Below are 72,089 nucleotides of genomic sequence, written 5' to 3' on the forward strand. Positions count from 1 at the left end.
CTCAAAGGTGACCATCTTCCTTCTGCAATCAATGGTTGCCCCATACTTTACCAACCAATCCATACCCAATATCATATCGAAGTCAGTCATAACCAACTCTATCAAATCCACTGACAACTCTCTGCCCTCCACTATCATTGGCAAGGATCTGACCCATCTCCTGGATACCACTAATTCTCCAGTGGGTAACAAAGTTCCAAACCCCACAGCATAAAAATCACAGGGTCTACACAGTCTATCAATAATACTACTAGCAACAAAAGAATGTGTAGCACCAGAATCAATCAAAACATTATAAGGGGTTCCAGCACTAAGAAGCTGACCTGTAACAACTAAGGGAGAAGCCTCAACTTCTGCTTGTGTCAACGCGAACACTCGAGTTGGGTCGAGCTGTCCGCTTTCCTGAGTTCCTCTTTTCTTGCCTTAGGGAAATTGTAATGACCCAACTATTCTAGACTTTGGACAATTAATAACTACTATACACAGACACTAATCTTAAGAAAACATACATATGAAATAACCATAACTTTATTAAAAATTGAAAAGCAAAGGTTAAATACATAAAAATGCGGTTAGGGTATGGGATCCCATTGTTTGAAAATAAAATAGAACATAACTTAAATCTTAAAATGTGTTACAAAACAAAGTGCAGAAAATACATATAAAGCATAATTTTAAATGACTAGAAACAATTTCATCCTCGAATCGTTCACGCAGTCCACCGATTCCATTCTCCCATAATACGCATTCCCAAGCTGCCAAGAACCTTCTCGCCGACATAACTATTTTTCTGCACATATAAAACATAAAGGAATGAGCCTAATGCCCAGCAACGAAAATCTACTACAAGCATGAAACATAATCATACACATAAACTATGAACATATATCATATACTATAACACATATATCATAATTCTAACCCATGTACATGGTGACTATTGGGGTTTGCTAACTAAGCAACTATAAGCCTCAAACTACAATGAGGTTTGCTAGTTATGCAACTATAAGCCCCAAAAACATAAAAGTGTTGGGGTTTGCTATATAACAACTATAAGCCCCAAAACATAAAAGTGATAGGGTTTGCTATATAACAACTATAAGCCCCAAAAACATGCATATATATCATAACACATAAAATCATACGATAGCATAATCATAACACTTCTATATAAACATAGCACATATCACATAAGAACTATCCTATTTTCCTTACCAAAATACCGGGATCATGAGAACAAGGTCGGGATTTTGGAACACTCCTAAAAACCATTAATAGAGAGGTGAGTATTCTAAGAGATGAAAAGAATGAACTAAACCATCGAGTAGATACTTACCAATAAGAACCTCAAGTTCAAAGAACTTAGATGCCTAACCAAGAATAAAGAATAGTTAGGATTTGAGTAGAGAAAAACTATAAGAACTAATGAAACAATACAGAAAGGAACTAAGAATAGGAATACCTTTGAAATTGCTATGACCGAACTACACCTCGAAACCGAAATACACTATAAATCTTACTTCCCAAGTGTTTGATAAGCTTATAATGATAAAGGTTATAACCCCAACCCAAGTGTTTAGCACTCCAAAGTAAACCTAGCAGCTTGACCTAGCAGCTTGTAGACTCTGAACTCAGCTTGATGAATGAATAAATGGCTGGGTACTAGGTCCTATTTATAGAGTTCAAGAATGAAAAGATCTTCATTTAGCTTGAATAAAATAATGGCTTTTTAATTGAAAAACATTTGAATAATCATTCAGCAGAGGATGAAGACTCGGTCAAAAAGATTCTGGATTTATCAAGAGGTTAAGGATTAAAATGAGCTCGGTTTCAAAATCATTTGAAAATGGAGCCCTAGAGCCGATATATTTCCTGGGCTCATAATCCCGAGGCTCGTCGAAGTGGTCGGGAGAAGTTACATGTTTTTTGTATCCCCGTGTGGTGATATATCGCCCCCTAGAGCTGCGATATATCAGCATACACTGAAATATTATACACGTAATTACACTTTTTCAGCCTAATTTGAATTGAGTAAAGAGCCTTGACTAAGTCCTTTAACGATTTCAAAGCTGCTGGCAGACTCTAGGATTTTCAAATATTACTCTTAATAAACTTATTCCTCAAAAACACTTAATTTCTCATTAAACATACATATGACAAGTGTTAATACCTTATTGGGTCTATCTAAACCATATGATATAATAAATATTATCTCCATAATCAGTCATATTAATCAAACCTTAGGTTATAATTAATATTCTTAAACTATAGGTTAAACTTATAAAATCTACAAGTGTTACTATGAGTGTCCAACTAAGTCCCGGCTTGAACCAAAATCCACAGTCATAAACATACTATAACTACTACTAGCTATTACTATTACTACTATCTAACTAGCTAAGTAAAGTTCTTGGACTCTACAACAATCCTTTCTAAGATGACCCACTGCTCCACATGAGAAGCAGGCCCTTGCCCTACACTCTCCCAAATGACGCCTCTTGCATCTAAGGCATTCAGGATAAGACTTCGAGGCTTCATTACCACCTGGATGACCCATTGAAATACCATGGGGCCGCCTATCAGAACCTGGAACTAGGAAGGTATCAGGAACCTTCCTCTTCTGATCACTGGGGCCTCCACCCCTACTTGAACCCACAAATGGAGGACTTGTCCTCCTGAACTCCTTTCTGGCTGCATTGTCTCACCAGATCTTGTTCTCTGCACTCTCAGCTGTGAGTGCCTTCTCAACCACCTGTGCATAGGTAGTTACCCCGGCCACAGTGGTAATACGTACATCACAGGCTAATCTGGGCTGTAGCCCCTGAAGAAATCTCACCCTCCTTGTCCCATCAGTGGGCACCAGCTCCATGGCAAATTTTGCCAAACGATCAAATTTCAAGGCATACTCAGTGACTGACAAACCTCCCTGAAGTAGCCTAATAAACTCCTCAACTTTTGCCGCCCTAATGGCATCATTATAATATTTCTCGTTAAACAGAGTCTGAAACTCTTCCCAACTCAGGGCATTAACATTTCTGGTTTGGGTAATAACCTCCCACCAATTCAGGCATCCTCCCGAAACATATAAAGGGCACAAGCCACCCTCTCATTACCAGTCACCCTTATGAAATCCAGGATGGTGGTAATCATACTCATCCACTGCTCTGCCTTGGCAGGATCTACACTGCCTTCAAAAACTGGAGATTGTTGCTTCCTGAACCTTTCATAAAGAGGCTCCCATTTATTACCAACCCCAGGCAGCTGCTCAGCTGCTGGCACTGACACAGGAAGTGCCACTGATACACTGGCCACTACAGGTGCTTGCTGTTGTCTCAGGAGACAAAGTTCCTCTCCCTGTCTCAACACTGTAGCCTGCAGATCGCTAATTATCTGCTGCCAGTTTGCAGGAGCTGGCTGTGGAATCTGTCCTTGGTCATTCTCTTGACCCTGATTGTTATTATTCTGGCCTTGATCACTTTGGCCAGCTGACATATCTATCTGCCCTGGATTCATTCTTATTAGCTTATACCTTGCGGAAACAATGATCAATACGGCCAGTCAGGTAGTAATAACTAAACCTCTTGCCGCCTTACGGTCTAAGAACAAGCAGAAAATTATCATATTCCACAGTCATACAAATATGCAAATGGATACATGATTATAGCATTTAGCACTTAGCATGTATCACATAATGATTGACAATCAACAATACTAATAAGTATGTTCCAGCAATTTCAGTACTATTTAGCACACAGTTGCTGAGGATGCAATATTCAAGGCACAAGTTTCACATGGTGTCTCATGCATACAGGTAAAGCATATATACTATGTTTAAGCAGTTATACATATAACTACATAAATAGTTACCAAACCATGAGTCGAGCTTGACTTCAGTGATGAGTGTACATGCACAGCCAGTCTACAGGAACTCTAACCTTGGCACGCTCTGATACCAAGTTGTAACGCCCTGATTACCCCAGAACAGTTACGATGATCGGTGAACCGTGAACCGTGAATTTAACTCGCTACCCAAGTTCTTTGGTTAAAAACGTGCTCCTAGGTATTATTAACAGGCTAAGGTGGAAAACCAATCAAAAGGAAAGGATATATTTTATTTAAAACATAAAACTGTTCATGGGCCCATAAAAACGTTTACAAGTTATTTACAACTCAAAATGGTCATTATAGTTTCAAATTTACAAACCCGCCGACCTAAGCAACAAAAATAAGGTAAACCCCTTAGTTCCTCTGAGAACTCCTTGGTCGTGGTGGTCAAGCGGCCGCATATGTACACAGCACCACCTAAGCTCTCCACTCAAGGCTGGGTGAGATTTTCTTTCCTTTACCTGCACCACATAGCACCCATGAGCCAAGGCCCAGCAAGAAAACACAATATTGCATGAATATAATATCAACAATGATCATAATAATCATTCAGGACTTTCGGTCCAAAACAGATGAGTGACAGTTGAAAAGTCACTAAGGTGGGTTCCGTTCCCTTTAGCCATGTGACGATAGGGTCTCCTGGGCTTTATAAATAAGTGATCCTTTCACTAGCTTATCAAGATAGGTGCTCGATGAACTAGTCACCAATATAACCTACCGCATGACCATAGAGTCATAACCATGGGATTCCGCTCCCTAGCCATGTGACAAGTAGTCACCTAAGCCTTTGGCCTTGGCTCTGAGTAACTAGTCCTAGACTAGCCAAGCGCTTATAAGTTTCATCGACCTTAGGGTCGGTCCATAATTAATGCTCCTAGAGTCATTCAATGTTGATATCGATTAGATCTAATCTTTAATCAGCCCTGCGTTCAAGAAGCTTATGCCGTTTCTGACTCTTAGGTCAGTAATACGCGACCAGTGCCGAAACTGAATAGTCAGTGCCATACACAAGTAAGCAGGAGTTGCTAGCATTTAATATGAAATCAATGTCCACATTCTATAACCAACATGCCTCAACACAATCATGCATGTCATATATACAGGGTGCAATTTTCTTACCTCTGATTCGAGCGAGAATGAATAAAAGAACGACCCTTGAGAACGATCAACCTTTAAGTCCTTTAGCGGTCACCTAGTCATAACCAAATATGGGACACCATCAATAAAATGGATAACAAAGGTTCTCGAACCAAGATCTAGCCTCCGAGACATCGAATCCCACTAATCCGGGTAGTAGGAACGATCCCGAGGCCTAAAACCAAGTTCCCGAGATCAAAACACTCAAATAGCCTCAAAACCCTACCTGAGCCACGGCCCCCAGCCACACCAGGAGCAAGGGCCGCGATGCCCACTACCCAATGCCGCGGTGCTCAGCACGCCCAAATGCCTCCACCAGCTTCTTCGAGCTTTGGCCGCGACGCCCAAGAACAGGGCCGTGACCCCCACCCAGAAACCATCCACAACCTCGATTTTCTCATTTAAAACCTTCCAAAAACATACCTAAACACTTCCAAATCCAAAAATCGAAGTTCTCAAACATCCAAATGATCCAAAATCATCAAATCCCGAGGCTCAAATGAATCAAAAACTCAACGATTCACAAAATCCAATTCAAAGCTTAGAAACTCTAAAAACTCAAAACGTAAAGCTTAGATTACCTGTGATTGGGTTGTTTCTCGTTAAATCCTTCGGTCAAGAAGCTTCTAATATTTCCTAAGATCGCTGTAACGACCCCAAATTTGCTAATGAGACTTAAGGGCCTTGATTAGTGTGCCGGGAGGGCATAATTGGGTTAAATATGGTTTGCATGAATAAATTGATTTAAATGCATAATTATATGATTAATAATGTTTGTATGATAATTGATGATAATATGATATATATATATATATGTTATATATGTGAGAACCACATTGTTATGTGGGTAGGTTTGCAGAGCGCGACTCGGGGCGATCCTAGGGCTAGATAGCGGGGAAAAGTCACAACGGGACTTAACATATGACTTTGGACAAGTCAGGGGTATTTTAGATATCGGTTAGTGATTTGGACTATCGGGTTATGAAAATAAATATGTGGAGATATATTTGAGGTTAGGAAGTCTAGGCGGGAATATTGGGGAATTTTACCGTTTTGCCCTCGGGGACGGTTCCGGTACCCCGAGCCTTGGGATTAACTTAACGAATAAGATAAACTTAAGGAAACCCGTAGAAAGAAATAAACTAACTTTATTTCTCAGCTTATTCTCTTGTCTCTCAAGGAAAACACAGGGGAAAAAAACTAGGTGAAAACCACAAAGGGGAAACAGAGAATTTCTGGGATTTTAAGCTGGGAATTTGGTGGGAATTCAGTGGGGATTTGAAGCTAAGCTCAGAGATTATCCAGGGGATATTTAATCAAGGCTAAGGTAAGGATCAAACTATGTTTTTGAAGTTTCAATTCTGAGTTTTCAGCTGGGTATTGAGGTGATTCCAATTTTGATGTTTAAGGTGGAATTTGAGCTGGAAAGCTTTGGAAATTAGCTGGGATTTTGATTAGGGAAAGGATTCCATTGAAGAGGTAAGCTTTAATTTATAAATTAGAGGTTTAAATCTAAGCTTTGACTGGTTGGTTTTGAGTGTTTATGCTCTTAAGTTTCAGGAATTAAAAGTATGATTTCTATGAGTTTAAGTTGACTTTTTCTGTTGAATTGTGTAGCTTAACTTGTTCTGAAAGTGTTGGGATTGTTGGGTGTTGAAGTAGGGAGCTTAAGGGTGGTTTTGGCTAAGGTTTTAAGCCTAGAAATGGTGGGGATTATGGGTTCGAAGGGAAGGACCGTGGCTCTGTTCTAGAGCGCTGCGGCCCTAAGTTGAAGATGAGCCAAGGGGGCTAGGCCAGGGGTGAGCATCGCGGCGCCCAATGCTAGGGCCGTGGTGCGTGTCTTTGTCTAGGGCTGCCCTTGGTTTTGTTTTGAGGCCAAGGCCGCAGCCCTTAGTTGTGCACTTGAATGTTTAGGGTTTTTAAGGACGGGAATTGAGCCTAGAGTGCTCGAGATCAATTTCACCACCGTGCTTGGTGGGATTCGATTTCCCAGAAGTTAGTTTTGTACTCGAAAACCTATATTTGGATATTAATGAAATCCAATACTTTGGTTGTGACTAGGTGATAAAAGCTTAGGCTCGGGAACGGATCATGCTTGAGGAGCGTTGCTCGTAATCTGAAACTGCAAAGATCAAAGGTAAGAAAACTGCACCTGGTTGAATATATGAAATGGGACTAAGGGTTCCCTGTTATGTATGCTTGAAAGGATGGTATTATGCCATGCAAGCTAATTAGTGAACCAACGGCCTAAGGGTGCCAAGGGTTACACTAGCGCACAGGGCACGGCTTGGCCACTGGTAGCCGAGGACAGCTTAATATGCACTGAGCTCGGTTTAAGCGGGCCGAAGTCAGTGGGATAAACAGAGGGTGCGGCCTAAGTTTTCGGGCCTGATTATTATGTGATATGAATGTTATAAGTGTCTGAATGCATCCATGATTCTGAATTTATGTTGAATGATTAATGTTGATTATATGATGAGGGTCCATTCTTAGTGAGTTTGTTATCTGTTATTACTGCTTGTGTTGCATATCATGTTTTCTTGCTGGGCCTTGGCTAACGGGTGCTACGTGGTGCAGGTAAAGGCAAGGGTAAACTTGATCAGCCTTGATATGGAGAGCTCTGCGAGCGGAATGTACATGGCCAGTTGCTCAGCCGCCACGGTTGAGGTTTAGGCAGGGACGCGAGACCCAAAGATTGTCCATTTTGCCTTAGTATGGCTAACAGTTGTTTGTATTATTTTGGAAGTCTGTAATCCAACTTTTAAACTCTATTTCTTTTGGGATCCCGTGTATATAACTGTTTAATTTTATAAAATGAAACTTTTGAGACCAAAACCTTTTTAACCCTAGCTCATACTTGTTTAGTGACACGTTTTTAAATTAATGACTTGGTTAGCAAGTCTTGCACCTTTATAAGTACACAGTGTAGCGGTCTTGGCTAACCAGGGCATTACAATCGCTATGCCTCAATCCTCGCTTGATTCCGATTCCTAGAACTCAAGATTTCTTCGAAATTGCCTCGAACGGTAAAAGGAACTAATGGGAAGAGAGAAAGTGTTTTCTAACGTACGGTTCTATCTGATGAACTACTTCAGGCTTAAGTAACCTCAAATAAAACCTAATGCTCGGGGTCCCAAAAACACCCCCGGGGACATAATAGTCAAAACTCCCAGAATTTCCTCCTGATCTCAATAACTCCCAATTTATTATCAAATATACACTCTCATTACTCAATATCCCAATAAATGACCCCGTTATGACAAAACTGCTAATTTGAAATATAAGACCGTCTCATGCCGAATAGCTCGAATATATCTCCATAATAATGGGATCTCATCCATAAATCACAATATGCACCAAAATACACAAATATGCCATCAACGGGCCAATTTACCAAAACACGTTAGCAATCAAATGTGGACCCACATGCATGAATTTAACATCATATTATAATATAATTCACATAAACATGCATATTATCAGTTAATGGCATAATTAAACAATTATGGCCCTCCCGACCTACTAATCCAGCCATTAAACTGCATTAGGGATTTCAGGGCATTACAATAGTCTTTTTCCTAGGGATAATTCAGACTTAGCCTGAGGCAAACCTCTCATTCAAGTTTCTTTCTGTTGCTCTCTTTCTCTCCCTTGCAAGTGGTTCTCTCAAGCTTGTGAAGGGAATTTGCTGAGTTTCAAGCTTAGGGTTGTCCTTGGTGGGAATTGGAAGCTAGGACTTGGGGATTAGAGGCTATTAGACTAGAGGACCTAGCTGGGGGAACTCAAATTCTAGGAGGTAATCTCAATTCTCAAGCTTTTATTTTATGATTTTTGGTATTTTGGTTGAAATCTTAGAGTTTCAACTTTGGCGGTGTTTAGAGGGTTTTGATGATTGCCTTGTGGTGGTTTTGTATGCTGGTGTAATTTTGTGGTTGAATTGGGTTAGAAATCAAGTTTAGGGTGGATTGGGAAGGATTTACGATTTCTAGAATCGCAGGAATTCTGGGTTTGCGGGGTTGCGCCGCAGTGCTGTTTTTGGTGCGCCACGGCCCGCATGAACTCAGAGACCTAGGGGGTTTGCTGAACCGCCTTAGCATCGCGACGCTGGGTAGATTGCGTTGCGACGCTTGTCCACGAAATGGACTTGGGAGACTCTCTGACTTGAAGAGGGTCGCGACGCCTTTGAGGAGTGTCACGACTCACATAGAGAGTTTTAGCCAATTGGGGTTTTTAAGCTCGGTAACTCAAACCTAAGGGCTCATGAAGGATTTTACTACCCGGTTTAGTATAATTCGAGGTCTCGGAGGCTAGGGATCAATTTTTGAAACTTTTAATTAGTTTAGTCCTTGATGGATATCCATTATTATGTTGTGACTAGGGGTATCGCAAGGCTCGGGAAAGAAAGGATCATTCTCGTTGTCACCCTACCCTATCGCAGAGGATCTAAGGTAAGAAGATTGTTTCTTGCACCCAGTATAGGGTGTGTGCCCCAATTGTAGGGCACGGAAGGAAGTGTGCCATGATACCATTATAGTTGAATGTCTGTTGTGAATGAATTTATGCTATTATAATTGTTGGTATTGAATGTCTGGTTAGGAGACCGTTAATGGCATCACATGTGTAATGTGCGCCATAGTGGCGATGCCATAACGCAGACCTGGGATCCACCACAGTGGCGGGGCCATTATGAAGATGGAATGTCCATCCACTTGGCATGAGTCGTATAATGTTTGGAAAATATATTGGTTGAAAGTCTAAATGACTATGATGTGGTTATATAATATGCAATATATGATAATGTTATTTTCTTATATGTATGATTGTTGGGTTTTCTTGTTGGGACTCAGCTCACGGGTGCTTCATGGTGCAGGTAAGGGCAAAGGAAAGATGGAGCAGCCATGAGTTGGAGAGCTATGGGGGCAGCGTGTACATACTTAGCCTGCTCGGCCACCACGATCGAGATATTTTGGGGAACAAGAGTTTAGTGGAAGTTTTGTCGCTTTGGTCGGCTAAGTCTGTATTTATTTTTTAATGAACTTGTATTTGTTTGAACCTTTGGGATCCTATGTAATTACTTAAGCTTTTAAATGAAAAGTCCAACTTTTTGGCCAAAACTTTTAATACTTAAATCGTCGTTTAACCCTAATTACACTTTGAAGTCCAAACGACTCGCTTAACGAGTTAAGCACTATTTTTAACACACGGTGTAACGAGTCTGACTATTCAGGGCGTTACAGGTCCTGTCATATATAATCTCTATTATATACAACACCTTTAGTAAGATGTCTATCCACATAAGTAATACAAATCTAGATCACTTACATCATGTATGCTTAGTAAACCACACTAGTAACCATTTATTAAAGATTCATTTTTTTAATATGTTACTGACTATTTTATTCATTATATATAATCTTAATTCTCTCATACTAATACAAGATCATATTCTCATGAATGAATAAGGAATTTTCTTGATATTATCATATAATTAATTCAAACAATAATTATAATATTCAAATACAATAAAATTGTTCTTTTTATTTAATTCAATAAAATGTCTTTACATGCTTTTAGGTAGGGGTGGCAATTTGGGTCACGACACGAGACACGACACGATTCGATTAAGGTAAACACGAACACAACACATTTAATAATCGTGTCGTATTCGCGTTTGAGTTTTTGACACATTTAATAATCGTGTTGTGTTCATGTTTACCTTAATCATGTCGTGTCATAATCGTGTTGACCTGTTTAATAATCGTGTCGTGTCATAATCGTGTCAGACACGATAATACGAATAATTTGCATAGGCTTTATGATTTTGTTCGTATAATTATGATTAATCGTGTCATAATCGTGTTATTGTGTCGTGTCGTGTTCGTGTCGTGTTGACCCGTTTAATAATCGTGTCGTGTTCGTATTTTTGACACATTTAATAATTGTGTCGTGTTCGTGTTTACTTTAATCGTGTCGTGTCATGTCATAATAATGTCAACACGAATCTGACACATTTACAAGAATTTCCAGCCCTACTTTTAGGGCATTAATCCTAACACCAGGTGCCCCGAAACGTGGGTTTTCTGATTTTTGGGAAATAGGATCTGATTTGGAGGCCCACTTGGGGGCTCAGGGGACGATTTCCTTTCCCTGTTGAATGGAATTGGAGGTCCCGAGAGCTAGGGTTTAATTTTGGAGCTTGTCTCTAGACTTAGTTCCTAATGAGCGTATCACTCATGTTGTGACTAGGGTTTCCGCAAGGCTCAGGAAAAGGATCGCACTCGAGGTCGTTCTGTCCTTAGCATGAGACTTGAGGTAAGAAAACTAGCACATGCACCTAGTGTAAGGCAATGGCCCTGACTTTTGAACGTGGTTATAACCGTGCACTGATTCTGATTAGGGTTATATACCCTTGTTCTGTAATTGCATCTATTGCATTTGTTGTCTTATAATTGTTTGTGATTGGTCGCCATGGGTCGTATTCGACAATAATCATGCGGAATGTAGGCCGTTATGGCAGGGCCACTATGGGGGTGCGGTACACACTTATTCGACATAGGTCATATAACTTGTTGGAAATTTGACTTGAGTTTGTTTATAATCTGTGAAGCACGTTGTTTAAAGTTTATGTTTAATTGAATACTTGTTATGCCTAGTTGAGTTTTCTTGTTCGGCCATGGCTCATGGATGCTTTGTGGTGTAGGTAAGGGCAAAGGGAAGATGGGCTAGCCATGAGTTGGAAGGCTCTAGGGCGGAGCGTACATATTCAGCCTGCTCGGTCACCACGGTCGAGTTATTATTGAGGGACTTAGAGTATAAGTCCAGTTTTGCCGCTTAGGTCGGCTATTTTTGTAACCTTGGTTGTAATTATGCTTTGTTTAAAACTCTTTTTGGGATCCCTCGTATACATTTAAAGTTTTTGTGGAAAAGTTTATACCTTTGGACCAAAAATTTTAATACTTAAACATTTAATTAACTTTAATTACACTTTTGAGTCCAAAGAACTCGCTTAACGAGTTAAACATTATTTTAAACACACAGTGTAACGGTTATGGATTAGTAGGGTGTTACATTATAACTAATCAGTTTTAATTTAATTAAATAAAGAATATTAAAATAGTTTTAATCATCTTTTATAAACCTGAAAAGAAGTGATTCTTTTCTAAGTCAGTAGTTTTTGGTTATCAGACTATCTCAAAGAAAAGAAACATTAGAATTTCTAAGCCTGAAATTCTAGAAGTTTCCATAGCCTTCTCTTTTCTCAAACCTCTCTAGATCTCATGTGCTAAGAATATCTAGAGAGCCTAAAATCAACCTATGAATCCTACGTGCCCACACACGTCCTTGTGCGTTAGAGGAATGACTTGGAAGGCTAGGTGTGAGCTTTCAACTTGGATAGGAAGATCCTTGATTTTTACGAAAAGATTCAATGGTACTTGATAAGTTACGGGAGGTAATCTCTATATCCTTCTATGTATTAATTTAATGTATATATATATATGTGAGATCCTGGCTGGTATTAATATTTTTTTGAAAATCCCCTCCCCTGCCTTTCTGCTATGTATTTTGATATTTTTCTATTTAATACCTACAGGAACAAGGATAAAGGAGAACTAATGTTACATCAGAGGGATTATATTCTCAAAATCATTGAGAAATTCTCAATGAAAAGAGCCAAAGTAACTAAACATCCTATTACAAATCAACATCAATTATCAAGGTCACAATATCCCAAAGATGAAGAAGAATAGAAATACATGAGCTTAAACTACTCAAAGGGACACCTATTGTCTACTCAGATAGTCAGGGCAATATACACTTATGTAAAAATCTTGTATTCCATGACAGGACCAAACATGTTGAAATCAAATACCATTTCATCATAGACAAAGTAACACGGGGAGAAATAATCATAGAAAAGGTGCCTACTGAAGATAACTTAGCAAACATGGGAACAAAAGTGGCAACCCTAACTAAGTTCAAGCATTGTATGAATTTATTAGGGATTGACCATGGAGGATAACCCTAAGGCCTAAAGAGCAAAGACTCTCAGAGAAGGAAACTCACTACTCAATAGCCCATATGGAGATTTAGGTGGAAATTGTTGTTTAAATCTCCACATGAGCGGCACAGAAAAAGGTCGTTACAACATATCAATAACTAAATAACAGAACTGGCCTACTCAACATAACATATTCAACAAGACTTATCTAGATAGGGAGTTCAGTACTTACCAGAAAAAGAGAGAATCCCTTGATAGATATAAATACCCATCTGCTTAGTGAAAGAATATACTCAAGGCATTTTTATGTAATAAGAAAAAGAAAGAGAGATAGTTGAGAGGAAAAATAGAAGGAAAGAAACTCGCAGAGTTTGAAAAGAAGAGATTACCGATCGGATTATGTAGCTTGAAATCTCCATTGTTGTTGTAACTTGTTCACCGAGATAGTGAAAAGCAGGACATTCTCTGAGGCGAGTTCAACGAGGACGTAGCCCTTAATCTTGGGGTGAAGCTCGATAAATTTGGTGTAGTTCTTCCTTATTCTCCTTTTGATTGTGTTTCTACTTTGTGCCCTAATTTCTTCGATTTTTCTGATGAATTTTCAAAGTCTTGTTTAGCTTTGAATGAAAATAGTAATTAGGAACAAATTAGATCAGCATGTGTACTATTTCGAATTAGATACGTGGCTTATTATTAGCTTGTCTGAATATCGTGTGTGAAAGGTCTATCTTGACCTTGTGTTTTCTAATTAGTGTGTGAGTTGGTGTAGGGGTAAGACCAATTTTTCCTACAATTTCTTTAACGGCTAACCTATTTTAAAAGTAAAAATAGTATTTTTTTATTTAAATAAAATATTCTAAATACAAAAATAATTTAAGTATTTTTGTGGCAAATAATTTTAAGTAATATAATAGAAAGTAATATTGTATTATTAAAATTAAACTCAATACGTTATTTTGTATTGATTGTTAAAATATAAAAAATAAACTATTGAAACCATAAAAGTGTAAGTAAATAATTATGAAAAAAAAAATATCGAATTTTTCCATCTTGGGAGTCCTTCCTCTATAATCTCCCTCCTATTCCTTCTTCTTTTTTTTTTTTTTTTTGGCCAAACAACTAATTTGTATTTGTGGACTCTTACTAATCCTCTCATTCCACCAATCTCTATCCGCCCAAAGATTCCTTCAAAATATTTAGTGAAAAGGTTGTTCAATTCAATTATCCAACAAAATAAAATATACACAAAACAAAACATGTCACGTAGTGAAAAGGTTGTTCAATTCAATCATGTGAACTAAAATATAAATAAAAACAACAAGTTTGTTCAATTCAATTATCCAACATGATAAAATAACAACATAACATAACCTGAAACATAGTAAAAAGGTTGTTCAATTCCATTATCCAGCAAATATATATGTATGTATAAAAAAAACAAAACATAATATCTATTACAAAGCTTTGTTGTTTTTCCTATTTCATACTCATAACTATTATACCACAGGTCCACAGTAGTGATAACTTCTGCCTTTAAAGCTCAATTTGTAAGTAGCTCAGAGAAGGAAATAATGGAGAAAAAAAATGTTAAAAAAGAAAGAAAATAATTGATTCTTGTGCCCTACATTTGCAGCTTATGGTAACCATTGGGATGTGTCACATAATCAATGAGCAGTACAAGTAATTATGGCACTTGAAAGCCCTAATAAATCACTACTCATTTCAAGATTGTTGTTGTCACACCTCACAATATATTAAAACTTTTCTATATGTATAAGTATAACTATAAATAATTAAATGAGATGAGACAGAGTGTGTGATCTACAACTACTCTCATTGCCAATTCATTTTCTTCTGCTTTTTACTTTATATTAATACAAAGTTTTTTAAAATTGATTAAAATATTGTCAGCATTTCATAACGTGGCATGTAGAATCATGTTGGGTGTCCAGCAAACCAAGTCTATATGAAAGTCAAACTTATTCAAATATTAATGCACTGCATCAAAATTTGGAAGAGATGGGCATAAGACAATTATTAATTTGCCAAAAATAATAGATGGTTCGTATTAATTGAAATAATTAATAATTGTTGAAAATATGAAAATGATAATACCATTTATACCATCAAAGTGTGTAAGTAATCTAGAACCATAAGTAGCTAACCATTGAATAACTCTGTTCTTATTCATTAGTTTTTCTTCTTGTTCTTTTTTTTTTTGCAAGGATTTTTTCTTCTTGTTTTTAAGTACAAAATTACAAGGACCACACTAGGCATATATAAGCTCAAAATAAAAACGAATAAGAAATTTAAATAGATTAAGATCCATAACATAACCTTCCATTTTTTAAAAGGGCAAGTTGGATTATGCCTTAAGATTTTATTGTGATTTAATATAATAACTATGTAATCCCTACCCCACTTTTCTATTATATACTCCTTCTAGCTATAAAACTTTGTAATTATTCCAAAAAAAAAAAAACAGATAAACAATGGAAATTTATACAAAATGTATATTGTGCTAAAACAAAATAGAAATAAGTGAAAAGTGTTGGCATTATGCTAGTTCCCTTTTGTTTAAGTCTAAGCAAGGTATCAACTAATTTTTCAACTTAAGTGCTAAAAAAATGATGTGTTTTTTTCAACAAGAAGCAGCAATAAATCAAAATATATTATTTAAATGGAACTAGATTAGGCATAGCAAATTGGGGCAGTGAGGCGGGGCGGGGCCCCGACCCGACGGGACGTCTTTGTCCCGGTAAAAACGGGACAGAATTTGGGGCGGGGTTGCTCCGCCCCACTATTAATTCAAACGGGGCGGAGCTGCCCCGCTCCAATTTTTTTTTTTTTTTTTTATACTCTAACACAATTCTCTCATGCTACTTATATACATACATAGTATGTAAAATTGACATTTTATGTGTAGTTTAGAATATTCTTAATTCTAAATAGACTTTAGGTGTAAAATTTATATAATTTTTTATTCCACAACTACTCTATGAAAGAATTGTAAATATTGAAAAATATGTTTTATATAATTCATCTTTTTTCTTGTATTTATTTTTGTAAATTTTAAAATGAAAAAACAACATAAAATATTTGAGGGTGTAGTTGATATGAAGTGTAAAAAATAAAGATTGCAATAAAAAATAATGTTTAGGTTTAAGGAGAATTCTAAAATTATAATTTAATGTTTTTTAAGAAAAAAAGTTAAATGTAATAAATAGGGCAAGACAAACCCACCCCGATTAAACCGAGGCGGGGCGGGACAGACCCGCCCCATTTACATGCCAAAATTAGATATATATTAATGGATTAAATTTAAGATAACTTGTTACATAATTTTATGCCAATTGATTATAAATTTTGCCAATTTAAAAGGGTCATCTCACTTTTTTTTTTAAATAATATATATTTATATATAGAGAGAGTCACTTCAGTGCAATCAATTTTTTGATTGCATTGGTGCAATCAAGTGGCTCATTTTGGCACGTAAATATTTTTTTTTAATTTTTATGACAATGTACATTGTAGTCATTTAAGACATACTGTAAATTTTTAATAATTTACAGTACTGAAAATAAAGTTCAAACAACTTATTGCACGTGTGTCTACTTTTTTGTATGCGTGTGTAAAATTTAACTGTTTGAACATTGTTTTCAGTATTGTAAACTATTTCTTGAAAATTTATAAGATGTCTTAAATGATTACAGTGTACAAATCATAAAAAAAATTGGAAAAAAAAAATATTTAGATGTGGAAATAGTAAAATGGCTACCCCGGACCAATTAATTTTTGGGTGTACTTTAGTCGCTCCTTATATATATAGGTGCTATTTGGTAGCCATTAAAAAAACAGTTTTTTATTTAATTAATTAAAAATTTGACAATTAAACATAAAATAGTGTTTGGTAACTCTATTTTTATTTTTTATTTTTTTAAATTTTAAACAAAATTTATTAAATTTTGAAAATAAAAAATTTTCACTTTCAAAATTTTTTTAAATTATTTTTAACTTTTAGTTTTTTTTTTCTTCTCTTCTTCAAATCACCACCTCATTTTATATTGCTAAACAAAACATAAAAATAAAAGTTATCAAACGCATTTATTATTTTTTAATTTTAAAAACAAAAAACAAAAATAATTATCAAACATATTTTTATTTTTTAAAAATAAAAAACAAAAATAAAAATAATATTTTCATTTTTGTGTTTAAAAAATTCAAAAACAAAAATTTTACCAAACACAACTATAAGGTTTCATTTTAACTTTCGAAATTTAACATTTCAATGGTGGAATGAGTTAAAGCTGAAAAACAAAAAGTGGTGTGCATGATAGGATACACGAGTATGTGGTGGTATTTATTTAAGTGGGACTAACTAAATCAATAAATATAAACGAAGTGAATAGAAGATCACGTTCAGTTAGTTTACTTTATGCCAATAAATTATATATTTCTTAAAAAAAAATACCAATGAAAAAGTGTCTTCTAACATTCTTTTAAAATAATTTTACAAGAGGCTTCAAAGTTTGAATAGTGAAGCATAAATTAAGACAGTTAATTAAGAGAATATACTGATTTGGTTTTCTGGGTTTATGCAAAATATTAGAGATGTGACATAATTTTCATAAATATTAAAATAGTACTTTTGTTTTGTTGTTTATACCAAAATGGTAGCCTAGATATATTTTTAGTCAAAATTATTTAAACTTTTTTTTAAAGACACTTTACTCTTCATTTATATATTTTATTTATAATTATTTAATAAATTAAATAAACTTAAATAAAATGTAAATAAAAATAAACTTAAATAAATTTATATACTTTAAATAAATAATAATACTATAAATTTATTTAAGTTAAAATCAAATATTAAATAATAATAAAATGTAATACTTGATTTTATTCTCATTTTTTATTATTTTTTAAGTTTATATGTTCTTAAAAACAAAGTTTAAGTATTACTATTAATTTATTAAAAGGATTAAAACTAATTTTAATTATAGATAAAATATATAGGTAAGGGCAAAAGGGTCTTTGAAAATATAAATTTAACTAAAAAAAAAGTTTAGAGTACCATTTTGGTATAAACAACAAAATAGAGGGTAATATTTTAATATTTATGAAAACTTGAATGTATTTTTAGTATTTTGTATAAAATTCAAGGAGTAAAATAGTATATTCTCGTTAATTAATTGGTGATCTAGTTTGATATAAATTGACAAAAAAAGACGGTCTTCAGCTTCTCTGTAGCCCCACTTTTTAGCTGTGGGCTAAGTGAAAAGTGAGAAGAGAGAGTGAGAGTATTATAGTATGTGATGCTTTTGATCCAAATTAGGAGGAAGAGTTACTGTTGGGAATTGAAAGAAGAAAGAGACCCCACCAAAGGGAGTGGGGACACATTAACAAAACCCAGCTGGCCTTCTTCATATTCCTCCATCAATGAAATCTTATTTGCCAAGATCTGATCTTTTTCTTCTTTCCTCTTTACAAAGTGGCTTAGGGGAAAAAAAGAGAGAAAGAGAGAGTCTTGACTACTACTTCCTTAGTCTTCTTCTCAAGTCTGCAATAATATCGTCTCTTTTTGGTTTTGTTTTGAAGATAGAGAGAGGAGAGCCAAATCTGTGGAAGTGAACAAAAGGGTTCCTTGAGATCTACCTCTTTGTAAGCAAGCTTCTTCCTTTCTTTCTTTCTTTCTTTGGACCCCTCAACTGGGTTTTTTGTTTTTGTTTTATTTGGTTTTCTGATTTTGTTTTATATTAGCCATTTTTAGAATCTGGGTGTTTCACCATTTGATTTTTAAGTTTGTCCAGTTACTTGTTGGACATAATTTGGATAAAAATGTTAGCTTTTTTACGTTTGCTAGCTGAGAAAATGTAGAAAGATTGAAGAGATTGTGAGATTTATGCTGTAGTGGTAGAGAAACCTCTTGCAGATGGGAAATTCAACTATTCTAGATCAGTTAAGGTGGATTAGCCCAAGGTAGATTCACAATATTGGTAGTTTTTTTTTTTAATTTTTCTTTTCTAGAGTTTCTAATTTCACACAGACCGAGTATCCTGAGTTTCTTTTTATTATTATGATTTAATTTTTTTATGCATTTTTCTGCCGTGGAATACATAAATAGCAATTTGACCACCTTAACCCTTGTCACTTGCATTTTGAATGTCCAGATGTGGTAGTTCTTTTTGTTCAACTACTCCTTCAAAGGGAAAATTATTATGTTCTCAGATGTTTGATTTGTATTTTGATTTGTTGCTCAAAAGGGGTCAACCAAAGGAATGATAAGAAGATGGGAAGGAAAGGAAATTGGTTTTCTAATGTGAAGAAAGCTCTCAGCCCAGAATCCAAGGAGAAGACAGCCGGGGTTTGAAAATTTTCAGTTTCTTTTTTTCTTTCTTTCATTATTTCAAAAATGTTGCTGCTTTTGCAAGTTTGTGAATGACTGAAATTTCATTATCATTCTTCAGAGATCAAGTAAATCGAAAAAGAAATGGTTTGGGAAGCCAACACACTTGGATTCTGATGCTGGCACAGCAGCTTCTGCTGCTGCATTGCCACCTCTTCCTCCACAAGAAGAGGTGAAATTAGCGGATGCAGAAATTGAACAGTACAACCATGACAACCCCATTGCAGTTCACCCTGCTGCAGTGGCTGAGCCTGTGGTTGTTGCTACTCAGACAGCCCCAGAGGTTGTCCCGGCCCCTAGAGTTTCTCGGTTTGCTGGAAAGTTTGGGGAAGAAGCAGCTGCTGTTAAGATTCAAACAGCATTCCGAGGATACCTGGTATTAATGTTCCACCGAGTTATCTTGTCATGGAATCTTTGTTTTCATACTCTCTGTGGTGGTGAATTTATGTTGTAAACTTTTCAGGCTAGAAGGGCATTGCGTGCCTTAAGAGGATTGGTGAGGCTGAAATTACTGATGGAGGGTTCTGTTGTGAAACGCCAAGCCACAAATACCCTGCGGTGTATGCAGACTCTGGCTCGAGTGCAGTCTCAAATTCGATCGAGGAGGATCAGGATGTTGGAGGAGAATCAGGCTCTCCAAAGACAACTCTTGCAGAAACATGCGAAAGAGCTTGAGAACTTGCGGGTCTATTTTTTTAACTCAATCCATTGGTTATCTATTAAATGGGGCATGAATCATTCTCTAACATGTTGCTGCATGATATTAGGAACTGTCTTTGTTAAGAATTTTTTTTCAAAATGGTAGCAAAATGTGTTAATATTTTATTTCATATAGCTACCAAAACAGAAAGAGGTATCCAAACATTTTGTCAGTTATGTGGCTAAATTTAGGTTAGAAAAACCACATTTGTGATGGTGTTAACTTGTAAAGTTGTTACAGCTTGGGGAGGAATGGGATGATAGCTTACAGTCCAAGGAACAAGTTGAAGCAAACCTACTTGGCAAGTATGAAGCTGCTATGAGAAGAGAAAGAGCATTAGCTTATGCATTCTCTCATCAGGTAATCCATTCCTTTCCTTTTACATAATTAAACTCTATCATAGATGAGTAGTGAAAATACAAAAGGAAAAGTATATGAAATGAGTTGATTGAACGATACCATCAGTGTCGAGCTTGTGCCTTATTGAGTCCTCAATTTTTTTTTAAATTAGGCTCCCGCCTAACCCTACGATATTTGTGGACCAGAAAACCATAGCAGTATCTATGTAGGTACCCAAGAGGGACTTGAACCTTAGACACTTAAGCTACCCCTCTTGGGTCTATTGAGCAATGAAAACATTTACATTTGCTAGGGATAGTTATGTTTTAGATTTTACAATGATTATAAGTAAGACTAAATGCTTATTTTTAATTATTAAGTAATTTTGAACTTTACTTTTTTGTTCTTTGTATTTGAAACCAAGTTGTGAGTTTGACCCTTGAATCACTCTTATTATAGCAAACCTTGAAGAACAATTCGAAATCTGTAAACCCAATGTTCATGGATCCAAGGAATCCCTCGTGGGGTTGGAGCTGGCTCGAACGATGGATGGCTGCTAGACCATGGGAGAATCGCAGCGGTGGCACAATGGATAAAGATTCAAACACTGATGCTTCATCTGTAAAGAGTCGCAGCATTTCTGGCGGCGAAATCAACAAATCTTATGCCAAATACCTTCTCAATTCCGAAAAGCTTTCCTCCCCTACCGCCAATCAAAAGCCAAGCAATATTGGTTTCCAGTCCCCCTCAACTCCAACCAAGCCAATTTCTTCGACGCCATCTAAGAAAGTGAAGTCTGCGAGCCCAAGAGTGAGTAGGGTGCCGGATGATGATAACAGAAGCATGGTCAGCATGCAGTCAGATAGGTTCCGAAGGCATAGCATTGCTGGCTCGTCGGTGAGAGATGACAAGAGCCTTGCTAGCTCTCCTGCACTTCCTAGTTACATGGTGCCAACTGAGTCTGCAAGAGCCAAGTCCAGGCTGCAAAGTCCATTTGGAGCTGAGAAAAATGGGGAACTGGAGAAGGGATCCTCAGAGACAGCCAAGAAACGGTTGGCGTTCCCACCCTCCCCTGCAAAGCCAAGGCGGCATTCTGGTCCACCAAGGGTAGACACCAGTTCTATAAAGTCTGTTGTTACAGTCACAGAAAACAATGAGAACAGCAGCAATGGTATTGGCAGTTAAATGGTAGTTGAACAAAGGAAGAGGTTCAAAGAAGGAAAAGAAAGGAGGAGATAGAGAAATAAAAGGGTTAAATTTATTTGTGAAGAATCTTTTTTAAGATTGATTTAATTTGTATCAAATTATGGGGAAAATGTTGGGGTGTGGGGGTAAAGTTTAGTTTTTAGGGGGTTATGTCATTTGAATTTTCTTTGTTATTTGTCACATATACCTTTATTGATATATTTTTTTTTTTTTAAAAAAGTCAGATTTCAGAACCCAATCGTGTGACTTGAATGTATTATTATTGTTACTTATAAAGAACAGATTATCATTCTATTGAATTCATTACTTTTTTAGAATTCCATGTAATATATGTATATTTTATTTCCTATTTTATTGTTTAGTGTTTCTTTTAGTCCAATTCAAAATAAATTCTTCAAGATCAAACTGACTCTGATTTTGTTGTCAAACATAACAACAAGACTTGAAATCTCTACAAACAAGGTTAGAAGAACAGCAACAAAACAAGTATAGAATTGAAATGAATGGAACTTGAAAGAGAAATCAAATCAAAGACAAGGAACACCAAATTTATACTGGTTCGGCCATAGCAGTGTCTACTTCCAGTTTATGCATCATCCCCAACAATCTACTAAGAACAATAGCTGTTACAATTCTTCAAACAGTCAGAGATCAAAGCTTCTCTATTTCTCACCAGTACTCTCACAAAAACTCACATTTAGTACCCTTGAAACCAAGCCCGAGCCCCAAGTACAACCTCTCTTGTGCTCTCAAAACTCTCTTTGATATCCTTTCTCTCTAATTACAAAAGCTAAAGTTGCATCTCACAGTAAAAACCAAACTGTTATTACACGCCAGTTGGATAAGTTGTAATAGCTGTTAAAGAGGGATGTTGGATTTAGAGAATAAGAGAGTGTCTCTCTCCTTAATTAAAAAATCTGTTTTTTTGTTTTTAAAAGTAAAAAATTGTTTTTTTGAGAACAAATAAAGGTGTTTGACATGTTTTTAGAAAATAACTTTTATAAACAAAGTTACAAAATACAAAAAATTTTGAGAACAATAAATAGTTCTTTTTAGTTCTCAATTTTCATTTTTTGTCTATTTATTTTTTCTTTTTTCATATTATTTTTTTAATTATTATTATCTCACATTATTTATTTTCACATCACTTTTTCTGTCATTATTTTTTCTCTCATCACTTTCTTTCTTTTCACTATTTTATCTTCAGTTTCTTTCCTATCACTTTATTTTTTAATTTTTCTCGTATCAATTTATTTCTTCTCAATTTCCTTTTCATTACTTTCTCTTTCCTCAAAAATTTTCTCCTTACTTTTCTCACTCCTTATATTATTTTTCCTTTCACGATATTTATCTCATTATTTATTATAAATTTTTAAAACATTTTTCTTTTTGTAAATATATTTATTAATTTTTTGTTTAAGATTTAAAAAAAAACTAAAAAAGTTATTTTTAAAAAATATTAACCCAATACCTTTTGTTTTTTTTTAAACTACAAAATTTTTATCTATTCTCATTTCTAAAAACACAACTTTGAAAAGAAAAAAAATATCAAAGAGTCACTTAGTCTCGGATAATGTAAATAAAATGAGATTGATTGTACTATAAAGTATAAACTATTATCTTGAGTGAGAAATAAACATTTCGTCAAGGAATTTGTTTGGAAAAGAAGGGAAATAGTAATTTTCAAGTCTTTTTAATTATTTTGTGAAATAAAAACTATATATATACATTGTATGAAAATTGAGTTTGAATAAAAATTATTATACTTCTCAAAAAAAAATTATAAGAATACCAATTTGGACCTAACAATACTTACTTGTTAATATAGATGGAAAGGAAGAAAGATACTTCAATCCCTAGGCTAGGACTCAAGGTAAAATAGCTATAGACTTTGATTGAAAATTTAAAAGTAATTATAGTAAATGACTTTATTTTATTTTTGTTAATAAGAAGTAGAGAATAAAAATGAGAAAAAATATTTTCTAAAATTTCACAATGAATTTTGTAATTTGAAAATTTCATTATTTTTCATTTGAATTTTTTTTTAGTGATACAATTTTGTTTCCCTTATTAAAATCCAAGTTGGAAACAAATTGGCAGCTAAAGATTTTCTCAGCCTTGTACACTTGAGACCTCCTCGCTCGTGAAGGCTTCCACTGCTGTCGAGACCTCCACCGGCGCCAGCACCGCCTTCCCCCGTCGACTCCTTGCAGTTCTCACTTTGAGCATTGTTTTCCACTCAATTTTGATTTGTAAGTCAATCAATGTTTTGATGCTTCTCCTTTGGATGTCTTTCGAATTCACAAATTTATACAACACTAAGCTTTAGCTTTACTCAAAAAATGCTTATTAAGTGTTTGATGGAATGCTTCAGCGAAACATACGAGTAAATTGAATGATTTTTATGTTTTTTTTAATCTCTTATGTTATGGGTTGTAGATTATTAATAGCTGGTATTGATAAGTCATGTGTTCTTCCCTTCGTTGATAGAGTCGGGTATTTTCATGAATTTTATCATTCATTTTTGTGTGTGGATTGTGAATCCTTACTTATTTTTTATGGTGTGGCTGTTTATCTTAGTCTTAGACTTAGTTTGTGACACAACTCCCTTGTGGCTATGGCCTTATATTTTGTGTTGAAAATAAGAAAGATTAAGATCAATTTTAGAGAGCTTTATCTTATAGGAAGATTGGAGTGGAACTTTTGATATGGCAAAAACAGTTTGATTTGGAATATCTCAATGGGTTATGAACCTTAAATATTGTGTATGAAATATCATAAAGATGGTGTTGGAATAAATAAATATATATATAATTTTGGTGGGGTCGAAGATATTTGTATTGATGGAAAAAGAGTAGTTAAATCTCTGTTAGCTAATTCGAACGAAAAAGGAACCAACTTATTAGTATAGTTGAGTTTTTTTGTAATGTTATATATATATGTACATATATATATCTATATTTACCATTGTGATCATACTAGTGCCTTTTTTAAATGATTTTGTTGTCACTTGTGATCTTGACTATTCTAGACTTTCCATGTGCAGTGGACAGGCTATAGTTTACATAATTATTGGTGTAATTTCAATTTTATAGCTTTTCACATATTTTCTAGATGATGATATATAAAGATTAATTCTATATTAGTCAATATTTTAAAGCTTTTCAAAAACACGTTTTATTTAGTTATGTTTCATATATTTATATAATTTTGGATGAGTTTATATGCGTTAATTAATTAGAACAGATAGTAACAATCGAAGCACAATAATTTTTTAAAAAAACGAAAGTCATGTATGGAAGGTGTTTGCCAAAATGCTTGAGAGAACCATGGTTACACAAGCAACTAAGATTGATGTAATTTTTCTCTACAATGTCGTTTTTTATGGGTTCTCTAAATTTTTCTAACTAGTGCTTGTAATTTGTTCAACTTTGTTTAGTGAGTTGGAAGGGTAAACTATTATTGTAGCCTCCTTATGTCTAGTGACACAGCTCCACGAGATCAAATGAAACGCAGTTTGGTGGCCTTAGAGCGAAGGTTCGCAGCTGCAAAAGCTGACCTTGTTGTTCAGCAGCAAAAGGACATAAAATATGGAAAAGAGTCTAAATGTATTGGTTCTTCATCTATGGCTCCTACCACAGTTATACCCCCTTCTAAGAAAGGTTGTTCTTTATGAATCCAAACTTTTATTATTGGTTTCTATTGTTTCCCTTAAAAAAAAAATTCATGATGGTGCAGCTCAATATTCATACCAAACTAATTGTACCCAAACCTTACTTTGTCTGCAGGAAATTTCACCTTTTCGGGTCATTCTGCTTCAGAAGGTATTGCTCTAGTTTTGCTAAACTAAATTTGAAGGAAAAAAAAAAAGATTGTTTATTTATACACCTTTGTGTATTTTTTGTACTCTTATAAATATATTTTAGAGAGAGAGAGAAAGATAACTTTGTTGGTGTAAATTGTGCAGAGGTCGATAAAAATGATCAAGCATACTTAAAACTCTCTCAAACTGTACATGAGAATCTATTGACGACCAATGTGGAGGAGGTATGGTATTGGTTTTGAACTAAAACGGTTGGACTTTCTTTGACTGAAAAAGTTCGCAGTTAATAGCTTCTGTGTGACATTCTGCCTGGTGCAATGTAGATTTCTAGTAGAAAAGAAAGCAAAGTTGATAATATTTTGCATGAACTTCTTCAAAATGGTGATTCAGCTCATAAGTACATGCAAGGATCCAGAAACAAAAGAATTGACAATTGGATTCTGCTGGATAATTATGTCCAAGGACGAAGTATATCTACAGGTTCTCGTTTAAGAGCTTTGCGATTGCACTCAAAGCGGTCAAAAAAGCACATGTCCATGAAACAACATAAAAAACACGGATCGCTTGATTTGCCTCGAGAGTTTCACAAGTGAGTTTACATCTCACTCTTAAGTTTATTTTCTTCGTTTTGTTAATGTGTCTGGATTGCAGATTTGAAAACTTTAAACCTATGCATGAGCTTTGGAAAAGTTACATGACCCAACTTCTCAAAAGTAGTGGGTGAGTGAGACATTTTCTTTGGCTGGTATTGCAGCTATATTAGATTTCAAATCTTCTTTCAACACATTTTCGTGTTTTGCTTCTAATTTACAAGCTGTTGCTTAATGGTATTTTTATTCAATATTACAGGAAAAATCAGTTGGCTCAGTGTCTTCTGGATGCGGATTTACATGGTGCTATTATTTTAGGTCATGATCTTTCCTTGTATGGATATATTAGCTATTTGTTGTTTATTCCCACACTGCCTTGACTTTTGGACTAAAATAGTCTAAACCCAAATCTACTTTTCATATTAGTTAGTATTTGTTATTTCAATATTTTCCATATCTCTTTCCTTGTTTCTTACTGAAGTCTTCTTTTCTCAGTTGCTGAGTGTGAAATATCTGCATTCACTGGAGTGAGCGGTATCATGATTCGAGAAACTGCAGAAACATTTGGGATTGTTACACAAGATAATAAATTCCGAGGTAATTTACAGTTCAATTAGTAACTAACTCAGGTATGATTTATGTTTTAGGCACCAAGTTTCTTGCATTAAGTAATGCCTGGTGTTTTTGATAGGCAAAATTTATGCATTTCTAACTAAGTATCTGATACTAATTTTATGGGAAAACCATCCAATGCTAGAATAGAACTGATTCCTTTTGTTTCTATTCTTGAAATGTTTGTAGAAGCTATGCTGTCACTACTAATGTCTAATACTTTAGAGGATTATTTGCAGTTGTACTGAAAAAGGTCTCAGTCTTTATGCTCCAAGTAGATTGTTGGAAGGTTACATTGCATGGGGACAAACTCACTTCAAGAACTTCTACCTTGACCAACCAATTTTGACTATTGGAAGAAGATAGTATTAGGAATTTTGCTTTAGGGACTGGATTTTCATTGAGCTGATTGATAACTCTACAAAATAGAGTTATTTTACCATGTTTTACATGCTAATTGTTGCTTAGTTCATGAGTTTTTAATTAACTTATTAAGTTTTTATGTAATTTTTAATTTATTAGTCTTATTGTAGTTTTCTAGATTTTTATATGTTTTTATAGATATGTTATTATAATATGTTGTAGTTTAATTATTTAAAATTAGTATTGTTAGTTTGAATGCTAAAAATATGATTTTATTGAAATTAAATGTTATGTAAATTAAATTTTAATTAATGTTTTCATGGGAGTTATATGATATATTTTATTAATGAAAATATTTAATTTTAATTTAGTTTATAATTTATTGTGTAGGAAAATTATTGCCCTTGAAAAGCAAGAAAATCAAAGGAAAGATGGTAATTTTGAAAGAAAGTAACAAGAAAAATGGTGTTTCTCCAAAAGCCCAACCACGTGAGGCCCACTCTAGGCCCAACCCGTGGCCCCCCCTCCAACACCCAACCACCACATTGCTGCCATTTCCCTTATTGAGCCCAACAAAAATGCAATTTGTCCCTTTGTCCCCTATGACAAAAATGCCAACTTTTTACCCTTTTTCCTACACATTTTCACCACAACATCATCATTACACCCTATAATTTACCTCTACATACCATATTTATTTTATTTAATTAATCTAATCAATTTAATTAATTTAAATTGATTATTTTAATAAACTCACTTTGGCTATAAATATGGACTTTCAAGACCATTTTTGAGGTGCTTAATTTTTTGGTTACCATCTTTTTCTCTCATTTTCTCTCTACCATTCTCTCTTCCATTTGAGTTTTTCAAGAGCATTTTGCAAGTATGTATGTCATTTATTTTGTAATTTCTATTCTAGTTATGTGCTTCTAATCTTTTTCATAAGATTATTAAGATCATGATGAAGCAACTTGTAACTAGGTAATATTTATGTTGTATGTTGATTTCCCTTGTAATGCAACAAAGTCTATGGATTTTTCTTCTTCATATATTTCTTTCATCTTAAATATCTTGTATTTTAGATTGTTAGAACATTTTTACACTTTGTTCTTCATTAGTGCATAAACATAATATTCTTTGTGTAAGATGTGTCATTAAATTGTACACATCCATGCTTAGAACAAAAATATTATGTTTTGCCTTATAAATAATGTTCATTGATTTATTTGTTATTTCATTAGATTGATTTACACTAAATGCTTTGAAATTATAATTTTGAAAAGTGAAGAAAAATCCTATCTTTTTATAAGAAAATTGTGCTTAAAATTATAAATATTTTTGGAAAATGATAGTTTAAATTATTTTAACTATCACTAAAACTTGGGAATCAATATACTAATAAATATTATTAAACTTACATTTTGTGGATTCTAGTATCTTAATAATCTTTTCTTTTAATACTTATTTTCAACTCATTATTGGTTTATTTTCATTATCTTAAAAAGCTTTATTTTTCAATATTTCATTTTATGTTCATACTATTAAAACTCATCAATCTTTGGAACTAGCTTAGAATTTATTACTTTTGATTTAAAATAGTTTCATTTTCGATTTTAGACAACTCCTTTGGGTTCGACATCCTTGCTTACGATCACTATTCTATATGGACGATTCGTGCGCTTGCGATATATAAATTTTTAAACATACCCGTTTAGGGTCCATCAAGTTTTTGGCGCCGTTGCCGGGGAGTTGCAAGAGAAAAGAAACGAATTTATCTCAAGGTTAGTGAATTCTTCTACTAGTTATTTTAATTTTTTTTTACACTTAAAAAAAAAAAAAACAAAAAAATATATATCTATAAAATCTAAAAAAAAAAAAGATAAAAAGAAATTTGGGACGGTTCAACCACCCATAAAAAAAAATATATACTTATATTTATATTTATTGTTTTTTTTTTTAGTTGACGGTACTTGTGCCTCCTATCTATCCTTTTAATTTTTATAGTCGATGGCACTTGTGCCTCCTAATTTTGTTGTAATTTTATTTCTTTTATATCTTTGTTAATTGATGGCACTTGTGCCTCTTGACATTTGTTGTAATTTTCTTTATTTATATTGTTGTAATTTTTATTTTATTTAATTTCCGCAAATTACTAGTTGATGGCAATTTTGCCTCCTAGCTAGTTGATGGCAATTTTTGCCTCCTAGTCCTCTATCTTATGTTTAAGTTGATGGCACTTGTGCCTCCTAGTTTTTACCTTAATTTTGTTATGGTTGATGGCATGCTATGCCTCCCTACTCTTGCTTAAATTTTAGTCTTATTTAATTTTTGCCTTATTTTTCTTTGTCTTCTTTAATATTTTAGCGTAATATTGTGAAAAATACTTGAAAAAAAAAAAAAAAAAACCTAAATCTTGTCCTTTCACCATAAGCAATTCTTGCTTAAAGGAAATTTGACCAAAATTCCCATCCGCCTCTACTAATTAACCTCGGGGAGTTGTTAGTAGTGCGCGAGTAAGTGGAATCAAATAGGCCTGGGGACAAGTAAACCATAAGAATTATATTGTTGTGAAATCTCTAAAAATTCTAAGTATGCTCTGTGGTTGCGGTTTTAACTAATCTTCCACATCAGAAAATTGTTTGTTTGAGATTATCCTTGTTGCCTTGTTTGTGAAAAATTGTATGCATCATTGGGAACGTAACTCTAAAAAACGATTAGTAAAAAGACGTTTATCTTTGTTTGAAATTGAAAGTGTTAGTAAAAATTTGAGCATCATGGAACCTATTGCTAATATTCTTGATGAAAATGTTGTGCCTGAAAAAACTTTGCTTGAATATTTTGCACCTATTTCATCTAATGCTCCTTCATGCATTGTTTTACCTACTACTTCTGCTACTCATTTTGAGCTTAAACCCGCAATCATTCAATTATTGCCATCTTTTTATGGGTTAGATAGAGAGGATCCTTACATGCATGTCAAAGATTTCTTAGAAATTTGCTCAACATTTAAATTTCAAAATTTTTCTGATGAGTCGGTCAAACTAAGATTGTTCCCTTTTTCATTAAAAGACAAATCAAAAGCCTGGTTAAATTCCCTTCCCACGGGGTCTATAACTACATGGGATCAACTTTATAATAAATTCTTACTGAAATTTTTTCCTATGTCTAAAACTGATAGTCTAAGGAGAGAAATCTCCGAGTTTTTTCAAAAAGATAATGAAGAGTTTTATGAATGTTGGGAAAGATTTAAAGATTTATTATTATAATGTCCTCATCATGGTTTTGAAAAATGGAGACTTGTAAAATATTTTTATGATGGTTTGACTCCCTCTAATCGTCAAATGATTCAATCTATGCATACTGGAAAATTTTTAAAATTTCAAGGACAAGAGGCGTGGGACGCCCTTGAAGATTTATCTGTCAATTCACAACAATGGAATTATTTTGATCCTAGGTCTAGGTCAACTAATTCACCAAAAAGAGGAGGAAGGTATGAAGTAAAAGAAGAATTAGACTTAAGAACATCCTTAAATAAATTAGCGAGAAAAGTAGAAGCTTTAGCCATAAGCCAAACTATAAACTCTCCAATTCAACCTAGAAAAGATGTTTGTTCTATATGTTCTAGTCCTTGCCATAATGCCCAATCATGCCCTTCCTACCAAGAAGCCTTTTCTGAGGAGGCCAATGCACTTCATACTTATGGGAAACCAAATGATAGCCCATTTTCGTCCACCTACAATCCAAATTGGAGAAACCATCCGAACTTTTCATGGAGACAAAACCAACCCCAAATGAATCAAGGGCACCAATACAACACACAAAACCAAGCTCATGCCCCACAAAATCAACCATATTCGCAACAAAGAAAACCTTCCTTAGAAGATACTTTACAACAATTTATGCAATCCACCCAACAAATCCTACAAAATCAATCTCAATCTATTACCAAACTCGAGACACAAGTAGGACAACTCGCCACTGCTTTAGCTGATAGAGAAAAAGGAACATTCCCTAGTCAACCTATCCCTAATCCAAAAGGTCAATATGAGATAGGAAAGTCTAGTCATAATGGAGAAGTCAAATCAATTTCAACTCTTAGGTCTGGAAAGAAAATTGTCAAACCCGATTACATACCCGAGGTTGAAAATGAAAAAGAAAAAGAAAAGAGTCAGCCTCCTAGTTCTAATCTCAATGACTCATCAAACAAAGAAACTCCAATCCATCCTTTCATTCCAAAAGCCCCATTCCCACAAAGATTACTTCCAATTAAAAAAGGCAGCCAATATAATGACATCTTAGAAGTTTTTAAACAAGTTAGTATCAATATCCCTTTCTTAGATGCCATTAAACAAATTCCTGCCTACTCTAAATTTTTAAAGGATCTTTGTACTGTTAAAAGAAACACTAATGTTCCTAAAAAGGCGTTTTTAACTGAACAAGCTAGTTCCATTATTCAATATAAGAGTCTTGTTAAATATAAAGATCCTGGGTGTCCCACAATTTCATGCATTATTGGTGATCATTTTATTAACAAAGCTTTACTTGATTTGGGTGCTAGTGTAAATTTATTGCCTTATTCTGTTTATAAGCAACTTGGTCTTGGTGAGCTAAAACCTACCTCTATAACTCTTCAATTAGCCGATCGTTCTGTAAAAATTCCTAGAGGCATTATAGAGGATGTTTTGATAAAAGTTGATAAATTTTATTTTCCTGTTGACTTCATTGTTCTTGATACTCAACCTGTGGAAAATATGCATGCTCAAATTCCTATCATTTTAGGTAGACCATTCTTAGCTACATCTAATGCAATCATAAATTGTCGTAATGGTGTTTTGAAATTATCTTTTGGAAATATGACTGTTGAATTGAATGTTTTTAATGTGGTTAAATCTGTTGAGTGTGAAGAAGTGCATGAAGTTAACATGATAGATAGTATTTGTGAAAATGATGGAAATGACTTATTTGATTTTTGTGAAAAATACTTTGGTATGAACTTGCATGTTGATGACTCTAATGATGATGTGAATTCTTTGGTAGAGCCTATACCCTTAAATGAAACCAAAGTTGAACCTTTTTCACCCTTAGGTCATGTTCAATCAATTTCTGAGTCTCCAAAGTTAGACCTTAAACCTTTGCCAGAAAATTTAAAATATGCTTTTCTAGGAGAGTCTGAAACCTTACCTGTTATCATAGCATCCGCTTTAGATAAAGAACAAGAAGGTAAATTGTTAGATGTCCTTAGAAAACATAAAGAAGCCATAGGTTGGACCATTGGAGACATTAAAGGAATTAGCCCATCCATATGTATGCATAGAATCCATCTAGAAGAGAATGTTAAAACCTCTCGGGAATGTCAAAGAAGAATAAATCCAAATATGAAAGAAGTAGTTAGAGAAGAGGTCATAAAATTGTTAGACGTAGGTATCATTTACCCTATTTCTGATAGTCAATGGGTTAGTCCAGTTCAAGTTGTGCCTAAGAAGTCTGGGATCACAGTTGTTGAAAATGAGAAAAATGAATTAATCCCTACTAGAGTACAAACAGGGTGGAGAGTGTGCATAGATTATAGAAAGTTGAATAATGTTACTAGAAAAGACCATTTTCCATTGCCTTTTATTGATCAAATGCTTGAACGATTAGCTGGCCATGCATATTATTGTTTTCTTGATGGGTATTCGGGGTATAACCAAATCCCCATCGCCCCAGAAGATCAAGAAAAGACTACTTTTACATGCCCTTTTGGAACTTTTGCATATCGTCGCATGCCCTTTGGATTATGTAATGCACCTGCGACTTTTCAAAGATGTATGATTTCGATTTTTTCTGACATGGTTGAAAGATTTCTTGAAGTATTTATGGATGATTTTTCTATGTTTGGTTCCTCTTTTGATGAATGTTTGCACCATCTTTCACTTGTTTTAATTCGTTGCAAAGAGAAAAACCTTGTGCTTAACTGGGAAAAATGTCATTTTATGGTTAAAAAAGGAATTGTTTTAGGTCATGTAATCTCATCTGATGGAATAGAAGTTGATAAAGCTAAAGTTGACCTTATTTCAAAACTTCCCCCACCTAAAACTGTGAAAGAAATTAGATCATTCTTAGGCCATGCCGGTTTTTATAGAAGATTTATAAAAGACTTTAGCAAAATTTCTCGGCCTTTATGCCATTTACTTGGAAAAGAAAATGCTTTTGTCTTTGATAGTAATTGCCATGTTGCCTTTGAAAAATTAAAAAATTTGTTGACTACTGCACCCATTATTCGACCTCCTGATTGGAAAATACCTTTTGAAATAATGTGTGATGCTTCTGATTATGCTATAGGTGCTGTCTTAGGACAAAGACTTGAAAAAATACCTCATGTAATTTACTATGCTAGCAAAACTTTAAATGATGCTCAATTAAATTACTCCACAACCGAAAAAGAATTGCTTGCTGTTGTTTTTGCATTGGAGAAATTTAGATCTTATTTGTTAGGATCTAAAATTATTGTCTATTCTGATCATGCTGCATTAAAATATCTCTTATCGAAAAAAGATGCTAAGTCTCGTTTGATCCGTTGGATCCTGCTTTTACAAGAATTCGACTTAGAAATACGTGATAAAAAAGGATCTGAAAATGTTGTTGCTGATCATTTATCTAGACTAGTTGTTGAAACTATACATGATTCCACTCCTATCACTGAAACTTTTCCTGATGAACAATTAATGCATATTTCTTCATTACCTTGGTATGCTGATATTGTTAATTATTTGGTCACTAAAGAAATACCATCTCATTGGTCTAAGCATGATAAATCTAAATTTTATTCTGAGGTGAAAAACTTTATTTGGGATGATCCTTACTTGTTTAAATACTGCCCTGATCAAATAATTAGAAGATGCATTCCAAACTGTGATCAGTCTAAAATCATATCTTTTTGTCATGATCATGCATGTGGAGGACATTTTAGTGGTAAGAAAACAGCTGCTAAAGTTTTACAATGTGGTTTTTATTGGCCTACTATCTTTCATGATACATATGTTTATTGTAAAGCTTGTGAACGTTGCCAAAAGTTAGGAAGTTTAACTAAAAGAAACATGATGCCTTTAAATCCTATTCTTATTATTGACATATTTGATGTTTGGGGCATTGATTTTATGGGACCATTTCCTAACTCTTTTGGTAATCTTTATATTCTTGTTGGAGTCGATTATGTATCTAAATGGGTTGAAGCTATTGCATGCCACACTAATGACCACAAAGTTGTGCTTCGTTTTTTGAAAGAAAATATATTTTCCCGTTTTGGTTCACCACGTGCTATAATTAGTGATAACGGTACTCACTTTTGTAATAAGCCATTTGAACATTTGATGAAACAATATGGCATTACACATAAAGTCTCAACACCATATCACCCACAAACTAGTGGTCAAGTTGAAGTGTCTAATAGGGAAGTTAAGCACATTTTAGAAAAAACTGTGAATCCAACTAGGAAAGATTGGTCCTTAAGACTCATTGATGCATTATGGGCGTATCGTACCGCGTACAAAACGCCCATTGGCATGTCACCCTACAGACTTGTGTATGGGAAGGCGTGCCATTTACCTGTTGAGTTAGAACATAGAGCCTTCTGGGCAATTAAGCAGTTAAATTTTTCTTTAGACAAAGCAGGTGAGAAACGAAAGCTTCAACTCAATGAACTAGACGAAATTAGGAATGATGCATATGACTATTCAAAAAAGTATAAGGATCGCATGAAATTTTACCATGATAAAAATATTTTGAGAAAAGATTTTTATCCAGGTCAGAAAGTCCTTTTATACAACTCTCGTTTGCATTTATTCCCGGGAAAGTTACGCTCTAGGTGGTCTGGTCCTTACATTGTTCGTATTGTTTTTTCACATGGAGCTATTGAAATTGAAAATCCTAAAAATGGTGATATATTTAAAGTTAATGGACAAAAATTAAAACCATTTTTGGAATTAAAAACTGATGAAGTGGATGAGATACTCCTTGAGGACCCTGTTTACCATGCTCTTTGATTCCTGTGTGATCTTGATAACTTGTGTTTTATTTGTATTGTTGTTTTATGTGCGATTTAATTTTTGTTAGTTGTATCCTGTTCTATCTTGTTCTATCTTCGCAATGCACAATATCGAGGTACGACCATTCTAAACTTTACACTCTTGTCAATTTTAATTTATATTTATATTTTGACACATTGAGGACAATGCTTAAATTAAGTTTGGGGGTATCGAGTTTTATTGTGTTTGTTTTGTGTTTTATTTATGTTTGCTTTGCATTGTTTTTAATGTTTTGTGTTTTATTTTATGTATGCTTGTTTGAAAAGAAAAAAAATGTTTGTTTGAATTTTTTTTATTTATTTATATGTTGTGGTTTTGTTAATTTTTTTTTTTTTATTTGTTCATTTTCATAAAAATTCAAAAAAAAAAAAAAATTTAAAAAAATTATTTACAAAAAAAAAAAAAAAAAAATTTGGTGATATTTTTCATTTTCAATGATAAAAATTCTGATTGAGTTTGAAATTAATTCTCTTAAAAGTATGAATAATTTTTAAGCTTTGTTTTTAATTATAGGGTCAATTTTGCTTGTAACAAAAATTACATTTTTCATAAAAACTCTTATTTCCTATAAGTTTAAGTGAAAAATAATTTTAATAAAAACATATTTTCTAAAAGCAAAATTGACAATTTAATTAATTATATAAGCTTAACTTTTATTCATAATAATTTCTGAGAGTTATTTTCATTGTGCAATTTTTGAGAAAATCATTTTTATATCACCAATAAAAAAAAAAAATATATGTGTATTTTAATTTTTCTTTTGCTTGAGGACTAGCAAAACTTTAAGTTTGGGGGTGTGATAACTCTACAAAATAGAGTTATTTTACCATGTTTTACATGCTAATTGTTGCTTAGTTCATGAGTTTTTAATTAACTTATTAAGTTTTTATGTAATTTTTAATTTATTAGTCTTATTGTAGTTTTCTAGATTTTTATATGTTTTTATAGATATGTTATTATAATATGTTGTAGTTTAATTATTTAAAATTAGTATTGTTAGTTTGAATGCTAAAAATATGATTTTATTGAAATTAAATGTTATGTAAATTAAATTTTAATTAATGTTTTCATGGGAGTTATATGATATATTTTATTAATGAAAATATTTAATTTTAATTTAGTTTATAATTTATTGTGTAGGAAAATTATTGCCCTTGAAAAGCAAGAAAATCAAAGGAAAGATGGTAATTTTGAAAGAAAGTAACAAGAAAAATGGTGTTTCTCCAAAAGCCCAACCACGTGAGGCCCACTCTAGGCCCAACCCGTGGCCCCCCCTCCAACACCCAACCACCACATTGCTGCCATTTCCCTTATTGAGCCCAACAAAAATGCAATTTGTCCCTTTGTCCCCTATGACAAAAATGCCAACTTTTTACCCTTTTTCCTACACATTTTCACCACAACATCATCATTACACCCTATAATTTACCTCTACATACCATATTTATTTTATTTAATTAATCTAATCAATTTAATTAATTTAAATTGATTATTTTAATAAACTCACTTTGGCTATAAATATGGACTTTCAAGACCATTTTTGGGGTGCTTAATTTTTTGGTTACCATCTTTTTCTCTCATTTTCTCTCTACCATTATCTCTTCCATTTGGGTTTTTCAAGAGCATTTTGCAAGTATGTATGTCATTTATTTTGTAATTTCTATTCTAGTTATGTGCTTCTAATCTTTTTCATAAGATTATTAAGATCATGATGAAGCAACTTGTAACTAGGTAATATTTATGTTGTATGTTGATTTCCCTTGTAATGCAACAAAGTCTATGGATTTTTCTTCTTCATATATTTCTTTCATCTTAAATATCTTGTATTTTAGATTGTTAGAACATTTTTACACTTTGTTCTTCATTAGTGCATAAACATAATATTCTTTGTGTAAGATGTGTCATTAAATTGTACACATCCATGCTTAGAACAAAAATATTATGTTTTGCCTTATAAATAATGTTCATTGATTTATTTGTTATTTCATTAGATTGATTTACACTAAATGCTTTGAAATTATAATTTTGAAAAGTGAAGAAAAATCCTATCTTTTTATAAGAAAATTGTGCTTAAAATTATAAATATTTTTGGAAAATGATAGTTTAAATTATTTTAACTATCACTAAAACTTGGGAATCAATATACTAATAAATATTATTAAACTTACATTTTGTGGATTCTAGTATCTTAATAATCTTTTCTTTTAATACTTATTTTCAACTCATTATTGGTTTATTTTCATTATCTTAAAAAGCTTTATTTTTCAATATTTCATTTTATGTTCATACTATTAAAACTCATCAATCTTTGGAACTAGCTTAGAATTTATTACTTTTGATTTAAAATAGTTTCATTTTCGATTTTAGACAACTCCTTTGGGTTCGACATCCTTGCTTACGATCACTATTCTATATGGACGATTCGTGCGCTTGCGATATATAAATTTTTAAACATACCCGTTTAGGGTCCATCACTGATCTATGGTTTGATTGTCTGTCTTTGTTCTACTCTCAGAAGTAAAATAGTTTTTTTTATTCCTGTTATAATCAAGGTCCTTCTTAATATGTTCTTGAACTTGATTCACAAGGTCTGAGGTTTAGGTGGGAAGTGCAGTTTCCAAAAAAAAAAAATGCATACAAAAATTTGGGCATAAAAGTAAAGATACAGAGTTTAAGCATTTAGGATATGAATGCTATGACATTTGCTTTGGAAAAACAATAGGTTATATAATGAGAATAATAAATATAAAGAGGTAGGGTGTAGTTTCGAGAACTGTTCTTGTTGCATTATATTAGTAGTACACAATAATATATATATATATATATATGTATCATTTATGTGTAATTTTACATGTATACATTTATAATATATAATTTTGAGCAATGTTAGATGTATATATACAATATTACATTCGGATGTACAAAATTACTTAAATGGCCCCAATATCCAGAGTTGTAATAATAATGCATGCTATATAACTTGAATTTCAGCTACTGATGTAATTATATTTATCAAAATGATTCAAAAGACAACTAAAAACAATAATGAGCATGTTAAATAGAAAAGCATTTTGTCATAAAAGAAATTCCATTGTTTGAAACCATAGGTACTATATATTAATCATACCCAATTGGCCTAAAATCCTATTTAGGATGTTCCACACTACCTTCCTAAGTTTATACGCACTTAGGCACACTATATGTGACCACAAAGCATGGAAGCACTGCCTTTGGATCCAAAACGAAAAGCACATCTGTGCCATCGGATTGTTCGCCAACGTGGAATGATCCAACGATAGAATGAAAGCCACCTCCTTCATCATTAAGTCCATGTTCGTCCAAACGAGCAATACGACCTGCAATGACTTTACATACTACAATAGCTTTCTTTGCCAAAATTCCATTTGAACGACACTCATCACTACTAGACGACATGCTTTCATGAGCTTCTCCACTCTGCTCAAAGAATGAAACTAAGCCATCCTCGAGTGAAAATTTTAAATTCAAAACTCTACAAACACCACATCGTTTATTTTCACACGTGTAAGAAGACGATTCCTTGGATCCCAAGGAACAAGAAATTGTCGTTGCATGCAACTGCAAAAGCTCATTCCCACCATTAGCCTGTAAATCTCTGTCCGAACGGCACGTCGTATACCTGTATTTTTCAAACATTAGAAGAGTATGTAAACTGTGACTCACTCTTAGTATTTTATCGATTTTGAGGCTTGTTTTGTGAAGCCAACCTGAGTGGATTGTATTTTCCACGTATCTAAACAAAGGGCTTCCTTCCAAAACCTCTGAAACCATATTAACAAGCCATGGAGTTGGAGAGAAAACAACTGAGTTGAAATCAAGTTTTTTTAAGGGTTTTAACGACTTGTCGTTTAAACAGGAAGTGGGTTTTGGTTTTTTTGAGGATTGGATACCGGATGTTGGTTTGAAACATCTTACACTTGTGCTTGGATGACATGCCAGGATTGCTATGGTGGCTGCAATTAGACACTTTTCATCCATGGAAATTATTATTATTTTGGGTGAAAAATGACCAAATACATGTATTTTTCTTGTTATAAATTTTGGCATATTAAAATGCGTCCCAATGAGAAGACTTGCTCATTTTAAAACATAAATTATGGAGCTAATTTTTTTTTATTATATACATAAATGGTCACTAATTATTAATATTCTTAAACTTTTCTTTTTTACTTCCTTCTTTCCAATTGACACTCTCATATCTATAAATGCCCATAAAATATATATATGGAATAAATTTTATGGATTTGAAAAATGTACCCAAAATTAGTAATTTAAGAATATGAATCAAAATTAGTGCATTACTAATATATGATTGTATACATTAATAATTATTAATAAAGAAAGTAGGATTAATTGTGTTTCTTAGTAATCTTTCTACAAATATTTGTTACCTTTAATATGTTATTCATTATGGTACGTATGAAAATGTTTTCCACTAAGTATAATAAAATAAAAATGTAGTATTTTCAGAAAAAGAAAAAAATAGCAGTTTGACTAGTGCATGGTACGTGTCTGATTTTCATGCAACGTAGGGGTTCAAATATATTAGCTTAAATAATTGCTTAATTGTCTCATCTCAAAAAAGATATATGAAGCTCATCAGCTCACACCATTCAAAGTCTTATATTCCATCAAATAGGCCACTTTTTTCAGGTTTAGTTAGTTATTAGAAGAGAATAAATCGATATTCTAATAAGTTTGATAACTATAATTAATTTATAAGCTAATAATAATAGATAATAGAGTTAATGAAAATGGGATCAGATGCATTCTTAGAGGTGATTTTGGCCATCTTTCTTCCTCCTGTGGGTGTCTTCCTTCGCTATGGCTGTGGGGTAATAATTTTCATTCTCTCACTCACTGAACCCATATATCATGATTAACTTATTTGCTTTGTGTGTATGTATGTATGTATGTATGTATATATACAAAAATATGGGAGTTTTTTTAAAAAAATCTTTTATGGCTTTTTTTTAAATGTTTTTCTTTTTTGTCTATGAGTTTCGTTTTCCCATATGTTTGTATAAATTTGTGCTTATGCTATACATTAGTTCTTAATTAAGTTTTTTAAAACTGAGAGGCTACTTTTGTATTTTTTTTTATCCTTATTTGTTTTTTTATAGAAAAAATAGTATTTTTTCACTTTTTTCTTTTATTTTTTAATTTTTTTAATCATTTTTTTCCATTAATTATATTGTCCTTTAATTTTCTCTTTTTTTCCCTTCATTTTTTAACATATATATTATATTTTTCAATAATAGATAATTATATATTTTTTTTATTAATGCACTCTTTTTTTACAGGTTTTTTTACTATATGTAAAAAAAAAAATCAAATAATTTTTTTCAAACTTTTTCTTTTTGTTGTTTCTTTCTTCTTCTTTCTTTTTTTTTTAAGTTAAGTAATTGGTTACCTAATAAATTACCTATATTTATATATATATATATATATATATTCAAATGTGGATGTTTCCATTGGGTAAACCATTACCATCTTTGGGGTAACTAGTTACTTATATTATGGGTAACTGGTTACCTAATAAATTGTCTTTCACACACATATATATATATTTTAAAATATGGATGTTTCTATTGGTTAAATCGTTATGATCTTTGGGGTAACCCGTTACTATAACCAGTTACCTTACCAATATTCTGGGTAACATTTACAATCTTTGGTTACCTATATTATGGGTAATCGGTTACCATGAGGATAAACTTTTATTATCTTAGGGGTAACCAGATACTTATATTATGGGTAACTGGTTACGATAATAATAACTTGATATCATTTTAGAGGTAACCAGTTACCATCTTTGGGGCTACATTAATGAACATGAACTAAGCTAAATAACACTTTGTGGTTCTATACATGATCTCCTAGATTAATCGATAAAATGAAAAATAACTTTATAGGGAAATGAAAAAAAATGAAGGAAACTATCAAAAACCAAACACAATGGGAAAAAACGAGGGAAAGAAACAAACAATACTCCTTTTGTGTAAATTCTCAATGAAACAACTCCACCTCCAAGCTTGTGCACACAAATGAAAACACTCATACGGGCAAGAGAGTGAATGATGATAGTGATCTATAGATAGATAAAAGAATAACATGCTTACGTGAATCCAATATGTAACCAATATGTTACTATTGACTCTTGGAACTATTAACCTCTTCAACTCACCAAGCTTAGGTGGTAAAAGTGAAGTCTATTTATTATCACGGTGGATCTAAGAAAAATGAAACAACACAAAAAAAAAAACTAACAAAATTTATTTGAACTTTTTTACGTATAGTAGAAAAAACTATAAAAAAGAGTACAATAATAATAAAATATTATGTGATATTAAAGTATATAAAATATATGTGAAAAAAAAAAAGAAAATAAAACGAAAAGAATAAGAAAATAGAAGGAGAAAAAAGTAAATAGAAAAAAATGGATGAAAAAAATGAAAATAAAGGAAGAAAAATGAAAAAATAGAAAAAGAAGAAAAAAAGATGAAGGAAAAAAATGGTTAGTGAAAAATGAATTAAAAAAGGGAAAAAAATGAAAAAGTGAAAAGAAAGAAGAAGAAAGGAAAGGGAAGGAAAAATAATGAAAATAGGGGAAATAGAAAGAAAAAAAACAAATTTGTATTTAAAATTAAAAAAAATATAACTATCATAAAAAAAAATATGACATAATTAAATTTGTTTGAAAATATATGGAAAAGAATCCTATAAGAAAACAACTTTCAAATAAATAAAAAACTATAAAATTGTGGAAAGTTAAATACTCCTATTTTTGTAAACCTACTTAAAAAAAGCCATAGATATAAAAAATCCCATAAATATTCTAGTTTATCAATTTACAATAAATTTTAAATTAAACTCTCAAACTTTCTAAATATATATATATATATATATCATAATTTTTTGCTTAAATCTAAACAAAATAAAATAAAATTGTTTTGATTCATTTTTTTCCAACCTAAGTTCCAATTAGAGAATGGAGAATTGAACCCTTCACCTTCTCTTTAACAATCAATAGAGTCACCACCAATCCAAATACATTTATTTGTTTAAACCATAGTTTTAGATATTTGTATATACTTTTTAACAATACTTTGCACAAAATTATATCAAAGATAATTATTAGAATTTGAATACCTAATAATAAATACTAAAAAATTTAACTCACAAATCTTAAAATATATTAATATAATTATAAAAATATAAAATTGAGAAAAATAATAGACTTTTATTATAATTTTAATTTATAGATAATTGACAAATAAAAATTTGTTATCATTATTAATGTCAAAATATCGGGCTTTTTATCATGTCGTGCTTTTGGGCTAGTTTGTTCGTGATTTCGTGTCGTGCCTTCGGGCTTGTCGTGCCGTTCCGTGCCAATTTTCAATTCGTGTCGTGCTTGGCCCAAGCCCATATTTTTTCGTACCGTGTCGTGCTAGAAAGCCCAACCCGTATTTACAGCTTTAGTTCCAATCAGAAAATATATCTCATTACATTATTTAGTTTTACATTCAGTTGATAAGTTACGACTCTAGTTTTTTTTACATGTTGGTGTTCATTGTAGTTACAATGAAACTCTTGCACATTTTCCAAGAATTCTGACTAATTTAAGGTGTTGAAAATAGGATTCTAGACTTCAAGTACCATCACAAACGCAAGATTTTGTTTAGACCCTGTTTTCGACATTTTAAACTATCTAAAATTTTGTTAAAACATGGGAAAGATTTGTTATAACTACAATGAACACCTTTATGTAAAAAATCTGGAGCACGGTACAGTACAACTTTAGCACCATAGTCGTTTCCTATATCTTATAACAATCATAAATAAATTATAATTTTCGTTTTTAAAAAAATCAAATCAAATAAAATCTCATCTATATATATAGGCTTAAATTATTATTTGAAGGCTTATTTGTAGCAAAATCCCAATTTAATTTGTGTTTTGCTGTTAGGCTTCTAATTTTAATTTTTTATTTAATCAACTCCCTCATTTTATAAAATTAAAATTGATAGGTTTTTTTTTCACTTTTCCATCCAATTTTTCTTTTAGATTTCTATTTGAATCTTAGATTTTAGCAAGCAAAAAATTTCTTAGAGAAAAGAGTAGGAAACATTGAAAAAAAAATTCTAAAATTTAATAAGTGACTTTTTTTTAATATGTATTTATAATTATTCTAAATTTTATAAAATTATACTTTGTTTAAATTTTATTTTTTCTAAAAATAATTTCTCAATCTTTTGTTTGAATCTAAACAAATAAAATCTTTTAGATTTTTTTTTTCTCTCCTAAAATTCAAGATTCAAACAAAGATAAAAACTAGATTTTTGTAGTAAAAATTCTCAATATATATATTTATCCATTTTCACTTAGTTGTGCAACTTCAAATTTTGACATTAGATTTTCTGAATTATTAATTGCAGGTAGAGTTCTGGATCGATTTGTTGCTGACCCTGTTGGGATATATTCCAGGAATTATATATGCAGTTTATGTATTAGTTGGATGATGATTAGGTTAGGTTGCTTTTTTTTTTTTTTTTTTTTTCTTTTTTTTGTCCTTCAAATTCAAATTCAAATATTTATTTAATTTAGTGCTATAATATGTTAAACATTTTCTTCTGTTATGTTGGATGGTGACATATATATGTATTTTAAAATTTTGTTTTTGTTTTTTTCATATTTATGTGACCGTTTTTCTGTCAGTTTCCTCATCAAACGTATGAATAAATTAAAACCCCTTCACACACATGGACTCACTCATACGCCTACAAAATAATAAATAAAGCATAAGTATATAAATATTTATATATTTTTATATGCACATACCAAATAAAGTCAATAATTGATATTTCAACTAATCTTGTGTTTAAACAAAGTGTTAAGTTAAAAGAAAAACTGTTAGCTGAAAGAGATAGCTTTCAGTACATATGCATAATTTTATATATATATATATATGGGTGCACTCTTAATGGTTACTACCCATGGATAGTTACTTTAATATTAACCATTGAATTAAAATCAATAGTTCATATTAACCATTGATTTTTCAAATTTTTGGAAGGTTTAACTGATGGAAAAAAGTGTATTTATTATGAAAATATAATATTGTAAATTTTTCATTTTTTAAATATATGTCAATTTTTAAATATAGCTAATGTCTCTCATTGATTGGACACAACATTAATTATGGGAAAAGAAAAATTACTAAATTCGAAATTAATGTAGGAAAAAAAATATTTACTTGTTAGTGACTTGCTATACCAAGTCACTATGTTATCAAATCATCATAATTGTTAGTACCCATCTATGGGTAGTAACCATTGAGAAGTCTTCCATATATATATATTTATATTGTTGTTTGAGGAAAATATGTTTATAAAGTTTGCATATAATGTGAGTTTTTAAAAGTATACTAATACATAGATTATGTTATACATTGTAAATTCATGATAAAGAAAAGTGAATATAACTTAATATATTACAAATTTAATAGTAGATTTAAGGGCTTGAGCTTGAATCATTCTAGCATATAGGCTTAAGTTCCCTCAATTTTTAATTTGTGATTTTTGTTAAATACCAATAAATTTGATTAAAAAAATAGTATTAAGCTCATCTTAAAATATTTTCTGACTGTTACTGGAATGCTATCAATTTTATTTATTTATTCAGAAAAATTGATAATCAATTTACAAATCAAGAAATAATATTTTAAATCTCATATATGTAAAAAGATCACCAAACCATCTAGATTGGAGAAAGCTTAATTTACAGACATGAACAAAAAGCTTACTTCTAGTTCTAGATTCTTAGTGCAACACCTGATATATTGAGAGGTCAATCATTTATTTATATTTATATATATAAATATAGATATATATATATATATAAGCATCTATAGAGCAGCAGGCCAGAAGGATAGAAAATGATTGCATAGGCCATAAGTAACATTATTAAACTGATCTTTGGTCTGTAGTATTTAATGAAACTGGGGTCCTCCGTTGCCTAGCTGCTGGTATCTATCTTCGTATATATATATATACTAGTAAAGAAAGACACGTGCAAGGCACGTGTTCAGTTTAGAATTAGTTATGAATGTAAATATTGTAATAAATAAAAAATAGACATTAGCCATTACCTTTATGGTCACCATCGTTTTTTCATATTTATTGTTTTTATCAAAGAACGGTTTGATTTTTATTTTTTGTTTGTTTTTGGGACAAATCTTGCATTGTTTACTCTTTTCTTAGGTGTTTTTATTTTACATATATTGATCTAAATTATGGTTCTGTTAGATGACATTACATTTTCTGCATTGGAGGAAGATCCATAGTTCCTCAAGATAAGGGAATTTCTTCAGGTTTTCTGTACTGATCAGAGTAAAACATTCTAGTTATATTTCGGAGACTGCGAGGTATAAAATAAAAATTAAGCTTTTTTTCTAATTTCTCTCTCTCTATATATACAACTTATAAATATTTATATCTTTTTTTTAATTTATTATTGGTTTGTGGACATTAAAGGTTGGCTTTAATCTTAAAGAGTTACAAGAAGTTGGTATTCCTCCGCCGGTCGAAATTGAGAATTTAGAGCTGAAATGTTTAAGAGTTGAAGAATCATCAACCTATTGTTCAAGTCTCTTTGATGGCCTGCTCTGGAGTTGTCATCCGAAGAAAATATCTATTTCCTCCGATTCCATACTCCAAAGAAACTGCGCAAAGGTAAAACAATATATACATATGTACTTGAATTCACTTTGATTTAAATTATATATCAAGTCTCATTGTTCATATTGAATGAATAATTAATTTATTTACTTTTTTTTTTGTTTATGTATTTTGTTTAGATTCTACATGAAAAACTATTATTGGCGAGAGCAACAAGGTCGAAATGCTGCAATTCTCTTAACAGAAGATGTTGGCGGCATGAGTTGAAAAGTGTAAGCATGGAGATCTCTCAATGGACGGAGTTTGAAGATGAGCTGCGGCTTCTTTATTGGGACCAGTTGCCGCGCACATGGCCAGTGCTTGGAGATTTCGATCAAGTATTCTTCCATTTGGTCTGGGATTAATTAATGGACTAAAATATATTGTAAAACTATTCAACAAATGGAATGTTTGTAATGATACTTACGACTCCTCAACCAATATTTGTCCAAATTATCCCTACTGAACCAATATTATTTGAGGCTGTAACTATCTAAATTTAAGACTATTTTATATATATATATGGGATGGAATCAAGCATCATGAGAGTAAACACTCATCTTCTAGACTATCTAAGCATCATGATAACAGATCATCCAGGTCCTTAAAACATTCTGATTACAGATCAAAATCTAAAGAGAGCCTCTGTCACGTTTCGATGACAGATACAACCCTTCAGAGTCTCATGACACACATGAAGATGGTAACTCTTCCATCAGCAAATATTATCGATCAGATAAATTTCATGATGAGGAGAATTGAACCAGGGACCACAAAATACAATGGGACAGTTCCTGCTTGCCATTCCGGTAAGTGAAAATATGTTCTCTTTGCCTTCAGCTTTATTATATAATATATAATGTTTATCTATTTGTAACGTGGTACTGAATGCGAAAGGTTGTGTACTTTTGAAAGATACTCTTGAAAGGATGTGTATTTTTGAAATGGTGCGAAAGTTTATTTACCATTACTGTTAAATTGTAATTTTTTTTTTAGCATATTCTCTTAAAGTCGTAACAAATTCTGTTAAAACATACCAAAATCCGTTAAATATCAAACACCGTTAGATAACCATTTATATAATAGGTAAGATATATAAATGTATGATGTATACGAAATTACAGATAGACTAGGGATAACTGAAAAAGATTTCATACACTATGTATGTAATTATATAATAGCTTTTCATGTAGGGATAGGGTAGTAGTAGATAGTAAATATATAAATGCACATAACTTCCTCATCCCATGACTTGTATATATATATATATATATATGTTTTTTAACAAATCTCTGATTCAAGCAAAAGCTTTGATACCTTGGTCATTGGCATAATTATTTGTTTAGGGACAAAGATTCCCTCACTTGGGTTTGGATGACCTTAGTTTATGTATTAATTATAATTATTTTAGAATAAGAAAGTAAAAATGTTGTATTGTGTTAACATTATTAGCTGCGTGGGCCCGAGAAGGGACCAGATTCAGTAAAAATAATTAACAACCAAAGAAAGTAAGTAACATTTTTGCATGCAATGTCTCCTCAACTCCACCCACTAACTCCCAAGAGGATCATATCATACATTTATAAATATAGTCATATACACACACACACACTTGTGTTTGCTTGTCTTAGTGGGCTTCCTCTTAGGAAAATGACACCCAATTATTTATAGGTCATCTTAGATTAGTGCATCCTTGCTTATATTACAAACAAAGCAAAAGTCTTAAAATAAACACAATAGGATCAAAAGATATATCTCCTTTTCTTTGCCACTTCAATTGTTCATTCTTAGATATGTCTTCAATCCTAAACAAACAAAAGCTAGAAAACAAACACGGCTTATATGTACTTTATTGTTGCGCTAAGGTATATATATATATATATTGGTTTGGATTTTATTTCTTGATGTGATGAATTCAGCTCCATCAATAATTAGATTAATCAAACGTTATTAATGATTATATATAAATAAAAAGTGTATTAACTTTAAAACTTACGTACATAAATACATACAAATTGATTAGGAATACATGATGCTACAAAATCTAAGCCAATATATATAGATATATTTGAGTCTTTACAAAGTTTTTATGTTTCTCTTACTCTATCTCTCTTGGGATTATAAGGAACATGAGTATTAGCATAGACAAGCATGAAAACCATACCCAAAATTGCTTTCTTTTGGGGTTATATCTCCATTGGCAAGAAAGAAAGAAAGACTAGTATTTTTGTGGTTCTTGAGAAGTGGGGGACCATAGTTGATTTAACCAGCCCACTAGTAAGTAGTGACAACTCACAATCACAAATAACAAATATTAGTGTAGATGAGCTATTCTTGACTAGAGCAATATTAGAGAAAATTGTAACAAATTTTATAATCACTCACAAATATTATGTGATTATTGATACTTAAATTTATAACATTCTTTGGGTTATATATGGAATAGAAGTATTATAAATTTTCAACAATAACCAGATTTTTGGTCACTAGTGATTATGAAAATTATAGATACATAGAGTCATTCAAAAATTTATTTTTTGGTCTTAAATTCCTGCATTTTCCAACCACTAATTTACTTAAGCACATGTTAAGTTTGAAAACTAGACCGTGGCCTGTATATATGCAAAGCCACAATAAATTGATTGCATTGAAACTTGATAAATCATTGAAGAAAGAATCTATTTCACGAGAATTTTGGGATCAACAAAAAAAAAATCTTTAATATATGAAGATCCATGCATGGTCTCAAATCTCAATGGTTTTATAAAAAATAAAAAAAACTAATGAAAATATGAAAAAGTGATGGCTTAAAGGGTAAGTTTGAAGCATATATATTCTTGGTTCACTAAACCAGCTTAATTAAAAACACGTAGCCAATGTTAAATATATCTCAAGGCTCTTGTTCTTGTATAGTATAAAAACTGTTCAATTGGGTTCAAAATCAAACATTAGACAGTAATAATTGACAACAAGCTCAATGATTTGGCATCTTTTTAATGTTTTTATTTTATATTATATTCTTTTTAGTTTTTACCATGAACAAATTTGGGCTATTGTGACTTGCTCAATTGCCACCCATTTTAATAATGAGAGTGCTAAGGAAATTTTTTATTACTCTCTCTTTTACGATATTCTTTATTCATGTATGACATATAAATATTATTTAATTTTTTATATTTTAATATTTTTTTATATCATTAATAGAATATACATGTAATTTATTAATTTAAGAAAATACGAAAAGATAGGGTATTATAGAATGTATTTAGCATTTTTTGTCTTAATAATTTGACCTTATTGTATCCGGACAATTTGCTCATTTGACCAATGGAAGGCCATGCATTAAAGTCGTATAATTCAGAAAGTAGCCAAACAGAAAGTCATAGTCTTTGTGGGATTAGGATCATTCAGTTGGATTAAATGATTCATCACATTTATGAGCTTATCTAGTCGATTTTTTTTCTATTATTACCAAATATAATAATGGCATATACAAATTATAATGTCTGCTCAAAATTATATTTGAATATCTGCAATTAGATAAATGGGCCAATTCTTTATAGGAATTTTTTTTACAAAGTCTATATAATATATAAATATATATAATATAGTCTCATGTCTCACCGGCAATTAGGCGTGTACAAAAAAACTGCTAATTTGTCCCACCCACCCAACCAACCTATCAAAATATTCCCGCTTTAAACCCGCCCATTAAAAAATCCACTGAAATTTGGTTGGGTTGAACCTAACCAGCTACTAGATGGGTTGGGTGCGGGTTGTAATAATATAAGGTGGGTCCAACCTATGTCCGCTACATTTTTTTGTATATATATTTTTTAATAATAATCTAAACTTAAAAATACAACCCATAAATAGTTCATTGAAAATTATAAAATTTGTGACCATTTTAATATTGGATTTTGATATGTGAATCATATATATACATATTTATATTAGTCAAAATATTTAGTTTTTTTTGTAGAAAGCTTTCCTTGCTATGAGATTAATAGTATTAACTTAAGAATTAAGAATTGTATATAAAAACTTGTTTAGGAAAAATAAATGAAAATATAAATAATAGTTTAAATATTATTGAAATTTTTCATAAAAAAAAACTCAAATTATGGAAAATTATCAATGTGTGGATTGATAAGTTTAATGCCATTTATAATTTGTATAATTTAAATAATTATTATAATTTTTGTTATGAAGTTTTAAATTCGTTTAAGATATGATAATATTTTATCAAGTTATTATTCATGATAACATTGATGAGTAAAGAATGTATAAGTTTGAACTTTATAGTCTATAATTTTTTGTTTTTTTTTTAAATATCATAAGTCGATAGTTTTGAACTTGAAATCAACTCAACCCGCCCATAAAACCGTACAAACCCGCCCATAAAAAACCACCCAAACCACACACTTATTGGGTAATTATGGGTTGTGTTTTTCTAAAATCGCCAAATAAAAAAACCGCCCAAAACTCGTCCAACCCGCCCGCCGTGCACCCCTACAAATAACTATAATCTATAACGGACTATTTGGTATGATGTTTAAGTTTGTGAGAGTAAAGTTAAAGGTGGTTTAAAATAAGGGAATGTGAAACTCAAGTTTTAAAGGGGTTAAGATTACCCTTAAATCAAGCTAAAAATTGAACTCACTTGGAAATACAAACCCCAAGTCATTTAAAATAAATTTACCAAACATAATTTAGATTTGACATTCTCATTCCTACCAAACCAAAACTCCATACTAACACAACTCCTAAGGGTAGAGTTCATGTGTGTGAAACAACAATAAAAGAAATTTTATAAAAACATATTATTAGATATTTTAATAAAGTGTTATAAATCAAATATCAACTGTAGGAAGATATGCTCTGCTAGGGTTCGGGGACTCAGTTTTCACTGACGCCATGGCAGGTCGCGGAAGGCCTCGCAAGGGGATATCTCGGAGCTCCGGTGATAAGATTTCTCGATCGGCAATGCAAGGGAAGCGAAAGGCAATTGTTAGAAAGAAGAAAGGGCCAACGTCATCAGATGTGGTTCTCAAAACTAAATCTATGGCAAAGGTTCTAGGTGTTGATGCTCTCTCTGTTTCAGAGGAAGAAAACGAGGAAGATGTGATGACTTTACCAGGTGATTTGGAGGTGCGAGCTATTGAGGATACTGCCGAGGTTCTATCTCCGAAATCATCACTCAATCGTTCGAGATTGGAAGAGGAAACACGAGCAGATTTCAGGTCATTCCTGGAGGCAACCAAATTCTATGAAACTCAATTGAAGGCTGGTAAGAATACTACTCCTCCAATTTTACATCCATCGACATCTTTAATTCAAAATTTGAATGGGAAATTCAAAGATTCAGCAACTGAGATTCTCCCTAAGGGGTCTGCAGTAAAAATTGAAATGGCGGATATAGAAGAGGAGGTGTTGTATTGGAAGGCAGGGATGGTTTGCTATGTTCTTGGAGCGAATCCGCCTTTGGGTCCTTTTGAAGGATTTGCTCGTCGGATTTGGAAGGATAAGGGGGTTGACAAGGTAGGAGTGCTGAAACCAGGAGTCTTCATTGTGAGATTTCAAGCAATCAATACCAGAGATGAGATACTAGATGGAGGATATTTGTTTTTTGACAAAAAACCTGTAATAATGAAGCCTTGGGATCCCTATACCGATTTTCAAAAGGAGGATGTATGCTCGGTGCCGACATGGATATAGTTACATGGACAAGAATTGAAATTCTGGGGGGAGCGATCTCTTTTCAAAATCGTTGGGCAACTAGGGACTCCATTACAGGTGGATGATATTACGAAGAACAAGGAGAGGCTCAATTTTCCAAGAATCTTGGTGGAAGTGCGTATGTTTCAAGAATTCCCAGGAACCATTCCTTTCACTGATGAGATTGATCATGTTCATGATTTAGAAGTGAAATATGAGTGGTTGCTTATAGTTTGTTGTAATTGCAAAGGGATGGGGCATGCGACAGCTGATTGTAAAAAGGGTGAAACTAAGAAAGTTTGGGTTCCTAAAGCTAAGGAGAAGAATCAGATAGAAGATCAGCAAGAGAAGAGTAAAGGAAAAGCTGTGGAAATTAATCAAGAATTTTTTCAAAAGGTCTCAAAAGGGGGTAGAGTGGCTAAAACAGTAGATTCATCACTGCCCGTGATCACCTCTAACAGTTTCCATGTTTTAGATGGACCAGGGGAAAGTTCGAAAAGTATGCCAGAAGAGGTGGTTGCAAAGCAAGGTATTAACTGTAATGCCCCGGATTCCCTAATGTGGTTTAACGGCTGGATTTGTAGGCAGGGAGGGCCATAATTGTTTAATTATGCCATTTAATGTGTTTATGCATGTTTATGAGGATTATATTATAATATAATGTTAGTTGTATGCATGTCGATGATATATGTGAGACCACATTATGATGTGGGTTTGTTCGAGCTGTCCGACATGAGACGATCGTAGATTATTGATTAGCGGTTTAGTCACAACAGGTTTAAGTGTCGGGACTTGGGTTGAGTCTCGGGGTGATTTTGATGATTAGAGCGTTACCGGGAGATAAAGGGTAACGGGATGTGAATTATTGGTATTTGAGATTATTGGGAATAGCGGGAATTGGAGAGCGTTAATTATGATTAACGAGTTAGGAGGGAAGTACCAAAAATGCCCTTGGGAGTCTTTAGAAAGTATTAATTGACCTAGGGGTAAAATGGTCATTTCACCCCTAGGATAGATATAACCTTTGTTGGCTGAAGAAAATGATGGAAAAACAGAGTATACTTTAGAGTTCTCCCGTACCTTCTTCTCCTCACTGTTCTTTGTGGTTTTTGAACCAATTTTGAGGATTCAAGCTTAGGAAGCAAGCCTTGGGAGTTTGGGAGTGTGTTCCACCATTGAAGACCATCATAAGCCAAGCTTTGGGTAAGTTTCTAACCATAGTTTCTCTGGTTTGCTCTGTTTTGGTTTTGTTTTGCAGCTGAGTTTACTAGGATGAATTCATGGTTTTTGTTGGGAGTTTTGGCTAGGGTTCCCATGCTTGTGATGTTTGGGGTGTGTTGGGATGGTTTTTGGGTTCATTTGGCATCAAGAATAGGCTTTGGAAGCTTGGGAATCGAGTTAGAATCGAGGAAGTTGAAGAAGGTCGGTTCAGGGGTGTTTTGGGCTGGAGGTAGCGCTACAGCGCCCACCCTAGGGCGCTATAGCGCTCCTTAGGAGGCTTTTTGGCTTTTGGGAGGTTCTGAGTAAAGCGCTGTGGCGCTAGGGGTTGAGCGCTGTAGCGCTACCCTGTTCCTTCCAAACCCCATTTTGAGTGTTTTTAAGGGTTTTTGACTTGGGGTTTCAATCCTTAAGGCCCGGGATCGAATCTACTCACTGTGTGGGCATGTTTCGAGGTCTCGAGGGTGGTGCTTAGGTTAAGACCCTATTATTGTGGATTCTCATTAATGGAGGTTATAATTGGTTGTGATTAGGTAACCGCTAAGGAACTAAAAGACTGATCGTTCTCAGGGGTCGTCTTTATCATACTTCTCGCTCGAACTTGAGGTAAGAAAACAGTGTATGGATACAGTTGCACCCTGTACAGGTATATGACATGCATGGTTTGATATTGAGGCTTGTTGGTTGATATATGTGAACGTGGATTGCATATTAAATGCTAATGAATGCTGATTACCTGTTTAAGACACTGACTAGTCAGGGACCGACTCTAAAGTCGAAGATTACGCATTGAGTGGCTCTATGGCATTAATGCAGGACCGACCCTAAGGTCGAAGAACTTATAAGCGCTTGCCTGGTCTACAACCAGATGTCTATAGCCAAGGTATATGACCCCGGTGACCGTTAGTCACGTGGCTAAGGGACGTTGTCCATAGCTTCGACTCTAGAGTCGTGAGGAAGGTTATGTTGATGACTAATCACCATGCACCTGTTCTGATCGAACATATGAAAGAATCACTTAACCGTTAAGCCCTGGTGACCCTATCGTCACATGGCTAGAGGGAGCGATGCTCGTTATTGTGACTGTTGGCTATTTCCACCTATTTGTTGGGCTGATGGTCCTGAATGGTTATTATGATCGTTGTTGATATTATATCATGTTTTATTGTATTTTCTTGCTGGGCCTTGGCTCATGGGTGCTATGTGGTGCAGGTAAAGGAAAGGAAAAGCTTGGCCAGCCTTGAGTAGAGAGCTTGGGTGATGTGATGTACATACAGGGCCGCTTGACCGCCACGGTCAAGGAGTTCTCAGAGGGACTAGGGGTTTACCCTATTTTTACCGCTTAGGCCGGCGGAGTTTGTAAATTTGGAACTGTAGCGGCTCTTTTGTATTACGAACTACTTGTAAACATTTTGAAAGGCTCATGAGCAGTTTACTTACTTAATGAAATGTACCCTTTCCTTTTTACTGGTTTTCTACCTTAACCTGATAATAACACTTAGATCACGTTTTTAACCAAAGGACTCGGGTAGCGGGTCAAATTTCCGGTTCACCGTTCACCGTAACTGTTCTGGGGTAACCAGGGCGTTACATTAACAGAGGAGGGGGAGGTCCTCCAATTCCTCATGGATAGGATATTAAGCTGGAATGTTAGGGGTCTCAACAGCCGAAACAAACAAGTAGAGATTAAGCAATTGATCTCTAAATATCAGATCGGGTTAGTTGGGCTCCTAGAGACAAGAGTGAAAGCGAAGAATATGGGGAAAGTTTATGTACATATGTTTAGTGGCTGGTGTTTTTCAAATAACATTCCATGGCATCAAGGTGGAAGAATTTTAATAAGCTGGAATCCGACAATGTTTACGGTTAGTATTCTACAATGCTCAAGTCAATTAATGCATTTACAAGTTAGGCCATCAGGGGATCTTGACTCTTTTATGATCACATTCGTTTATGCGTTAAATGATGAGGAAGGAAGGAAAGTGCTTTGGCAGGAGTTAAAAGACCTTGCTAAAGGGATTAGTGATCCCTGGTTGCTACTAGGTGATTTTAATGATGTTCTAAAGCCGGAAGAAAGAGTGGGGAAATCGGTGAAATTAAGGAAATCCACGACTTTTCGAGAATGTGTAGAAGCTTGTTAAGTAGAGGATGTGAAGTTTTCTGGCTCATTTTACACCTGGAATAATAAGCAGGGTCCGAAGGCTAGAATTCATTCAAAGATTGATAGAGTTTTAGCGAACCAACAATGGATCGGGAAATTCGAGCAAGCAGAGGTAGTGTTCCTTGCTGAAGGCCAATTTGATCATTGTCCAGCTATATTGACTATAACACCCTGGATAGCCAAGACAGTTACACTGTGTACTTATAAAAGTGCAGGACTTGCTAATCAAGTCATTATTTTGAAAACGTGTTGCTAAACATGTAAAAGCTAAGGTTAAAAAGGTTTGGTCTTAAAAGACTCATTTCATATATCTATATTGTAGTAGACATGGGATCCCATACAAAAACGAAGTTAAAGAAAGTTTACAGACTCCCAAAAGTACATGAGTAACCACTGGCCATACTAAGGCAAAACAAACAATCTTCAGGTTCTATGTCCTTGCCTAGACCTCAACCGTGGCGGCCGAGCACCTGGCTATGTACATTCTGCTCGCTGAGCTCTCCAGTCAGGGCTGATCTAGCTTGCCCTTGCCTTTACCTGCACCACGTAGCACCCGTGAGCCAAGGCCCAGCAAGAAAACATCATAGATAACTCAAGTAATAACAAAGGGCAAATAGCTCAGTAAGCATGTATACTCATCAGATAATCCACAACAGATATTCAACATATACAATCCAATTCAAGATACATACTATCACATATAACATTCATAACACATAATATTCAGCCGCACCCTCTGTTTAACCCACTGACTCTGGCCCACTTAAACCAAGCTCAGTACATAATAAGCTGTCCTCGGTTACCAGTGGCCGAGCCGCGCCCTGTGCGCTAGTGAGACCCTTGGCACCCTTAGGCCGTTGGTTCACTAAATGGCTTGCATGGCATAATACCATCTTTTCAAGCTTCTACAATAGGGAGCCCTTAGTCCCGTCACATATATTCAACCAGGTGCAGTTTTCTTACCTTTAGTCTGTACGGTTATCGAATTACGAGCAACACCCCTCAAACACGATCCGTTCCCGAGCCTAAGCTTTTATCACCTAGCCACAACCAAAGTATAGGGTTTCATAAATACTCAAATATAGGTTTCCAGTTACAAAACTAACTCCTGGGACTCCTAATTCCACCAAGCACGGTGGTGAAACCAAACCCGAGCACACTAGACCACTTTCCCATGCTTAAAACCCTCAAGAATTCATGTGTGCAACCAAGGGCTGCGACCCCCAAAGCCTAGCCGCGGCCCTTCCCCAAAACAGAACCTATTCCCTCACTGAACCACACACGCGCCGCGGCCCTTGCCTTGGGCGCTGCGGCGCGCCCCCTTGGCCGAGCCCCCTTGGCTTCCTTGTATGCTAGGGCCGCAACGCTCTAGAACAGAGCCGCAGCCCTCCTCTTCGAACCCAGATTTTTCATCATTTCAAAGCTCAAAACCTTACCTTAAACCATCCCAAAACTTCCCAACTCTTAACCAATTAATTCCCAACTTCTTTAGCATGATCTAAACAACATAATTCCCAAGAAAACACAGCCTAGCACACTCTAATCACCTCCTTTCAACTTCTGAAACCCAAGTGCTATAAACACTCAAACCAGCCACCTAAACTCAATTTAAACCTCTAAACCAGAAGTTGGAACTCACCTTTGCTGTAGAATCACTTCACCAAGCTGTAGCCAAGCTAGGTCCCCAAGTTCCCTTCTTTAATTCTGCCTTAAAACACCAAAACTATACTTGTTTCAACACTTAATCAAAGTCCAGAATTCTAACCACAGAGAAGAAAATTAAGAGCTTACCTTAACCCTGTTTTGATGCTTGATAAATCCCTGAGCTAAACCCCCAAATCCACACCTTAAATCTCATAATTCCAGCTTGTTTCCCTCTTAAGTTCCCTGTGTTTTCTTTTCCCTTTGTTTCCCTTGAGCGTGAGAGAGAGAGAGCTGAAGCTAAGTTAAAGTCGGTTTATGTTTTCTTCTAAAAGCTTCCTAAGGTCTATCTTACATATTAAATCAATCCCGAGGCTTGGGGTGCCGGAACCGTCCCTGATGCCAAAATGGTAAAATCCCCCAGTATTCCCGCCTAGACATTCTAACCTCAAATATATCTCCATATATTTATTTTCATGTCCCGATAATCCAAATTGCTACCCGCTATCTAAAAGTACCCCTGACTTCTCCAAAGTCATAACTTAAGCCCCGTTGTGACTTTTCCCACTATCTGATCCTAGAATCGTCTTGAGTCGTGCTCAGCGAACCTGTCCACATAATAATGTGGTTCTCACATATATCACATATCATATTACCACATAATATAATCAATTATCATATAGGCATTATTAGACATATAATTACTCATTAAATCATAATTATTCCATTAATGCCCTCCTGGCACACTAATCAAGGCCCTTAAGCCTTATTAGCGAATTTGGGTCGTTACATTGACTGTATATCCTGATTTCAAGGTAGGGAAGAGGCCATTTAAATATTTCCGAATGTGGAAACAATTTGAAGGATATAGTGAAATGGTTCAGAAAGGGTGGCGGAGGCAGCTTACAGGGACCCCGATGTATAGGTTGGTATCGAAGTTAAATGTTTTAAAGGAAGATTTTCGAAGCATGAACAAAGACAAAGTTGGGGATATAAAATCTATTGAGGTTCAAGCTTACAATGTAATGATAGCATGTCAAGCTGATTTGCAACAGAGGCCACTTGATGAAGACAGATGCCAAAGAGAACAGGAGGCTCGGAAAGCCTATTCAGACATTCATAAAGCATATCTTTCTTTTTTACATCAAAAAGCTAAGATTTTTTTGGTTAAAAGAGGGAGATGAGAACACTTCTTTGTTCCATGCTAGCCTTCGACAAAGGAGAGCAAACAATAGAATTTATTCAATTAAAGACATGAATGGAGTTTGGGTGGATGACCCGAACAAAGTCAGTGATGCTTTTCTTCATTTTTATTCTGGTTTGCTGGGTTCGAAGCTATCAAACAGGAAGTCAGTCAATCAAAGGCTAATTAATCTCGGGCCAATTTTAACTGAGTCTAGGAAGGAGTTTTTATTGCAAGTTTACACTGCCTTGGATGTTAAAGAGGCTCTTTTTGATATCCCAGGTAATAAATCCCCTGGACCAGATGGATATAGCAGTTATTTTTTTCAGGATAACTGGGAGCTGGTTAAAGAAGATGTTTGTACAGCGGTGCTATCCTTTTTACATTCAGGTAAATTACTCAAGGAACTGAACTCCACTATACTTACTCTTATTCATAAGACTAAGTGTCCTGATGGTGTGAGTGATTTTAGACCTATAGCATGTTGTAATGTGCTTTATAAGGTTGCAACCAAGATGATTTGTTCTTGGCTTAGGCAGATTTTACCTGAATTGGTAGCACAAACCAAAGTGGCTTTATTCAAGGAAGATTCATTGCCTATAATGTTATGGTAGTACAAGACTTGGTGAGACACTATGGGCGGAAAGGAACAAGACCAAATTGTATGATCAAGTTAGATCTTCAGAAAGCATATGATACACTAGAATGGGGCTTCATTGAAGAAATGATTTCGACTCTGAATTTCCCAGCAAGTTTTGTCCGCTTAGTGATGGTATGTATCCAAACTCCTCGCTTTAGTTTGTCTTTCAATGGATCCATTCATGGTTTCTTTGAAGCAAAAAGGGGTTTGCGACAAGGAGATCCCATGTCTCCTCTGATTTTTGTGCTCTGTATGGAGTATCTATCTAGAATATTGTCAAAGGTGGGACAAAAAGAGGACTTTAAGTACCATGATCGCTGTTTGGATTTGAAAATGAATCATCTCTGTTTTGCAGATGATGTTTTATTTTTTTGTCATGAGGACTTTAAGTCCATTTATTACTTGCTCTAAGGTCTGAATTTATTTTCGATGACGTCTGGTTTGCAACCAAATGATTCAAAAACAGCCCTTTACTGTTGTGGAATGGAGGATACTGAGATTAAGAGAGTCCTGGAAGCTTCGGGGTTTACTCGAAGTGAGATGCCATTTAAATACTTGGGAATCCCAATTTGTGCTAGAAGACTTTCAGCATCGGAATGTGAAGTGTTGGTGGAAAAAATGGTTCAAAAAATTCGAGTTTGGGGATCTCGGAATATCTCATTTGCTGGTCGGGTCACTTTAATAAATTCTGTCCTCATCTCAATTCACTCTTATTGGGCACAAATTATGGTAATACCAAAGAGAGTGCTCAAAAAGATTAATGCCATTTGTAGGTCTTTTTTATGGCAAGGTATTGCTGAATCATTCACCTCGGGGTATGTAGCTTGGGAGCAGTTGTGTAAATCAAAATCTGAAGGGGGTTTGGGGATTCGAAATTCACTGCTTTGGAACACGGCTGCGATTGCAAAATATGTTTGGGCTACAACCTCAAAGCAAGACAATCTATGGGTGAGGTGGATACATAGCGTCTATTTGAAATATGAGAATTGGTGGGACTATGTTTCTCCTATTAATGGCAGTTGGTACTGGAAGCAGATTGTACGAGTCAAAGAAAAATATAAACTTCTTTCTAATTGCCAGGCTCTAATGATAGGGAAGTATAGTGTCAACATGGGTTACAAGATGCTTTGTGAGGAGCAAGAGAAGGTGACTTGGCACCGAGAGGTATGGAATCGCTATCATGTTCCTAAACACAGTTTTATTACTTGGCTAGCAATTCAAAGTCGTATACAGACCAAAGACAGGTTGTTTTCTTTCCATATCTGTCAAGATACAACCTATTTTTTCTGTGAAGAAGCTGTTGAGACAGCAACACACTTATTTTTTGAGTGTGAATTCAGCTCTAGATGCCTATTAGAGATCAAGAAATAGTTAGATTGGAGAGTGAGGAATAGACCTCTGCCTGAGCTGCTGCGGTGTATCTCAAGGGCGAAGCTTCAGTGTTTCAAGAAGCAGGTGTTGTGGGCAGCAGTTGTTAGTTTGGTTACTAAATTTGGGTAAACATAAATGATTGTTTGTGGAACCAGAAAATGCAAACAATTGCAGCTTGTGTACAAGTGATTAAATGTAATGTAAAGCATAGAATTACTAGCATTTGAACTAAACAATTTACACAGAAAGAGAAGGAATGGTTTGATACATTATAAGCTCTAAAATGATGTATATAGTATATGTCCTGGCCTTATTTGGTGCTGAATAGGTTGTAATGAAGGTTTTGAAGCAATACAATTGATCTGATTCATAAAAAAAAAAAACATATTATTAGTATTTCTTATTAAAAAGGCTTGGTGGAACCAACTTAAAACACATAAAAAAAATATTATTACAATTTCAATTTGTTGCATCCTAACTAGTGATGCACACGGGGCGGGGATTGGTGGGAAGTACTCCCCTCGTCCCCATCCCCATTTATATTTCTAATCCCCCTCTCTGCCCTATCCCCGCTTATTCCCCGTCGGGGGCGAGGTGGGGAATCCCCACGGGGAACCCATTTATTTAAAAAATAAATTTAATATTTATTATTTAAAATATTAAAACTATCCTAAAATAAATTTATAAAATTAAAAAAGTTACTACTATACTACAAAATCACATAAAAAAATATATAAAATACATATAAATATATTACAAAAATATATAAAAATTCAAACGGAGCCCCGTCGGGGCGGGGAGTGCTATCCCCGTCCCCACCCCATTTAACAGTCAGGGAAGTTATTCCCGCCCCCGCCCCGTTCTCCATTTAGAAAGGGATTCTCCGCCCCATTAGGGGCGGGTCCCCGCGAGGCCCCATCCCTATGGAGCAAATGTGCATCCCTAATCCTAACCTAACTAATATTCAAAGTTAAAGAAAACAGGAGTATATGAAAAAGGTTTACATTCATTTAGACTCTAGCATGCCTACTTTAATTAATATTATTTTTAGTTAGATAATTAAGTTGGATTAAATATTTCATCCCATATATTATTAATTGTAGACTCTCAAAATTACATGCTTGTAAAAGACCCACAGTACGCGCTCAGGTCCCATGAGTGCCTACATACATGGATAAGCCGCGGTGTCCTTGGGCCACCATCGTCTTGCGTCTCACATGCCCCGTACCTGCCTAGATGGGCGAGGGGCCTCGCGCGAAGAAGCATCTTGTGCGCACTAAGCTTGCCATGCCCAGCGCCTCGCGCCTGGGTCTCGTGAGGGTACCTCGACCTCGCACACCTGGTGTACCTCGTGCGCCAACGCCCCGCGCGCCAGCGCCTCGCGTGCCCGAGGCATCCCCGGTGTCTCACACCCTGCACCTCAAGTGGATGTCTCCTATGAAGACCTATCAAGACCCCAACATCTAGAAGTAGAAGCCCAAGTGTAATTCAAAAGGGTCGTACTAGCACAATCTTGCACGGGGTACGACCTTTAAGACCCCGTACGTCTAATACGAATACTTATGCCAGACAAGTAGTGGGAGCACTAGGAGAGGGGACGTGGCCTGTGAGTTTCTAACCAGATGTTAGAGTCGACACCACCACCAGCACCACTACGCCTGGAGCCGCTCCTCTGACACTCGTACTAGATAAGTAGTGGAGACATCACCACATAACTTGACTGTGTAATGGAGCCAACACCACTACCCTTGAGACCACTCTCCTGACAGTGTACTTGCGTACCATTTGGTTCCCAGGACCACAGTGTATCAAAGGCCATTAGAGCCCACTATAAAAGAAACCACACTTCCACATGGAAGAGAGTTGGAAAAAACACTGTATCACTACACCATAAGAAATAAGAAATACAAGTTCGTTTTACCATTTTCTTTCTGCAACTGTTTTTTGAGTTTCTGATTAGATATTTGAAATTTTTCGTTGATAAATTTCATATTCAAATTTTTTCTAACTTGACTTGGTTGACGAATTCTCACCGTCAACATTAATTATGAGTAACTAGCCTAAAGACTCCTTATAATTTGTCTTTTTTATACTTAACCTTCCATTTTTTGATTTTGGTAGAAAAACTTCCCAAATCACCATTTTATTAGCAAATCTATTGTCTCGCCGGATGTTCTTCGTTATTTGCCGATGTGGAGCCACATGACAATCTAAATTAATGTCCCATCAGTAATTTTTAATTATTTTAAACTTAAAAATGAATAAAAATATTTTTATAATTTTAATATTTTTAATTTAAGATCATTTAAAATTAATTTTCAATAAAAAATGAAAAAAATCATTAACTTTAACTTAAACTTGAAGAAAAACTAACTTATACATACTTTTTTTAAGATTAACCCTGATTTTAAAAAAAATAATTCATTCTTTAATTATAAAGATAAACTAAATAATTCATTCAACTTTAAACATATACTTTCATCCAAGATTACTCTCAAAATAAAATTTTGATTCGTCATCCTCATTAAACTAATTTTAAAACGTGTTCTTCTAACTTTTGAAATCTTGATTCAATACCCAGAATCATGAATCAATATATAAAACCTAAATTCATAAACGAATTTTACATTAAATCCCAATAATAACTCAAAAATTCATTAACAAAAACACAGAATTAAAGGAAACAAAAAGTTGCTCTTGAGTACAAATTCTAAAGCCCAGATTCAAGCTCTACCCAGATCCGACGGAAATACATAACAGAAGGTAGAGGTCGTATATGGAGCACTCCTTCCTCCGTCGCAAGTTAAATCAAAACCCCAATCATAGAAATCCAAAAAACCAGATCTGGTTTAAGCTCATTCTTCTGTCATCGTCGTGCATGAAGCCTCTTTCTCTGTCGTTCGCTATGACCTCCAACCTAGAGCTACGGCGTCCGCTACAACTCCAATCCAGATCTGCAAGGTTGACGAGATCACTCAAATATGCAACCCATCGTTCTTCCCGTTGCAGGTCGCCTCCGATCAAAGCTGTAAGAAGAAGAGGACGAAGTGGAAGAAGAAAAGGAGGAAGGGGACGAAGAAGAGGAGAAACGGGAAAGAAAGAGAAAAATTAATTAGGGGTTTTTTTTTTTATAAATTTTAGTTCATATTATATTTTTTAGTTTTTTATGTATTCTTTAATAAATTTGTTAATTTTAATTAATCTATTTTTAATTTAAAATAATTAAAAATTCATGATGTCATATTAATTTAGATGGTCACATGGTTGGTAGATACAAGAAAACAACAAACAAGACTATAGACTTGCTAATAAACCAGTTGTTTGAGATCTTCTCCCACCAAAAATAAAGAATTAGAGAATAAGCATAATAAAAAACAAACTATAATAGATTTTGCTGCCTCTATTATTATTATTAGCAAAGATAAATATTCACATATTATAAATCATATCGACCAAAATTAATAATATTATAAATAACTAGTAGTGATATAAAAGATTGAAATTACCGTTGTTTTTATAGAACTTAATAGTGAATAGAAATATAATTTAATCCGAATTGTTCTCGGAGAACATAATTTTTAATATCCAATTTATGTATAAAATAAATGAAAATATAAAGTTAAAGATACCCGATTATATTGTGTAACGATTAATATATCTACCCATGATTATACTTTTATATAAATATTAACATAATTTGTATCTTTACCCTATGACTAATAAAGTAATAAAATAAGATATAGTGACAATTTTTTAATAGTAGATAGTAGAATAATACTCATAATCAGTCTGAACCTTAATCGTTGCTTAACAGTGGAGCTAACTATAAATATTAATAAGAATATGATGATAAAGATCCCATTTTGGCTCTGACTCAAAATTTACTAACATACAAAGTAAAAGAAAACAAGAAACTGAAAAGGGTGTTCCTTTTTACATAGATTTACACATCGAATAAGCTTCAATTTTATTTATTAATGTTTTTTTAGTATGAATTGGGCAGTGTGAGCTTTTACTCTTTCCCAAACAATTTTAGTACTTGGTTAGTCGTCATGAGCCATTGTAGTAGGTCCAACACACACAGTACCATGTGAATTCCCAGAAGAAAAGGAGAGCGCGTGAGAGAGTGGAGGATTATCACGCGCTACGTAGAGCTAGCTAACTCAACTCCATATTTTATAGACTGACAAATAACAAAGGAATAAGAGAGCAAGAAAGAGACTCACTCAGCTCACTCAAGCAGTCAAGCTCACTTGGGAAGTGAGCACAGAAAAAAATAGAGTTGCAGAAGAAGCTACCGAATCCTCCTATCAATGCTGGACAAGACCTACTATCTCTCTATGCCTGAAAGTGAAACCTTTCCTCTTGTTTTTGCCTCCTAAACATGGCTCAAAGTAGGGTTTTTGACTAGTCTTTCTTGTTCTCTATCGGAAAAGACCAAGACTTAGACTAACCCATCTTCACTAGCAGAGAGATCTCTCTTTGTAAGACCAAAAAGGTTGTTATTTCGTTCTCTAATCTGGGTTTTGTTTACCTTTCTCTTTTGTACTTAAAAATGAGGTTTTTATTTGTGTTTTGAGTAATGGGTTGCTTTGTTTCTTGAATTTGTAAAATGGGTTTGGGTAGTTTCATGTTTTCATACGCTTGATATCATTATCTGAGTTTGTGCTTTAAGTGTAGGGAAAGTCTTAATCTTTACCTTTTATCTATCTTTGTTCTACTTAAATAAATGCTTTGAAATGAAAATGTGTATCTTTGGTTGAGAAGGGAAAGTTGCTTGTGTTGCAAAGTTTTAGATTTTGAAGTGTTATTATCATAAGAAATAGTTCAAGTTTGTTCCTTTTTGTTATTATGCTCTTACTTTTTTTTTGAAGGAGTTATTATGTTTACTTTCAATGTACTTTGTTAGAGCAAAACCGACTTTTTCTTAAAGCTGTTCCCCATAACCTTTGTTTTTGCTGTTCATGTACATACCTGCTCCAGATCGTTGGTGGAAAGATAGTGTGTCATTAGATCTAAGCATTTCCATACTGAAGTTTCAACCAGTTTGAGAGTAAAAAACTTCTCGTTGTGACCATTTTTTTTTTCTTGGACATTATCTGCAGCACTAGTTTTATAGTAGTTTATTACCTTAAATACGTCAATGCTATTATTTACATCTCATAAAGGTTTCATCTTTTCTAACATTTTTTTTTCCTTCTATAATAGTTGGACTTAGTGAACCTCTTGTTCTTCTTTTTCCTTAATGTATTCTCATTATTACTATAATTATCATTTTCCTTCAATATGAAACATTAATCTATTCGGTAATACATTGAGAGTTGATGCAGATAACACTAAATTTTCCTTGATATTTCTTTTTGGCGCATTTTGGCTTTAATTATGTGTTTGGAGACTAGTAGAAGCACTAGAGTAAAAAGAAGGGGAGAAGGGAAAAAGGGTTGCGAAAAAGTTGAAAGGAGGTGCGAAAAAGTTGAAAGGAGGGGCTTATGGCGTTAATGGTTTACTATTCAATGAACCATTTGGGTACAACTTCTTTATAATACATTTTTTTTTTAATTTTTTAAATAATTTATTTTTGGGGTCTTGTGGATTTGGTTGGTGGTAGTGGTGTTAGTTTCTGTGGAGTTTCTTTGAAGGGATGGTGTGTTTTAAGTAACTTGGTTTGTTTGTTTGTTAGGTTTTGTACTCAATAATACTACTGATTTGAATTGAGGTGGCCGTCCTTAATGAGCCATTTACTTGTTTATCTGTACATATATAACTTATTCTCTTTTCTGTTTCTTTCTCACCCAAAGACTTCTCACTGACACAGGTGTTGGTGGGTCAGGGGGGTTCTGAGGCATCTCAATCAATCTTTGTACAATACATTGTTTTTAACTGAGGGAGATATAGAAAATGCAGACACCAAAAACAAAGTAAGTTTTAATTTGTTTTTGCCCTTGATTGTTATGATCTCTCTCTCTTTCTCCATATATGTATATCTTTCTCTCCCTTATATTATACTTATTTATTTTTATTATTTTTAAGAGAAAGATAAAACAGATAATTTATCTGGTCAAGTGGTAAGAGAATAATGCAACTTTTGTAAACTCAGCTAAACTAAATTGTTTTAGTTAAATTAAGATATTAATACGTGGACTTTGGCATGTAAATTTGTGCATTGAAATGGCTGTATTTGAAATGGTTTTGTAAATATGGCAATGCACATGATGAGGTGGATTTGTAAACTCATTTGTGTGTATTATCTTAAGATCAAGTTGTGAAATCTACTTCGCTTTTGATTATTTTAGCAATGTTAATTAGATGTGGGATTTTAGGTATGAGAGAATTCATGCCAAATTTTGTTTGACCCTTTAGCTTAAGTTATACTCCAACTTGCAATATGTGTCATAATTGTATTTGAATTTCTCTATGAATACATACAGAGCTGGTACTTTGGAAGTGCCTCAAAGAAGATCACCAGTAACACCTCGAACTGCTCGCAAACTCAAGACTTCTGGATCGGATGCTGATCCAGTTTCCTCTCCAAATATGGCAAATAAGACTCCAAAATCTAGTCCAAAAGTCATTGATCGTAGGTCACCACGAAGTCCTATATCTGAGGTATTTATGATAACTATAATTGCAATTTATTATTCACTGGGGTGTTTGACACAATAGCTATTTTTTTTAAGTCACTTTGTACAATAGCTTTCTTTTTTATAATATATATTTTTTGCAAAATGGCCTTTTAAACACACTAGCACCTTGTCAAAAAATTCTCAACACTCTGCCTGGCGACATTTTTGCAAAAAAATCATCGAAAGAAGTCATTTTGCAAAGTTACATTAAAAAAATGGTGTATTTCACCAATTACTCTTATTGTCTATCCTTCATTGTGCATCTAATGTTTTTGGTTCTTATTAGTCACTGTCTTGTCTTTGAATCTGAGTTTCAGAAGAAGCGCCCAAACAGAGTTTCTGAATTGGAATCACAGCTGACTCAACTTCAAGAGGATTTGAAGAAGGCAAAGGACCGGCTGAACTCTTCCGAGTCATGGAAGAGGCAAGCCCAGCAGGAAGCTGAAGAAGCCAAGAACCAGCTGATGGAGATGTCTGCGAAGCTTGAGGAATCCCAACAGCAGCTGCTGGATATCTCTGCATGTGAGGATGATCGTATTCAAGAGCTTCGTAAACTTTCTCAGGATCGAGACAGAGCTTGGCAGTCAGAACTTGAGGCCATCCAGAAGCAGCATTCAATGGATTCTGCTGCCTTGGCTTCTGCCATGAATGAAATTCAGAAGCTCAAGCTTCAGCTGGAAAGGAGAGCTGAATCAGAAGCCAACCAGGCTAGGCATGCAGAGTCTGCACATGATGAGGTCCATAATTTAAGAATGGAGCTATCAGAAACTCTCTCACTGGTTCAGAGAATGAAAACCGAGCTCAACGAATGCAGGGAATCTGAAGCTCAAGCTTTAGAAATTGTTAATAGAACTCGAATGCAATTGGAAACGGCAAATGCCACCATAGAAATGCTTCGAAAAGATGCAGCCAAATCAGTGGAGTCTTACAACTCCTTATCCTTGGAGTTGGAGCAATCCAAAGCTCGAGTGAAGTCGCTGGAGGGTCTTGTGGGCAAACTCCAAGCAGAGCTAATTAATCGAAACAGCCAAAACACGGTGGCTCCTAAGGATGAGAAAAATCTTGTCCTTGAAAATGGGGAAAAAGAACTAAATGAGTTACAAGTAGAGCTTAATTCTGTGAAATCTGAAGTAGGTCAATTGAGATCTGCATTAGATGCTGCTGAGATTAGGTACCAGGAGGAATTCATTCGGAGCACATTGCAGATTAGAAGTGCTTATGAACAAGTTGAGCATACAAAATCTGAATCAAGTCAGAAAGAGGCTGAATTGACATCAGAATTGAAGAAATCCAATGCTCGTATTGAAGAATTGAAGGCACTACTGATGGATAAGGAAACTGAGTTGCAAAGTATATCAGAGGAAAATGAGTGTTTGAACTCAAAGATTGAGAAAAATCTATCAGGTCAATGCGAATTTGAACTTACAATGGAACTGAAGAAGTCAGAAGCTACCTTGTCTGAGTTGAGGGCAAGTTTATTGGACAAGGAGACAGAGTTGCAGAGTATTACTGAGGAAAACGAGACGCTCAAGATGGAAATCAAGAATAAGGAAACTGATAGGAGTAAGGCTAATGACGAAGCTGTTGCATTAGCTGACGCTGCAAGGGCTGCAGAGCGAGAGGCGCTCATGAAGCTAGGCTATGCAACTGAGGAAGCTGACAAAAACAGCAGGAGGGCAGCTCGGGTGACTGAGCAGCTGGATGCAGCTCAAGCATCAAACACAGAAATGGAGGCTGAATTAAGGAGGCTCAAGGTTCAGTCAGACCAGTGGAGAAAGGCTGCCGAGGCAGCTGCTGCCATGCTTTCAACAGGTAACAATGGGAAATTTGTCGAGCGAACGGGATCACTTGACAACACCTATAACCCCATGGATTCGCCTTATTCAGAAGACATGGATGATGATTCACCCAAGAAGAAAAATGGTAACATGTTGAAGAAGATTGGGGATTTATGGAAGAAGGGTGGTCAGAAACAGTAGAGTTCTTTGGTAGGTAGGCCTCTTTCCATTCCTCACATGCATATACACATATGTAAACACAAACATTTTACATTGCTCCATGTTTGTTTCATTCATGACAGATGCTATGCTACTCACCCTTGAGTTTCACATGCAAATAAAAGACCAAGCTCTTTTTGCAGACTGTATAGAGGTACTTGAAGATGATGTATGCCGTGGACAAGGATAGTGTTTTTGTATCTTTTGTTAAACTCTTCTCTTTATATATGCTTATTGCTACAGTCAGTCATTTAAAGTTACTACATTGGAGGAATTATGTGATAACAGAAAGAAAAAAAGCTTTTTTTTTGTTGGTATTTTGAGATGTGATTTGTAAGACTAGACTCATTATGATGTGTATCACTATCCTAATTTCCATGGTGTATAAGAATAGATGTGTCCCTTTTTGTTTGTTTTGTTTTATTTTGTTTTTTTTTTGCCTTTGTTTTTGATTTTCAACTAGTGACACTGAGATTAGAACTATTGAAATTCAACAAAAATCATCTTTCAATAAAAAGACAAAGCTTTAGACGTGTTGAACTTTTTTTTTGTTTTAGTTTGTTATGGTAGTGAAGTTCTTTTTTTTTTTCTGTAGCAATTATGGAAGTGAATGTAGTGTAAAATAAATTACTAATAATTCCACACCAAGAAAGACACAAAAGAAGAATTTGATGGAACGCATATGCTGAAAATACCGTTAGAAGGACACTAATACTATATTTCCATGAAATCAATATGAATAATAACATGTAAATGAGATGTCTTGTCTTTTGACATGGTGAGTTTTGTTGTTAGAATTTTTTGTTCAAGTTTGTGTGATTGGTTCAGCCTGTTGGATGCGTAATGGTGCACTTGGAGAAATGATGGGCCAATATTAGTTTGGCTGAGGAAGAAGAAGGGGTAATGGTGGGGTGATTCACGTCTGAGAGGATGATCGATTTTAATGCAATGCAAAACATGTTGGCTGCGCTATGGAGGCCAAGAAGGGGAGTCTATATCAAGGAATTGAGAACCAATCTCTACTTATTCTAATTCTATCATGAAGTGGACATTCAGAGGGCGATGGAAGGCAGCCCATGGACCTTCAACAGTATGCAAATTGGTTATTGAACGCTTGAAAGAGGGTGATAACCCCAGCTTGATGAAATTCAATAAACTAGATATGTGGGTGTAGGTTCATGATATTCACCTAGGTTTCATGTCCGAATGTGTAGCTAAAGATGTGGCCAATTATATCGGGACCTTTGTGGAATCAGATCAGAATAACTTCAATGGTGTCTGGAGGGACTACTTGACGATAAGGGTGACCATAAATGTCGATTTACCACTGAAGAGGAAGATGAAGATTAGGAGTGGTGGTGAGTGGTTTTGGTCTCATTCAAATATGAAAGAGCACCTACTTTTTGTTTCATATGTGGCATTATTGGTCATTCTGAAAGGTTTTGTGACAAACTGTTTGAGACTCCTTTGGAAGAGAATGAAAAGCCTTATGGAGTTTGAATGAGTGCAGCACAGAGAAGAGCCACTCAATTGATTGGAGCAAGATGGTTAAGATCTGGTACTCAGGCATCAATTTCGACCATCGGAGCTCTAAGGGTGGGTGCCGATAACAGTGGTTTCTCTACCAAATTAATGGTAGTTAATATGGATGAGCTGGATGGAGGAAAACAAGGACAGTTGAGGAAGGAAGGTGGTGGGCATGATGGAGGGAATCGTGGAGCTTTGAAGGAGTCGAATATGAAGGGAATGCAACGTAATGAGGGGGAAGAAATTATGAACATGGAGTTGGCAGGAAGTAATAGTGGATTTAAAAAATATGGGCTGACTATATGTGATCCTAAAAGGCGCCTTGTGGAGGTCTTGGAGGATTGGAGGATGGTGGGCTTGAGAAGGAACAAGATGCTGAGATGGTCCAAATGGAGTGTGGGCTTCAAAAAAATGTGCAAGTGGCGGGCCTTGTGAGTGGGGCTCGCCCTTTACAATGAGTGTATTATCTTGGAAGTGCCGTGGGCTTAGGAACCCAAAGGCCTTTCAGTTCCTTGAAGAGTTAGTGGACCAAAAGAAACCCATGTTTTTTTTATGTGATACATTATGTAAGAAAGAAAGAATAGCTTGGATTCAGGCACAACTCAAATATGAGGGTTTGGTTTCGTTCGATTCTAAGGGAAGAAGTGGTGTGGTGACATTCTTGTGGACGGTTAAGGAGGAGGATGAGCTTTTGAGTTTGTCTCAGAATAACATTGATGTACTATTCTGTGTAGCAGGGAAAGAGGCGTGGAGACTCACAGGGATTTATGGAGAACCCAATCGCACCTTGAGGAGAAGAACATGGAGTCTTATTCAAGAGCTCAAAGGGAGACAAAATTTGCCTTGGTGCCTCATCGGGGACATGAACAACATAGTGAATCAATCTGATAAAAGGGGGGGATTACCTTATCCAAATTAGCTATTAGAAGGTGTAACGCACTGGATAGCCAAGACCATTACAATGTGTATTTTAAATAGTGATGGACTTGCTAATCAAGTCATTTGGATTTAAACGTGTACCTAAGAGTAATTAACGGACTAGGGTTTAAAAGTTTTGATCATATGAACAATTACTTTCATTTAAAAGTTTAAGTCTATACATGAGATCTCAAAGTACATATTTACAAGTCATTTACAACTCCAAGTTAATTACAACACAAGCCGGCGGCCTAAACAACAAAATTAGGGTTTGACTCTAGTCCCTCTTGAATCCTCGGTCGTGGCAGTCGAGCAGCTGCAAATTTACACGCTGCCCTAAAACTTTCCAACTCATGACTGGTCCAACTTCTCTTTTCCCTTACCTGCACCACATAGCACCCGTGAGCCAAGACTTAGCAAGAAAACTTAAATCAATAGATTCAAATAAGCAACAAAATATAAATAACAAGCTTAGCAGTAATAAGCCTACTCAATCAAACACATAATCCAATTTAATCAGCCAATGAGTTAGACAAGTGCAGACTAATTATTTAGGTGGCATTCGGGCCAGACAAGTGCATATTGCACTCCCAGGTTGCCCTAGCCAAAACAGCCTGCGTTCTACATGCTTATCGCTGACCTCAGCTCTCTTAGGCCGAGCTTTCATATCTAGTATAATCAAACATACAGTTTGCCTAACACACAATCAAATACAACGGATATAAGCATGCCTAATCAAGTAATCACATGCATAATTATAGTCATATTCATTAACAGGGGCCTGAGCCTTAATTACAACTAGGGTGCAGTTTTCTTACCCGAGTCTCGAGCAGATAGCGTATGGCGATCCCGAGCGCGATCCTTACTACCAAGCCCTAACGGTATAACCTAGTCACAACACAATAACAGGTAATCATCGAGAAATAACTAATTAAAAGCTTCAGGATTAATTCCTAGCCTCCGGGACCTCGAATTCTACTAAACCAGGTAGTAGAATCCTTCCCGAGCCTTTAGGTTTGAGTTCCCGTACTTAAAAACCCCATCTGGAAAAAATCCCTAATTTGAGCCGTGGCGCCCTTCACAAGCGCCACGACTCTCTACAAGTTAGAGAGCCTTGACCCTTATTTCCCTAGACACACGCCGCAACGTAGCCCACCCAGCATCGTAGCGCTAAGGCGATTTAGAGAACTGCCCTAGCCCTTGGGT

At 34.3% G+C, this 72,089-nt stretch overlaps 4 protein-coding genes, 1 long non-coding RNA gene and 1 other non-coding gene across 9 annotated transcripts; 5 read left to right on the plus strand and 1 right to left on the minus strand.

Annotated features, from left to right (window-relative positions):
* The first annotated feature begins 18,460 nt into the window (after nt 1–18,460).
* LOC133831061 (protein IQ-DOMAIN 2-like) lies at nt 18,461–22,002 on the plus strand. Of its 2 annotated transcripts, XM_062261227.1 has the most exons (6): nt 18,461–18,685; nt 19,288–19,388; nt 19,492–19,806; nt 19,894–20,115; nt 20,371–20,490; nt 20,929–22,002. In XM_062261227.1, the coding sequence occupies exons 2-6, from the start codon at nt 19,314–19,316 to the stop codon at nt 21,652–21,654; spliced, it is 1,458 nt and encodes a 485-aa protein (XP_062117211.1). In that variant the 5' UTR covers nt 18,461–18,685; nt 19,288–19,313; the 3' UTR covers nt 21,655–22,002. The 2 variants fall into 2 exon arrangements, with proteins under 2 accessions (XP_062117211.1, XP_062117212.1); XM_062261228.1 differs by lacking the exon at nt 18,461–18,685 and having other exon boundaries at nt 19,269–19,388.
* A 1,443-nt stretch (nt 22,003–23,445) lies between these two features.
* LOC133831062 (ribonuclease MRP protein subunit POP4-like) lies at nt 23,446–27,946 on the plus strand. 2 transcript variants are annotated; one of them, XM_062261229.1, is made up of 10 exons: nt 23,446–23,548; nt 23,776–23,927; nt 25,115–25,337; nt 25,464–25,499; nt 25,643–25,722; nt 25,822–26,087; nt 26,150–26,218; nt 26,348–26,406; nt 26,584–26,685; nt 27,454–27,946. In XM_062261229.1, exons 3-10 carry the CDS (start codon nt 25,151–25,153, stop codon nt 27,735–27,737), a joined length of 1,083 nt encoding a protein of 360 aa, XP_062117213.1. In that variant the 5' UTR covers nt 23,446–23,548; nt 23,776–23,927; nt 25,115–25,150; the 3' UTR covers nt 27,738–27,946. The 2 variants fall into 2 exon arrangements, with proteins under 2 accessions (XP_062117213.1, XP_062117214.1); XM_062261230.1 differs by lacking the exons at nt 23,446–23,548; nt 27,454–27,946 and adding an exon at nt 26,940–27,240 and having other exon boundaries at nt 23,642–23,927.
* A 2,293-nt stretch (nt 27,947–30,239) lies between these two features.
* LOC133833390 (small nucleolar RNA R71) lies at nt 30,240–30,346 on the minus strand. The gene has a single exon (XR_009892771.1). It is a non-coding gene; the product is annotated as a small nucleolar RNA R71 (small nucleolar RNA).
* Nucleotides 30,347–39,919: 9,573 nt separating this feature from the next.
* Nucleotides 39,920–43,911, plus strand: LOC133829335 (low temperature-induced protein lt101.2-like). Its single transcript, XM_062259130.1, has 2 exons — nt 39,920–40,000; nt 43,607–43,911. The coding sequence occupies exons 1-2, from the start codon at nt 39,920–39,922 to the stop codon at nt 43,688–43,690; spliced, it is 165 nt and encodes a 54-aa protein (XP_062115114.1). The 3' UTR covers nt 43,691–43,911.
* A 1,438-nt stretch (nt 43,912–45,349) lies between these two features.
* LOC133829337 (uncharacterized) lies at nt 45,350–46,457 on the plus strand. The gene is made up of 3 exons (XR_009891696.1): nt 45,350–45,594; nt 45,704–45,901; nt 46,027–46,457. It is a non-coding gene; the product is annotated as an uncharacterized LOC133829337 (long non-coding RNA).
* A 17,358-nt stretch (nt 46,458–63,815) lies between these two features.
* On the plus strand, nt 63,816–68,849 carry LOC133831063 (interactor of constitutive active ROPs 2, chloroplastic-like). 2 transcript variants are annotated; one of them, XM_062261232.1, is made up of 5 exons: nt 63,816–64,316; nt 65,634–65,736; nt 66,247–66,424; nt 66,759–68,429; nt 68,522–68,849. In XM_062261232.1, exons 2-4 carry the CDS (start codon nt 65,717–65,719, stop codon nt 68,418–68,420), a joined length of 1,860 nt encoding a protein of 619 aa, XP_062117216.1. In that variant the 5' UTR covers nt 63,816–64,316; nt 65,634–65,716; the 3' UTR covers nt 68,421–68,429; nt 68,522–68,849. The 2 variants fall into 2 exon arrangements, with proteins under 2 accessions (XP_062117216.1, XP_062117215.1); XM_062261231.1 differs by having other exon boundaries at nt 63,817–64,316; nt 66,759–68,433.
* Nucleotides 68,850–72,089: the final 3,240 nt, after the last annotated feature.

Source organism: Humulus lupulus, chromosome 4, assembly GCF_963169125.1.
Source record: "Humulus lupulus chromosome 4, drHumLupu1.1, whole genome shotgun sequence".
Lineage (NCBI taxonomy): Eukaryota > Viridiplantae > Streptophyta > Magnoliopsida > Rosales > Cannabaceae > Humulus > Humulus lupulus.

Coding starts and splice junctions, on each gene's coding strand:
- LOC133831061 (XM_062261227.1), top strand. CDS start 19,314: ATGGGAAGGAAAGGAAATTGGTTTTCTAATGTGAAGAAAGCTCTCAGC. Junction 20,116..20,370: donor AAGAGCTTGAGAACTTGCGG/GTCTATTTTTTT, acceptor AAGTTGTTACAG/CTTGGGGAGGAATGGGATGA. Junction 20,491..20,928: donor CTTATGCATTCTCTCATCAG/GTAATCCATTCC, acceptor CTCTTATTATAG/CAAACCTTGAAGAACAATTC.
- LOC133831062 (XM_062261229.1), top strand. CDS start 25,151: ATGTCTAGTGACACAGCTCCACGAGATCAAATGAAACGCAGTTTGGTG. Junction 25,500..25,642: donor GGGTCATTCTGCTTCAGAAG/GTATTGCTCTAG, acceptor TAAATTGTGCAG/AGGTCGATAAAAATGATCAA. Junction 26,407..26,583: donor ACATGGTGCTATTATTTTAG/GTCATGATCTTT, acceptor TTCTTTTCTCAG/TTGCTGAGTGTGAAATATCT.
- LOC133829335 (XM_062259130.1), top strand. CDS start 39,920: ATGGGATCAGATGCATTCTTAGAGGTGATTTTGGCCATCTTTCTTCCT. Junction 40,001..43,606: donor TCCTTCGCTATGGCTGTGGG/GTAATAATTTTC, acceptor TATTAATTGCAG/GTAGAGTTCTGGATCGATTT.
- LOC133831063 (XM_062261232.1), top strand. CDS start 65,717: ATGCAGACACCAAAAACAAA. Junction 65,737..66,246: donor ATGCAGACACCAAAAACAAA/GTAAGTTTTAAT, acceptor GAATACATACAG/AGCTGGTACTTTGGAAGTGC. Junction 66,425..66,758: donor CACGAAGTCCTATATCTGAG/GTATTTATGATA, acceptor TCTGAGTTTCAG/AAGAAGCGCCCAAACAGAGT.